We start from the raw sequence: 72089 nt of genomic DNA on the forward strand, positions 1-72089 counted from the left end.
CTCTCCTGATTCCCCATTCACTGGGTACTACAAAGGTTACAACCTATTCAGAAAGCCTAGTTACTCCTACATGTATATGAGTTCCTACCCCTGCTTATTACATTTCATTCCTTAAGTTTCAATTTCATTTTTTCTGCCTCTTTCTAATGTAAGTTTTGTAACTCTGTGGAAAGTACATCTTCATCCAAATCTTACACTGAGAGAAACTTTCTAACAATTAGAGCACACACACACAAAAAGGAATTGGTTGTCTCTTAAAGTAAAGTTTCCCTAATCAAGAAAATGTACAGAAGAAGCTGGAGGAAACTTTACTAAGATATTGTAAAGATGATTTGGTCATTGCCCAAAGGCTATGCTAGGTGATTTCTAAGTTCCTTTCAACCTCTAAAGTACTTTAGTCCTAGATATGTTTTCAAATAACAATAATGAAATATATTGGAAATCACACTTAACAATTAATGTCACTTTTATTGGGTTCCAATTTTTCAATTTTTGTCCAATCAAGATAAGGACATAGATAAATATTTATGTCATCAAGAGAGGAAATCTATCTATCTGTCTTATCTATCTATTCATCTATTTATCTACCTATGTCTGTATAGTCACCTTTAGAATAATGGTTCTCAAATCCTTTCAAGGATAAATATTCTTACTACTCAATTCCTTAATTCTTCCACTAATTCCCCCTCAAAAAAAAAAAAGTGTGGTAAAGAAATCAGTCTTTCCCATTTTTGTAAAAAGGATTTAAGAACCTTTAAGAAGAGGAAAGGAAAAAAAAATAGAGAAATTTAATAAACATCAGCACAATGCTCTGCTAGCCATAGAAGATTCTCTGAAAAGTCAAGTCATGACTATATCATAATCACTAAAATGTATGATGTCAATATAAATCATCCTGGCTCTTAAGGAATGTGTTCATCATTGTTGAATGGACAATTTCATTCACATTATGGGCTAACATGGTCAAATAATTATAGAGTTTCTATGTCTGCTTTACTAATAACATGGACAAAGGAAAACTATATGTTCAGTGCAAAAAGGAAAAAAAAAAAATGAGATGCAGTTACTGTTCCTGTCCTCCTCAATTTTAAATTTCTTATTCACAAAAAAAATAAAATAATCTCAAAATAGACAATGAGCCTGGAGAGTAATATATAATATGTGTAATGTTCTTATTTGATTTTCTTGAAGGTCTTGGGAAGTAGCCTTCTATTCAGTTCAGTAATCACCACACAAGTAGCCAGGGATTAAAGTCCAAATCCTTTATTGTCTCCTTGCCTGGGGCCCAGGCCAGCTTTCTTGAGGTCCTCCTGAATATGTTTTGGTTTCCGTGGAGGAGGCAGGAGGACCACCACCACCACCACCACGGTCTCTGTGTTCCCTTGTTCTGATTCTGGCTGAGTTTGTCTGAGCTTATATGCTCTCTTATCATAAGTGTGAATCTTGTGGAACTATAGTAAGTACTAAGTACATGTACTGAACTACCATTGTCTTTATCAATTCCACTGACTTAACACCTTGTAAGAATTCTTTGTTTCAAGTTCAGAGTTCTGGCCCATAACAATTATGAATATGAATAGACATATGTGTATGTACTGTATACAAGTATGAATATGTGTGTGTTATTTTTATCAGACCTTTGAGTTCATTAGTAAAGAGAGCTCCCATCGAGGAAAATCCTTTCTACCATTTCAGTTCAACTTCTTTGTGGAATGTATATTTTTAGACAGTATCCAGAGACAGTGAAAAATTACATAATTTGCCCAAGATACACATATTCACTAAGTGTCAGAGTGCCAAAGGCCGGACTTCTTGAACATATGTGTTTCTGATTTTAAAGATTGTCTTTTTATCCAACACCATATCCAATACAGAGAAATACAGAGAGAAACAGAGAGTATATGTAGATAGAAATATAGATAGGTACGTAACTGTTTATATTCACAACTAAACATACATGTATATATATATATATATGTATACATACATATATGTACATGTATCTACAAACATAGGTGTGTGCACATGGATATACACATATGAACAAATGTGTATGTGTATATGTGTATGTGCATCACACACATATCTAGGGGGTTGTGAATATATGAATGGATAAGGAAGAGTAGGGACTGATGATCTGAATTTTTTAAAGTACATCAGATAAGGAGATTGGAGACCTAGCTTCTAGTCCAAGATTTCTACTAAGTACTTCTTTAATCTTGAACAAAAAACTTAACTTACTAGACTAAGTATCAGTAAACTATCATAGGCTAAAACAGCCTCATCACCTATTTTTGTGTAAATACATTAGGTTCAAATGGATCTACATTTTCAAATTCTTTATATTTTAAATATTTTATTTAAAAATGTAAAAACCATCTTATGATTATGTCTGTAAACGTCAGCATTACACCTCATTTTCTTGATCTATACAAGCAGATAGTTGGTCAAAATCATTGTTGTTGAGGTCCCTTTAATTTCTTTTTTCAAAAAAAGTGAGATAGTTTAAATATATATAGGGAAACATTTCACAGAATATAATTCATTAAATTTCCTTAAACTATATTCAAGAGGTTTCTGATGATACAGAAATAATGATTGTTTTCTATTTTCAGTCCCCTTTAAATGATAAATTCTAGGATATCCTATTTCTATCCCCTCTTGGCATTACAAAATATAATCACTCAGCTAATTGAAGTCTCCCCTTTGCTCTTATTCTGACCTCAATCAATACCTCTGTTTTCTGCTTGAGTGCTGCTACACAGATACCTAATTGAACTATTTTATTACTCTAGTTTCTGACATAGATAGGCCTAGTGCTTAGACATGGATATAGTCTCATTCATTAGACACCCTGTGTGAAATCACTGGGTTTTAGTATCCAGTGTTTCATTTTCCTATATGCTACTGGCTATAATTGAGCCTAAATCTAAAAGGAAGAAACTTATGAGCTTTATGGCTTTTGGTTTAAGAGGCAAATGCCAACTATTTCCCATGTTTTGCTGACACATGAAAAAGAATCCAAATGTCTTTTAATCACTAGGTGTTTTATTAAAAGGGAGAAAAAGAACTTCCAAATTCTATTTCATATTAGAAGCCACCTTCTAAGTCTTAAAATCTAGAAAGATACAGTTGTTAATTCAGTAAAAATTCCTTTACAACACTGATTAATCAAATAATCATCAATCATTAATTAATTCTTTACTGTGTACTAGAAATTGTGCTAGGTCCTAGACACACAAGGGAAAAAAGGACATCCTTAGTCCTTAAAGAGCTTATATTTTGCAAAGGCAGAAAACATGCACAGATATAAATATATACAAAATAAACAGGCATTAATACAGGAAGATATTGAAGGGGAAGCATCAGAAGCCAGAATGCCTCATAGGAGAATGAAAGTCTGAAGTAGGCTTTGAATGAAACTAGGGATGCTAAAAAGCAAAGATGGGGAGGGAAATTAATTCCAATTATGGGGGACAGTCTAAACAAAGCTCAGAATGAGCAGATAGAGTGTCTTACATGAGGACCAGCAAGAAGACAAGTTTTCTCCACTGAAGAGTTCAAGTGAAGGAAAGTATTGTATAATAAAGTTGTAAAGGTAATTAGAAGTGCTTTTGTAAAGGGCCTTTAGTTTCAAGAGAGTTCTTTTTTGGTTCTTAGAGGTAATAGGGAACTGTTGGAATTGTATTGTAGAGGAAACAACTCTTTGAGTATAACATTATTAATCAAAATATCCTTTATAAACGAGGAATAGTTAGAAAATTGTTATAGTAGATTTCACTATATTTTAGGTAATTTTATTGGAGTTGGTAGTATGAGTACAAGGCAATTAGGTGGTACAGTGGATAGAGTGAAGGATTTGGAGTCAGGAAGATTCATCTTCCTGAATTCAAATCTGGGTTCAGACACTCATTAGCTATGTAATCTTGGGCAAATCACTTAATCCCTTGTTTGCCTCAGTTTCCTCATCCATAAAATGAGCTGGAGAAGGAAATGGCAAAGTGCTCTAGTAGAAAAGCCCAAATGGGGTGGGCCATATAGAGTAGGCATATGATTTGTTTTGTGGTATATTTGGAGTCAGTTTATATTAATATATGCTTCAATGAGCTTCTATTATATTGAGTAATTAATAATCTATGTATTCTCCATCTCCAAAGGAGTATTAATAAAATTTTAACAACAAACTCTCTGGATTAAAAAAAAATAATAATAAATGTAATCTGCATTACTAACATTTTATCCATCATTTTGCTAAGTCCAAACAAAAGCAGAACAATAAATAGAACCCTGACTTGTAGTGTAAGTAGATTTCTTCCACTGAAAATTTAACAACTAATTCTCCTGAGCTGATTCTGGCACATCCCTGCCTATCTCCCAAGGTTGCAATAAGGGATCAAATGAGATAAGGCACATGAAAATGCTTTCTTTGGAATATGAAAGTGCATGTAATTCTAAAAAAAAAGGTTATTTTTTTGTTTCCTTAGAGTTTCAAATGTTTAAAGCATTTTTCCTATTTAGTTATAAAAAAAAAAAAAAAAAAAAAAAACTAGTGAAATTTAGACTCCAAGCTTAAATATTTTAAAATCTGCTTAAAAAATAAAAATTCTTCATGTTGTTTTAATAGAAATCTGTGATTATGGAAGAAATCTAATTAATCAATTAATTAGATAGTAAATTGATCCCCTAAGCTGAGAGTCGATGCTCATAGTTTCTAAATAATAAGGTGCGGAGAGATAGAGGTGAGACTGATTAATAAGAAAATACAAGGATTGAGACAAATATTATCAGACAAGCATAAATGAATTATTAAAATGTTTATTTCATTAAATGTTACAAAAAATACAATCTAAAGACAATACATTTAATTGGAAAACATCAGAAAGTAATATTTTGTTTAAAATAATAGAACATTAAGTCCTAAAGTATAGAGAAAATGTAGCTTAGAAGAATAATGAGGTGTCACATAACAAGTAGAAATTTCTTAGGTTTTAATAATGTTCCAGACTGTTTGATGTTCTGCCTACCAAAGGAACATTTTTTTAATTAAGTTGTTTTTTGTTTTTAATCAATTAATTAAGTAGCAAACTCTATAGTGGATAGAGTCCTTGACCAGGAATCAAAAAGATCTCAATTCAAATTTAGGCACTTAGTAATTCTGTGAACCAGGTCAAGTCATTTAACCTCTGTTTATTTATCTTTCTTTGTTTGCCTTTATTTATCTAAAAAATGAGATAAACTGAATTGTGAGGATCAAATGGGATAATATTTATAAGGTACACTGCAAATCTTATATTGCTATGTAAATCCTAGTTATTGTTATTATTATTATCAAATTTTTATATATAGAAATGCAATCACAAAAAGACATATGCTGCCCAATGAATCAACAATCCTTTATGAATATTGTTGTTGTTGCTATTCAGTTGCTTTTAGTCATGTCTGACTTTTTATGTCCCTATTTGGCATTTTCTTGGCACAGAAAGATGGAAGACAAGTAGGAAGGGAGGAAGGAAGGAAGGAAGGAAGGAAGGAAGGAAGGAAGGAAGGAAGGAAAAAAGAAAAAAGAAAGAAAGGAAGAAAGGAAGGAATGAAGGAAGGAAGGAAGGAAGGAAGAAAGAAAACAAGAAAGAAAGATAGAAAGAAAGAAAGAAAGAAAGAAAGAAAGAAAGAAAGAAAGAAAGAAAGAAAGAAAGAAAGAAAGAAAGAAAAAAGAAAGAAAGAAAGGGAAGGGGGAGGGAGGGAGGAAGGAAGGAAGGAAGGAAGGAAGGGAGAGAGGGAGGGGGAAGAAAGGAAGGAAAGAAGGGGAAAAGGAGGAAAGGAGGAAGGAAGGAAGAAAAAAGTATTTAACAAGTCCCTCCTATGCATCAACCACTATGCTAAATAGTAGAAATACAAATAGGAAAAAAAAATGAGATATTATCTGCTGTCAAGGATGTCACACTCAACTTCATATTCAAATTGGAGGAGATGATGTAAAAGAATGTTTAGCTACAAAGAAATTGAAAAGACTTGGAAATGATAAGGATTTTTCATAACCCTGGAGGAATGTATGGTACAGAAGTAGGATAAATAGAAAATCCTTATCTAGAAGATCTCTGAACATTTAGCAAGATGGTAGGGCAAATGATGAAGTCTACTGTTTCTCTTTCCCATCAGACAGAATGGAGTTACTTATTTCTGTCTCATTTAAGCTAAATTAATGAGTCAGGCAGGGCCAGGTGGGAAGGAAAGGGAGTAGAGTGTCCCTCAAAGATAGTGGATTCCATGGTACTTTCTAGACAGGTTCTGAACCTTCTTAGATTAAGGAAGAATTAGGGAAGTAAAGCAAGATTGAGAGTAAGATAATTTTACCTCCCAGATGTCCATATATTATCCACTTAATCACTATATCTTTAAATAACTATTTGAAAACAACAATGGAAAGAACAGAATGGAATCAGATTCTCATATCTGAAGTTTTCATTTAACTAATCATATAGGGATTTAACACATTATAGAAAAACGGAATTTTATAATTGTAAAGAATGAAAATCTCCCAATGTTGGCTGTGCAAGGGAGGAAGTTCCCCTGGAATGAAAATTCTGCTGTTACATTCAAGATTTCCTCCAAATAACTTGCTTGAGGATAAAGCCCCACTTATTCTGTCTTAGTTATTATCTATATTTAGGATTACAAAGACAACAAATGATAGATTTCAAGTCAGAACCTAGATCTATTGATTCCCAATCTACTGCTCTTTCCTCTTCACCACTATTCATTATTTGTTTATAGATATTTTCATTTTTTTGTTTATGGAAAAAAAAATCTTTAACTTATATATATATATATAAAACTTTACCTTCTGTTTAAAAAATAAAAGAATTTCTTCTAATGTCCAAGATTTCTACCTTAGTTCTATTTATTAAGGCATATTTAATATGTATTTAATAAACCAGGCCTGGGAGGGACCTTAAATTTTAGCATTCTTCAGTTTATAGAGGAGAAAGTTGGGAAAACCCAGAGAGGTTTTGTGAATTTCCCAAAGATACACAAAGGTGAAGGAGCAAAAATGGGATCTGGAATCTGAACCCAGGTTCTTTGACTCCACATTTCATATTCTTTCCATCATAAAATATTATTATTTTTATTCTTTTAATTTTTATTTTAAAAATTTTATTACATGGAATAAAACGATCATTTCCATAACATAATATAATTTTTAAAATATATGATTGCACATGAAACTGCAAATCTATTTTGAATAAATAGTTATTTCTTTCTTTTTTTCAAGGTTCAGATTTATTACTTTAATACATGTTCTATCTCTGGAACACTAAAATTGATTGTTCCAAAGCTTAATTCATTAAAAACACAATTTACAAATATTTAATATGCCTTGAAAATTTTTCAAGTTAAGAATGAAAAAATATATATATAAATCAAAATACCACTGTTAAAAATTCAAATTCCATCAAATCCACATTCAGTGGTACCAATTTTTTTTTGGTTCTTCCAGGTCTTCTATTAAATCTATGAAGTTGTTCTTCATGACAGGAGAAGGAATAGAAATTTCCATTGCTTTCCAGATTCCATACATGCTCACTATGTCACCTGTGGTAACTTGCTGTGCAAGTTCTTTTAGATTATTGGTCACTCATTCAGCTAAATACATCTCTTTAAAAGATGGTCCCAAGAGACAGATCACATTAGGAGGAGGTCTGATACTTAGACATTCATTCTGAGCTTCCTGAAGTTCTCTGAGTAATTTGGTGGTTTCTTTCAGCTAAATACATCTCTCTATAAGATGGTCCCAAGAGACAGATCACATTAGGAGATCTGATACTTAGATGTTCATTCTGAGCCTCCTGAAGTTGTCTAAGTAATTTGGTGGTTTCATTAAGTTTCCTCTGGAACAATTCTGCCTCTTCAGAGTCAAAAATCTCAACTGCGTTCCAAAGTTTGTGACTGCCTTTAGTGTTGTCAGTCTGTCCTAATTAGTACTAGAGTCCAAAGAGCCAGCTGAGTCTGTTTCTGTAATTTCCTCATCTTTTGTACTATCAAGACTATCATTCTGAGTTTCACCTTCAGGTATGGGCGTTTCAAGCTTTCTGAAGGACTGAGAATGCCCCACTTTTGTTACAACATCCAGTAAACTATCTGCCATAACATATGGATAATCTTGTGATGTGGCCAAAAACTCATGGATATTGAAACCACCTGGAAGATTAGAATCTTCCCCATAAATTGTGTAGATTAAATCAGAATCATCCTTGGTGATATTTGTAAATGTGGAATCAGAGTTTGGTGCATAAGAATTGTAGACTGCATAATCCAAGTATAACACAGGAGTCACTTTATTCCTTTTTTCCTCTTTGAATCCCTGCAATGTATTTAACTCCAGACTGGTCTTCCAATTGTCATTCCCAATCTTACAGGGCAGTAGAGAGGTTTGCCTGTAATAGGGTTTACTGGATTAAAAAGTCCTAATGTTGTGGTTCCATCTGGGTTTCTTCTTTCAAACTCACGCTGAGTATAAGTCTTCTGGTCAACTTTCCTCCAGATTCCTTAACAATGCGGTCAATTTGTTCTTGTTCCCTTTCTAAGTTATTGCTTTTACGTTTATCTTCAAGTATATTTTTGTTTTTCCTTAGTTACAGTCAGTAAGTTCTGGATTTTTTCCTACAATAATATAAGGAGGTGCTTTACTTTTTATTTCACTTATTTGGAGTTTTGAAAACTTTAACATCACTGTCCAAAGAATCATCTTTATCTTTTAGCAGATAGCCATTGTCTTCCCCATCTGCTGTATTTCCATTTTGTCTTTTGGCTTTCTGGTCTTCTGCAAGTCAGCCATGAAGTCTATAGTCTGTTTCAAGCTCTGAATTCTTTCCTGGCTAAGAATTTTCATTCCTGAGTGCAACAGCTTCTTTGAAGCTTTATAATAAATGGTTTCCGGTTTATTGTAAATCATGGCATTGATATACATCATTTTGAAATTATCCTTCAATTCTTCTATGGATTTGTAGTCATTGTTTTTGATCTTTTCTTTCATAGTACTAACATCCATTGGGTGTTTAATGATCATAGAATAGCCAGGAGCAATAAAATCAATCACAGGAAATGAAAAGAAAGCACTTGGGTCTTTTCTTTGTAATTAATCTCACTAGTTGGTTCAAAGCCTCTTGAAGGGGTGTTTGTTCTACTTCTTGCTTGGACAATGTACTTGTAAGAAGCTTCTCAGGGGATAATTCTAAAGGAGTTGAAGTTCTTTTTCTGTCTCACTCTCAGTCTGATCCTGATCTTGCCTTTTTCTGTCTTCCTTTGCTGTTCTTTATTTCTTCCTTTTCTTCCCTTGGGACCTGCTTTTCCCCTTTCTTCCTCCTTTTTTCTCTGTCTTTATGTTTCTCATGATCTATTTTGTCATCAAAGAGGTTTGAATCATGTCCTGAACTGCCTGTGGAGAGCTCTGTGACTTCATTTCCCCCTACTTTCAGTCCTAAATTAAAAGATTTTCCCACATACTCCTCATAGAGGTGCTTGTCTGACTTGTGTGCTTCTTATGCTTCTTGCCTATGTCGGCCCAGGCTCCGGTGGCCGTCCCCCATGCCAGACCCAGGCCACACCGCTTCTGAACGGGGGAGCAAAGCCCCAGAGCTGGAGGGAATGAGGAAGGGATGGAGGGAGGGAGCGGAAAGGGCAAGCAAGAAGGAGTTATTTCTTTCAATTATATAACAAAGGTCCCCTCCCTTTTCCCCCTCCATCTCTCCATCCTAAAGATAGCTACCATTAGATACAAATATGAAAATATGTAAGTTCATTCTGTATATACTTCTATTTAACAGTTGTTTCTCTAGATTAAAATAACATCTTCCTTCACATGTCTTTTGTAGTTAATTTGGGTTTTTATAATATTCATAATGATTTCTTTACTCAAATTTGCCCTTAAAACAAAATTGCTGTTATTCTATTCATCATTCTCTTGGTCCTGCTCATTTCACTCTCCATTATTTTGTGCAAGCTTAGCCATCTGATTATCAAGCTTATCACTTCTTATAATCATGTATCACAACTTTCTTCAGTTATTGACAGGCATTCTTGTAATTTCCAGTTCTTTGCCACAACAAAAAGAGTTGCTATAAATATTGTAGAATATCTTGATTCTTTTTTCCTGCAGTCATCTTCAGAGATTGATCAAGTATTGCTAGGTAAAAGAATAGACAGTTTAATAACTCTTTGAGCATAATTCCAGAATGCTTTCCAAAATGTTTAAATTAGTTCATAATCCTACCAATAATGAATTATTGTTCAAATTTTTTTTACATTCACTCCAACATTTGTTGCTTTCTCCTTTAATCATTTAGTCAAGCTAGTAGGTATAAAATGATATTTCAAAGATATTTTAACTTACATTTGTCTAATCAATGATTTAGAGCATTTTTTCATTCAAATAAATTGTTTTGATTTTTTTTATCAGAAAACTGTTCATATCCTTTGATGATTTATCAATTGGGAAAGCACCACTATTCTTGTAGATTTTATAAATTTTTAAACATATTTGGAATATAAGACCTTTACTTGATAAATTATAAGTTTTTTCCTCAATTTTCTGATTTCCTTCTAATCTTCAGTACATTTGTTTTACTTACACAAAACTTTTTTAAAATTTAATATGCTTAAAATTATCAATTGTACACTTTACTATATTCTTTGTCTCTTGTTTATTCACTAATTGCTCGCCTATCAATAATTCTGATGAATAATATATTCTGTTTTTTGTCTTTTCTTACCAGAGCAAACTTTTTCTTTCTTTCTGAATGCAAGAAGAGAATAAAAGACATTATATGTGAAAATAATGTTCAAAATTCCTCATGTAACAAATTGTGCAATTCTGTGAATTATCTCATTAAATACTAACTAAGAACCTAGACATATTACCACAGTGAAGTATCTAAGTCCCACTTGCTGACTGTCCTTCATTTATGATTATAAATATGATATCTCATTGTCAAACATTTTTAGCAAATTAGATAGCTATCAAGTTTGTGAAATATTTGTGTTGGGAAGTGGTTTTCTAAAATATACTTTTAAAAGAGTTTAGGGGAGTCACAGTGGTGTGGAGCAGACACAACTCTGTGACCTTCTCTCAAACAAACAGCAGATTAAGACTCTAAACTGGTTTTGGAGTCAAAGAATCCATAAATATTTGGAGTACAACACATTTCTAGAAGAAGTTACCTTGGAAGAACTTCAGAACAGGTCTGTTTCAAAAGGGCAGGGGGACAGTCTGCTGACCACAGAAAGCAGCACAGGGAGACCTGGGCAAGGAGCTGGGGTGGGGAGTCAGAGCATTGCAGCTTCCACACACCTGGGAGTCTTCTGTGAGCCTCTTAGGCTACACTGTCCTGGTTACAAGAATGTGATTTGGTAGATTTGCCAAATTTGTCAAATTATATAACACTGAGCCCCAGAAGAACACCAGATTTAGTCAATTCCCAGAACTGAAAATCAATCAGCAGAAATGCCCCAGGGCAAATAAAAACAGCTGTTGGTCCTTTGCATTGAACAGACAGACCTCAAGCCTTAAAAAAATGAATAAAAAACTAAAAAGAATTCTTACCATAGACAGCTTTTAAGGAAAGAGAGAAGAACAGACCTCAAATCCTGAGGTTCCTAAAGGCAAAGCAACTCCAGATGAAGCCCCAAAAAGAGACATGAGCTGGTCCCCATTACACAAGGCTTTATTCAAAGATTGCATAAAGAATCTTAAAAGAGAGTTAGAGGAAAAAAGAGGAAAATAAAATGAGATCATTACAAGAAGGAATGGGAAAAGTATATAATACCCTACAAAAGAGATATGGGGGGAAAAAAATTCACAGAAAAACAAAATTTGTGTAATGGAAAAAGAATGCAATGAACAAAAACTTCAATTGGCCAATTGCAAAAAGAGCTAAAAAAAAGGTAAATAAAGAAAATAATACACTAAAAATTAGAATTGAAGAAATGGAAGTCAATGATTCATTCAATAAGACTTCAAGAATCATTCAAACAAAAACAAAAAAACAATGAAAAAAAATTGAAGAAAATATGAAATATCTCCTAGGAAAAACAACTGACTTGGAAAATAGATGTAGTAGAGATAAACTAAGGCTTATTGGACTTCTTGAAAGCCATGTTGAAAAAAAGAACCTAGACACTATCTTACAAGAAATCATAAAAGAAAATTGCCCTGATATTTTAGAATCAGAAGGTAAAATAGCTATTGAAAGAATTCACCAATCACCTACTGAAAGAGACCCCAAAATTAAATCCCCAAGTAATATGATGATTACATTTCAGAACCATTGCACCAAGGAAATGATATTGCAAGCAGCCAGAAAAAAACAATTTAAATACCGAGGAGCTACAATTAGGATTACCTAGGACCTAGCAGCTTCCATATTAAAAGATAGAAAGATCTGGGAATCTGATATTCCAAAAGACAAAGAAAAGTGGATTACAGCCAAGAATAAGTTATCTTGCTAAAATGAGCATTATCTTTCAGTGAAGAAGATGGATATTCAATGATATAGGTGAATTTCACCTATTTCTAATGAAAAGACCAGAAATGAACAAAAATTTGATCTTCAAACACAACACTCAACAGAAGTATAAAAAGATAAAAAGGAAAGAGTTCTTGAGAACTGTATTTCTGTTATGGCTATACTTAGATAATGTGGATATAATTTGATTTTATCATAATATGAAAAAGAAACTAGAGGTGAAAAGGGGATTGTACTGGAAAAAGAGGGAAAAGGAGGTAAAATAAGGGAAACTACATCTCACAAAGAAGCAAAGAAAACCTATTATAATTGATGGAAAAAGGAGGGAGTTGAGCATTGTGTGAATCCTATTCTCATCAGATTTGGCTCAAAGAGAGAATATTAGACATATATGGTTTCACAGAGCAACTTGTCTTACCTTATAGGGAAGTAGGAGAGAAAGGGGGGAAAGAAAGGGAAAGACTAGTAGAAGAGAAAAGAGAAGAATTAGGGGAAAGGAGGAAAAAGAGGGAAAAGGCTGTAAAGGGGGAGAACTGTTTGAGGGAGGTGGTCATCAAAAGAAACATACTGGGGAATAGAGAAAGGGGAAAGGAAAGAGAAAAGTGTAATTTAGGGTAAATAAGATGGCACGAAATACAGAATAAGTTATTTTAACTGTGAATGTGAATGGGATGAACTCTCCCATGAAATGGAAGTGGATAGAAGACTGGATTAAAAGTCAGAATGCTACAATATGTTTTTTTTACAAGAAATACATTTAAAGCAGAGTGATGGAAACAGAGTAAAGTTAAAGGGCTGGAGCAGAATGATTCAGGTTAAATAAAAAATAGAAAGGAGGGGTAGCAATCCTGATTTCAAATCAAAGTAAAAGCAAAGATAGATCTAATTATGAGATAAGGAAGGAAGCAATATCAACACTAAACATATAAGCACTAAGTAATATAGCATGGGAATTCCTAGAGAAGTTAAAAGAGATGCAAGAAGAAATAGACAGCAAAACTCTACTAGTAGGGCATCTTAAACTTGCTCTCTCAGAACTAGATAAATCGAACCACAAAATAAATAAGAAAGAAGTTAAGGAAGTAAACAAAATTTTAGAAAAGTTAGGTATGATAGATCTTTGGAGAAAATGGAATAGAGACAGAAAGGAGCTTACTTTTTTTTCTTAGCAGTTCCTAGAACTTATACAAAAATTGACCATGTGTTAGGACATAAAAACCTCAAAATCAAATGTAGAAAGGCAGAAATAATAAATGCATTTTTTCAGATCATGATGCAATAAAAATCACATGCAATATAAGGCTAGGGGAAAAGTAGACCAAAAAGTAATTGGAAACTAAATTATCTCATTTTAAAGAATGGATGAAACAGCAAATCGTAGACGCAATTAATAATTTCATCCAAGAAAGTGACAATAATGAGACCATATAACAAAATTTGTGGGTTGCAGCAAAGCAGTAATGAGGGGAAATTTTGTATCTGTAGATGCTTACTTACATAAAATAAAGAGAAAATCAATGAATTGGGCTTGCAACTAAAAAAGCTAGAAAAAGAACAAATGAAGAACACCCAATCAAATACCAATTTGAAATTCTAAAAATAAAAGAAGAAATTAATAAAATTGAAAGTTAAAAACTATTGAGTTAATAAATAAAACTAAAAATTGGTTGTATGAAGAAGCCAACAAAAATAGATAAATCTTTAGTTAATTTGATTAGAAAAAGAAAAGAGGAAAATCAAATTGTTAGATTCAGAAATGAAAAGGGAGAACTTTCCACCAATGAAGAGGAAATTAGAACAATAATTAGGAGTTACTTTGCAAACTTTAGGCCAATAAATTTGATAACCTAAGTGAAATGGAGGAATACCTACAAAAATATAGCTTGTCAAAGTGTAATGTCCGGGCTAGCTTTCTGTAGGGCCTTGGGACCAGACCAGCCTTAGTCTCAGCAGAATAATCACCAGAGAAATAGTTAGGAATAGAGTCCAAAGTCTTTATTGTTCCCTTCACAGTCTATGTCTGTCGTAGTCTGACCCAGTCTTCTCTGGCAGCCTGCAGGTCTGCCAGTCTCCCCTTCTGTCTGACTTCCTGTCCTCAGTTCTTAAATACCCTATTATAATTATATCATTACAGCATACAGAATATGTGTGAAGTAGAGAACTGTTATATCACCATGCTAAGTAGTTAACACCTTGTTTCAAGTATACTTTTTTTAAGTATACTTCTCCACAGTTCTAACCATCTACAGCCCAGATTAATAGAAGAGGAAATAAATTACTTAAATAGTCCCATTTTAGAAAAAGAAATAGAACAAGCTTTTAATCAACTCCCTAAGAAAAAATCCCCAGGATCAGATGGATTTACATGTGAATGCTACCAAACATTTAAAGAACAATTAACTCCAATATTATATAAACTATTTTAAAAAATTTGGAGGGAAGGACTCCTACCAAATTCCTTTTATGAAACAGACATGGTACTGATACCTAAACCAGGTAGGGTGAAAAAGAGAAAGAAAATTATAGACCAATCTCCATAATGAATATTGATGCAAAAATCTTAAATAAAACATGAGCAAAGAGATTACAGAAAATCAAGCCTAGGATAATACACCATGACCAAGTAGGATTTATAGCAGGAATGCAGGGCTGGTTCAATATTAGGAAAACTATTAGCATATCAATATCAATATCCAATATCAATCAATATCCAATATATCAATAACCAAATTAACAAAAAATATATGATTAGCTTAATAGATGCAGAAAAAGCATTTAATAAAATCTAACATCCATTCCTATTAAAAACACAAGAGAGAGTATAGAAATCAATGGTTTTTTTCTTAAAATAGTATCACCTATTTTAAAACCATCAGCAAGCATCATATGCCATAGGGATAAACTGGAACCATCCCCAATAAGATCAGGGGTGAAACAAGATTACCCCCATCACCATTACTATTCAATATTGCATTAGAAATGCTAACTTTGGCAATAAGAGAAGAAAAAGAAATTAGAGGAATTAAAGAAGGTAATGAGGAGACCAAATTATCACTCTTTGCAGTTGATAGGATGTACTTAGATAACCCTAGAGAATCAACTAAAAAAGTATTAGAAATAATCTACAACTTTAGCAAAGTTGCAGGATACAAAATAAATCCACATAAATCATTAGCATTTTATACAAAATCCAACATCAAGAAATACAAAGAAAAATTCCATTTAAAATAATTGCTGATAGTATAAAATATTTAGGAATCTATCTGCCAAGGGAAAGTCAGGAACTATATGAGCAAAACTAGAAAATACCTTCCACACAAATAAAGTCAGATCTAAACAACTGGAAAAACATCAAGTGCTCTTGGATGGGTCAAGTAAATATAATAAAGATGACAATACTACTTTAACTAATCTATTTATTTAATGCTATACCAATCAAACTCTTAAGAAACTATTTTACTAACCTAGAAAAAAATAACAAAATTCATCTGGAAGAACAAAAGGTCAAGAATTTCAAGGGAATTAATGAAAAAAAAAAAACAAATGAAGATGGTATAGCTGTACCAGATCTAAAACTATATTATAAAGCAGCAGTCATCAAAACCATTTGGTACTGGCTAGGAAAAAGAGTAGTAGCTGATCAGTGGAATAGGTTAGATTCACAGAACAAAATAGTCAGTGACTATAGTAATCTAGTGTTTGACAAACCCAAAGACCTGAGCTTTTAGGATAAGAATTCACTATTTGACAAAACCTATTGGGAAAATCAGAAACTAGTATGGCAGAAACTAGGCATTGACCCACAACTAACACTGTATACCAAGATAAGGTCAAGATTGGTTGATGATCTAGACATAAATAATGATATTATAAGCAAATTAGAAGAACATGGGATAGTTCTACTTTACAGATCTATGGAGGAAGAAGGAATTTGTGACTAAAGAAGAACTAGAGATCATTATTGATCACAAAATAGATAATTTTGATTATATTAACTTAAAAAGTTTTGTACAAACAAAACAAATGCAGACAAGATTAGAAGGGAAGCAATAAACTGGGAAAACAATTTTACATTCAAAGGTTCTGGTAAAGGCTTCATTTCTGAAACATATAGAGAATTGACTCAAATTTAAAAGAAATCAAGCCATTCTCCAATTGATAAATGGTCAAAGGATATGAACAGACAATTTTCAGATGAAGAAATTGAAACTATTTCTAGTCATATGAAAAGGTGCTCTAAATCACTATTGATCAGAAAAAATGCAAATTAAAACAACTTTAAGATACCACTACACACCTCTTAAACTGGCTAACATGACAGGAAAAGATAATGGTAACTTGTGGAGGAGATGTGGGAAAACCGGGACACTAATACATTGTTGGTGGAACTGTGAATGGATCCAACTATTCTGGAGAGCAATTTGGAACTATGCTCAAAAAGTTATCAAACTGTGCATACCCTTTGACCCAACCCAGCAGTGTTTCTACTGGGCTTATATCCCAAAAAAATATTTAAGGAGGGAAAAAGACCCACACACGCAAAAATGTTTATGGCAGCCCTTTTTGTGTTGGCAAGAAACTGAAAACTAAATGGATACCCATCAATTGGAGAATGGCTAAATAAATTATGTTATATGAATGTTATGGAATATTATTGTTCTATAAGAAATGCAGGATTGTAAGTCTGTAAGACTAGCAGAATGATTTTAGAGAGGCCTGTAGAGACTTACATGAACTGATGCTAAGTGAAATAAGCAGAACCAGGAGATCATTGTACATGGCAACAACAAGACTATACAATGATCAGTTCTGATGGACGTGGCTCTCTTCAACAATGAGATCATTCAAACCAGTTCCAACTGTTCAGTAATGAAGAGAGCCATCTACACCCAGAGAGAGTACTATGGGAACTGAGTGTGGACTGTGACATAGCCTTTTTACTCTTTCTTTTGATGTTTGCTTATGCTTTGTTTTCTTTCTTAGGTTTTTTTTCTTCTTGATCTGATTTTTCTTATGCATCAAGATAACTATGTAAATATGTATATTTAGATTGTGTACCAAGGGTATATTTTGAATTAAGGACATTATATACTTCTACCTTCTTCTGTTTTTTTGGGGGGGAGGGAGCTGGAGTGAAAGGGGGGGGAATGATTTCAAGAAGTGATGTTCAGTTTAGGTATTGAATTTAACATATATTTTAACATATTTTTCATGTATTGGATTACCTGTCATCTAGGAGAGAGTATGTGGGAAGGAGGGAGAATTTTGGAACAGAAAGTTTTGCAAGGGTCAGTATTGAAAAATTACCTATGAATATGTTTTATAAATAAAACGTTTTAATAAAATAAAAATTAAAAAAAACTTTCAAAAGGGAAGATGCTGTAGCAACAATGTGAATTGATGCATCTTTTATCTCTGACCTGAACTAATATGTACTTTCAGAGGAAATAAAAGTAATTGTCTCCATAGAATTATCGATCTTCCACTGAATGAAGCAAACCTTTTATGATTAGGTATTCTAAGAAGTCAAAGTATATGGAGACAGAGAATATTAAATTCTTACACTTTAAAAATTTCAAAATGAGATTCAGGTGGAGGAATCTTATAAATGAACACTTAATATTTTTTCACTCTAAATTGCTAATGTTATTCCTTTCAAACTGAGAAACATTAATTAATTACTTCTGTTTTTCTGTTACCTTGGACATCAAAGAGAGAAAGAATAAGAGAGACCACCCACATGATAGTCAGCTACATGGTTCATCACAAAAGCAAAGGAAGAAAATCCTCAGACCAGTGACTTGTTGCTTGATGTAGTTAAAGATTTCTCATTAGCAGTAACCATTAATCTCTCTTAAACTAGATAATTAGAAAATGTTTCTAGATCATATACTAGATGATCAAATGAACATTAGGACTTCTTTTTATGCTTATCAAAAAGAAAAAAGGCCTACCATTTTTGAGAAACTCCTTGAAATGATGCATGTATATTTGTACATGAGTATATATCTAAAACCATATATACATAACTATTTTGTTAATGTTTAGCCACTTTCAGTGATGTCCAACTTTTCATGATCTCTAGATACTGCAGTAGTTTGCCATTTCTTTCTCAAGCTCAATTTACAGATGAGGAAAATGAGGTAAAAAGGGATTAAATGATGTGTCTAGCATCACAGAGCTAATAAATGTCTGAGGCTGGATTTAAACTCAGTTCTTCTCGACTTCAGGCCTAGTGTTCTATATACGGTACCACCTAGATGCTTGTGTCTACCTATCCATCTATATTGTAGATGTGCTTGAACATTTAAATTGTATAGCCAGTGTTATATAAATTGAATGCATTATTATTGTATGTATTTTTCATATTCTACAATTGTGCATGTATATATGTGTATATAATACATATATAAAATATGTACAAATATATGTATAATATGCCTGTAACCTGAATTGTATGTGTGTGTATATATGCATATATATATATTTATATATATAAATTTACACATAAATATGTAGATATATAGATTATATATGATGTACAATATGAAAAATAAATAATTACACAAAAATGTGATTGTCCATAAAGAAGGTAGAAGTATATAATGTACTTAATTCAAAATATACCCTTGGTACACAATCTTAATAGAAACTTCTAGTTTTACTTTGCTTAACCATACACTATTAACAATGCCAGTGGAGTTAACTGTCCTAATAAAAGCAATGCATTTTTACAGAAGTAGTTTTTTTTTTCATTTTTCAGTATCTAATAAGGCATAATATGCCCCTTGGTAGCCAAGTTTATTATATGACTGGAACCTGCCAAACATCAGAAATTCACTGAAAGTTTCAATTAGATTTGTCACAGTGATCCAAATATGTAAAACAGATAATTGAAAATATTTCTGTATATAAAGAGGAAATACTTTCATTTACTTGATAAAATAGAATTATACTGTGGTATAAAGAACACTTGATTTGAAATTAAATCTACTCTGTCCACCAATCTGATCTTGACATTGAATGAGACTCTTAACCTTTTTATCTCTCAATCCTCATCTGTAAAATAAGTAACAAAGTGACCTCAGTGGTCCCTTCTAGCTTTAATTCTAATAATCTTATGACTCTCACCAGAGATAGCCCAAGTTAAAATTAATAAGAACAAGCCACTTTCATTATATCATACCTAAAGTCATTGGAGTAGAGGGAAGGAGATCTGCTCTGCTGCTCTTAACTGAACATCACTTCTTGAAATCATTCCCCCCCCTTTCACTCCAGCTCCCTCCCCCCCCAAAAAACAGAAAGGGCATGGAAGCCATGGAAAACAGAGACATTATGAATGAGTACAAGGAATTGGCCAATGAGTCCAATCCTAATCAGTATGCACAGTATACCCTATTGATGCAATCTGTTCATGGATATCAGCAGGCACTCTGCTAACTACATGGTGAAGAAGATTTTGAATAGGGCATATTATTGAAATATGGTTCATTCAAAAGATACCAGCCAGTCAGGCCTTGGGTTTTGTTTGGTTCTTTCTCTTCTTACCTTGCTATCTTACAGGGAAAATATATTATAAAGTCCCTAGGCTCTTCCACTGTGAGGCAATAAATGGCCAATGTTATTTGCCTCTTTGACTTTATTCTTTCCTATTTTAGATGGCTAAGACTTTGTGATCCTTGAAAAAACAAGAGAGTAAGCCACCAGGGATTCCAGAAGAGATATTCAGCATGGAGGATTTAAGTACTTACCTTTGGGACCCAGACTGGATTTACTGCATTTGGATATAAACTTGATGGGATCAATTCTATGTTAAAAACACATTAAGTCTGAAGTTTTTCATTCTCTTTAAGGACTGATGGGATATATGGGAGAGTGTATTACCCCACCCATACCATATATTTCTGGGGGAAGATTCTGTACTTCTGTTCTTGAGATATTTCTAAAGTAAATGTCCTCTTATAGTAATTAGTGTAAATGATGCATGAAATTGGGACACTGATCACTAGAGGCTTACAGTGGGGGAAATATACTGGAACAGGGATATGAGCCAGTAATATTAGGGGAAAAAAACACCTACCTTCCCTTCCCCAGGGATACATACTGAGGGGGAAGAACTATCAGTATAGCTTTCAAAACTTCACCTCTCAGTGGGAATGAGTGTTGGGATAATGATGCTTTAGAGATGACATAGGCTATAGATGTTTGGCACTTAATTCTCCCTCCCCTATAGAATCTTAGATGCATTTCCAGATATAGTCCCAAAGGAGGAAGCTGAAAACACCTTCACAAAGCTCTTGATTTCAAGTCAGTGCTTTTGACATGTATAAATGTTGTTATTATAGAAATATGAAGTGTTACACAGAACTGGAGAATAACTAATCATTTATGTCATTTGGTTCTGTCAGTGTTTGTTATTTTATTTGTTCTTTATTAAATACTTTTAACAACTTCTTTGAAAAACATATTATTCCCTATTTTCAAGCACAATTGTCATTTATACATTTATCAATATCTTAATACAAATTTTTAAAATGTTTATACTCCCATTATGGGAGTGTATTATGCAAAATTATCAATGAAATACTTTTATGACCACACATTTTTCTTTTTTGTTTATAATCGATGTGTGTTAGATTCACAAAAACCTTAAATCCAGAAATGATGACTCTAAAATTTTCATAAAATCTCCTCATTCCTTTTCTGTTAAACGAATGCTTGCTTGCTGTCTAACTTACTATATTGTGAACTCCTCAAAAGCAGAGATTGTCTTTTGTCTCTTCTTGTATCCCCAAAAATTAGCAGAGTGCCTGGCAGAGAGTAGGCATTTTTAATAAATGTTAATTAGCTAGCTGATTAACTTGTGAGAACAACTCAAGGCCATTCTCATGGTACTGTGAAAGAGATTGCAAAGGCAAAATTCCTTGAAAAGATTCATTTTCATATCAATTGGCTTTAAATCTTGTAAGTGTTTTTTTTAATTTACTTTTAACCCAAAACATAGCCAAAGATATCCTCCTCTATTTTTTGCCAGTACTTTGTAGATAACTTTCCATATGGACCTACATGACTCCATAGCACAATACACCATCTATGAGATAACCTCGGATAAAAAACATTCCATCCTTATACTCAGTCTCCTCAGGCAATGCTGTGCTTATTTTCAATTCCAAAGCTGAAATCTAGAAGTAAGGTAGCAGGTAATGTCTTGCTGCCTACCAATTACAATGCTAGAAACCCTCCAAAAAAGAAAGCATTTTTAAAACCTTTCAGGGATGGGATTTTTCTTCTATCAAAAGGAAAAATTAGAATGGCATCTTTGAAGCTGCCACAATATTAACCCATCTTGACACAGATTTAGATGCTTGCATTATCCAACTCTTATCTTCAGCGGATTATTTTTAAAAAATCTCTTTTGAAAATCCATCTTAGACATGGGTTTCCTTCCTACCCCCTATCCCATACTGGAGATGTTAGGTTATCCAATAATCACTTATTTTGAGGGGCATTTGCAATCAAATGAAGGAATTAAAATGGATAAGAAAAATTGTGTCCTTTAATTTTTAAATTAACTACTCTCAGGAAGCCTTCATTCCAAATACTGCAATGAGTGTCCCTAATTAATTCCTGTCCCATTACCCTTAAGCCATTTTGCTCTAGGAAATTTAACTCTGTTTTGATATAAATTATTTATAGACTGTCTAGGGAAACGTTTCTGTAAAAAATTGTAAAATGTTATGATGTAATCTGCATTATTTTAATATAGATAAAAAAGGTAAATGAGAATTTATCTGTGTTCTGTTTATCTGGCCCTGTTTCTCTTACCTATTTGCTTAACTAAGGAAGATATTGTAAGAACATATTTAGGCATGATCATATGAATCTGGGTGTTCATTTATCAACTACTCAATCCTTTCACCTTTAAGAAGTACCTTTAACCTTTCCAAGAAAATGTCATATTTATGCAAGGATTCTTTGCCTTGTTTTTACATAGTCTTAATCATTGAATGGTCGTTGCCTTAGATAGATTGATATCTAGGAAAAGCCTTATATTAAAAATGCCAAGATCTCCCACTGCATCCAGGGCCATCTCCAGGCAATCTGATCAACCTTGCTACTGGATGCAGATGGCTTCAAAAGTGAGAGTGAGGCTGATGACTTTGCATAAAGCTCCCTCACTTAAATTCAATTCACTTGCAAGTCATGACATCAGTTTCTTAATATAATGATCCTCTTCAAGAATGAAGGACTAACAACAACATTTATGCTCTAGGCAATCCACTAAATAAAAAGTGTAAAAAGTCAAATTTCAAGAGACCTACACTTTTTCAGGGGGAAAAAAATAACAGTATTCCAATTTAGTAGAAACAAAATGACTATAGAGGTTACAAAATTTAGGAGTATAGAGTTTACAAAATTTAGGCAAAATGTAACAAAAATGTAACATCTCTGCTTTATTAAGTAGTATTTTATTAACTTAGTTTATTTTATTAATACATGGTTTAAATCTTTATTGAAACATAAAATGAAACATAATTTTAGTGGGAAAAATAAACAATTCCAAACATAACCTCCCACCTCAGACCCTTCAACACTCCACAAGGAGGTCTATTCTATTCATGAGCTAAGTTCTGGTATTTTAACACAAGTTTAAAGAGTAAAGACTTCTAGAAATACTACTGTTGCCAAAGAAGACTTTATAATATACATTAGAAATTGGCCTTTAACCTCCTCAACGTCTCTATAACAATGAAGTTATATGTTGTAGCCTATTCATTTTTAATTGCATTCATATAGATTTAATAGCCAAGAGGGACTCCTTCATTGGTGAACTCTGTCTCATTTCACACATAAATGTATTGATCTGAGAGGTCATTCCACATATAAATCTGAAAGGGCTGAAGATTTCATTTCTTTATAATGGAGGAAAACCTCCTCTTAATGTTTAAGTAGTCATTGGAGGCCACATGGAAATAGTCAGGCTGACTTTAAAATTTCCTATTATTCCAGGTTTTCAGGGAACTCCCACTAAATGAGCAATGTCTTTATGAGCCTCTCCCTATTATGAATTAAGCATATGATGAAGAACTGTGAAACTCTGCCCAGTATACCTTTGGCCCTGAACACACACATTTTCACCTGGGGCAGAGGTAATAATAGCCAAAGGTTAGAACCACAAGATTTAGGTGCTCTTTACAGATGTGAAATTACTCCCTTTCTCCCTGGAGGCAGGTCATAAGACTATAATGCTTCCTAGAACAGGCTTAGGTCAGATAAAGTGGAGTCCTGGGTTTGGGTGAAATTTTATAGCCTTTCTGAAAAAGGATTGTATATGTATGGAGGGACTTCCAATAACAAGCCTCAATAGTGAACTCAGTGGGAAAATATGATAATCCATGCTTTTTCCCCCTTTCTTTTCCTTTGTCTTAATGCCATGAAATCTTATTTTTATTCCTAAAATTAAACTTTATTTATAATTTCAATTCCATTCAACACTTATTTATTTTAATTTCTTACCACATATCACTTGTATAAGATGCTTGCTGAAGTTACAAAGGCAAAAATGAGAGTCCCAGGCATCAAGTAGCTTATATTTTATTGGGATGAAACATGTACACAGATAAATCTATGCAAAATATGTACAAAATAATTTCGGGATGATGGAGAGGTACTAACAATTATTGGGATAAAGTTAAGTATAATTTGGAGGTGGTCACTGAGATAAGTCTTGAATGGTACAAGAAAAGAAAATTTTAAATCCTCTTCCATCTAATTGGTGAATTTTATTTTAGTTTTTTTTTTTAAATCATTGTTATAGTATAAAAAAGAATGCCAAAAAGAGAGAGGAAAAATTGTAACTAAGCTCAGAATAATATGGAACAATTATTTCACATCCAATCATCTATGGAAATGCACTTGATTACACAGACTTAGGAAAATGAACATGTTTTTCTATATAGAAAGTCTAATATAGTTTTGATTAGAACGGGGGCGGGGAATTAACTCTTCCTTTGAGGATTCACATGTGTATATTTGTTGTGTCCAGATTTAGTTATCCATTCCTGATTCCATTCTCTTTCTGTCCCTGTACATTCATTCCCCTGTGCCTAGTATGTTCTCCCTACTAATAGTTGCTTCTGAGAATTTTTAGTCACTTTCCTTAGTCTTCTCTTCCCTATTCTACCACCCCCATCTTAAGCCACCAAAATTCCTTGCCCCCATCTTAACACACCAAAATTTTTTAGTTCCCCTGATAAAGTTTGTTCCTTAAAGTTGTCTTTGTACACCCAGCATTTAGCAGAGTGTCAGGGGTATGATAGGTATTTAATGTTTACTGAATTGAATTTGTCCAACCATAGTAATTAGTCACCTAGAATATTACATCCTTCTTCTTGAGAGAATCCAAAATTCTAGTACTGTACGAATACATATTGAGTATTTCTTATATTCCTTAGTCTTATGTGAGGCATACTAGAAAACAAAAATCAGGGGTCATTCATACTCGGGAATGATAGGCTCTATGAGTTGTTCTAGTGTCTGAATTACTTCAGAGTCCAGAATTCATTCTCAACTTTTATTAGAATACCAAGAGATGTATGAAAGCTTTTGTGTGTCCTTTGGTTAACACAACTTTTTGTTTCTACCCTTTCCATGATTCTCCAGGATGTAGACCAGATTATTTAGAGAGATGCTCCTCCTCCCTACTAGCAGCCTATCACCATTACCACCATTTTAATACAGGAAGGAATCTAGTTACAAAGTTGGAGAGGAAATAGGAACAATTTTCTCAGCAGTAGGGATATACACCAAGTCTGAAAGCACTGACTATTTATATGATGGACCCTTAGTTGGCTAGGAAGCCATCAACAATATCCTATAATTAAGTCCTGTGGAGGTGGAGGAAAGCAAAACAAAAAGAAAACCAGTTTCCTTGCCTCTGTGGAAAAAACTTGACTAGCTTTCATGGAAGCCAGACTCTTGGTAGATACTGTTCCAATCACACAATTCCAAGTTATACTACCAGTAAAGAGCCACCATCTAAAAAGCCAACAAATGTTTAATTCAGCATTTCTTTGTAACTGAACACCTGCTATATGAAAGAGACAATATTACTTGCTGAGAAAGAATAAGCATATCTGACCTCTAATCCCATCTCTGTTATATACTAGTTTATTTTATTCAAGTTCTTGCCTTGTCTGAATCTTAGTTTCCTTATTATAAAATGAGGAGAGGTAGAATTAGAGGGTCTCTAAGTTAGCTTCCAGCTACAAATTCTAGGACAATAAAAATTTCTATCTGCCTAGATACCTAAATTGGTCTTTTGTCTATTATTCAGACACAATCTTCATCTCCCATCTCTGCCTTCAAACTCGTCATCCCCTATATCTGGAATGCACTCCTTTGTCTCATAGAGTCTTTCTCTTCCATAATGGCATAGACCATGCAATATCTTCTGAAAGGAATTTCCCTTATCACAACAATTGCTAGCTCCCTCCCTCCCAAAATTCTATGTATTTAATAAAGTTTTATATGACATAAAATAAATGGATAAGATATTTGATAGTTGATAGATACATAAATACATAAATAGGTAGATGGCATAATAGATAGAATGTTAGACTTGGAGTCAAAAAGACCTGAGTTCAAATTCTGTATCAGACATTTAGACACGACACTAAATAAGTCATTTAACTGAGTCTCTTTCCTTATCTACAAAATAAGAAGTTGATTGCAAAGAATTTTGTATATCTTAAATTAGTATGAAATTAAGTCATCATTTTTGGTTTTTGTTAAGGACCATGCCTAGGTGAAAGGGCAGGTTAGTTCACTGAAAAAGCTTCCACAGATGTGAATCATAACATCTGAAAGGAGTTGCAAAGCGGCCTTTATTGACACAGCTGTTGTTTGTGGACTAGGAATGAAATAAAGTGGAGGCATAAGGAAGAGGAGAGAGGTCAGACAACACAACTACCTCTCAGTGGAGAGGTCAGAGAACTCAACTGCCCCTCAGTCTCCTTGTATTATCATCATCCTCTCACATGAAGAAATCCATTCTACAGGTCTGAGTTAGACCTCCAGCATCCACTGGCAGGTGGCTCTGGTATCACAACAGTTATTATTAATCAGAACATTTAAGAGAAGAAGAAATAAAATGATATAACAATTGAGATTAAGGAAAGATGAATTCATTTTGGAGTGAATGACATGGGGAGAAAACTAGGTCTCTATCTTTGCTAGGATGGAAATGAAGTGGTAATTCACTGTCCTGATCCCAATATCAATCAGTACAGATTTGACATGGTTTCTTTTCTCATCTAGAATGGTTTGCTTCTTCTTAGATAACCTGATGATTTTCTTTTCTTGGGAACTGACTATATGGGATCTGATATAGTGAGGATATATCATGGAATTAGCCTATCCCAGCTCAAAACTCTTGAACTTTAGCCATCTACCAATAACTTCCCATAACAGCCAGGATTACAGATGTTCATCATGATGCAAAACAGAAAAAGATTAATTTTGACTTAGGGCTTTAGAGAAAATTTTATGAAAACGTCTGATCTCTTCCTTTGGAAGGTGAATAGGATATCAATTTATCATTGCTTTCACATAATGAAGATTTTATTATGGTACTATCACATGCAAAACACATCCTGTGATCTCTGTCTCTATCCATGAACTTTTACTTCCCATGAAGAGACCAGAAGGAGCTTAGAGAATTATAATTCAAATATTCTGTATGATGCAAAACCATCTAGGCTTATCTTTCTCTGAAGCCTCCCAATACTAGTATCAGCACATTTGGGTGGGTAAGGGGAGGATCCAGAACATAGGTTGTACCCTTTGTGTCTGCAAACTGAAATCTACATAAAGACTGATTCTATTCCATAAAATTCCTGGGTTTTAGATATCCAAATATTCCCTCCTTCATGAGAACTTTTGTGAATACACAGTCTTTCTCTAGAAACTACACTGATTCACTATACTAAAGCTCCTTACTATTTTCCATAACAGAAAGCTGTGTTAACATTATTCATATGCCCCAAAGCTATTTCCTAACACCATGTTAAAAGGTAAACTTTGATGCCATGTAGATATGGTAAATTGTGAGCTGTAGTATAACAGTTGTGCTTCAAAACCCAAGTTCCAATTTCTAGAGATCTAGAGGTGTGAAAGGAAAATAGACTAGTTTGATTCAAATATTGTGTGCCTAAAATGGAATTCAGTAACATAGAAAAGGTACATTAGGTACAAATGGTGGAAGGGATTGAATGTCAAGCTAAGATTTTTTTTAAATAAACAACAGAAAGCCTGTGAAAATTTTGCACAAAGGGACAGTTCAGAGATTCATACAGTAATCTAAGCAAGAGGCAATCCAATACTAAATTAAATAGCTATAGTAGGAATGGAAAGGAATTTGTGAATACAAGAGATATTACTGAAGTAGCATTGATAGGACTTGTAGAATATTATCTTTAGAACAGGTACTGACTATCTTTTAATTTGTATCTCCAGAGTCTAGCACAGTTCCTGGTACATACTAGGCAATTAATCAATCCTTCATTGTTGATTGTTTCATTGGGTATGTGAAAGGAAAGAGAAATTTTGAATCCAATAGACTGAGAGAATTGTGAAACGAGAAAGTCAGGAGAAAGAGGGAGCAGTTTTGAGAAGAAAGAAGATGATTCACACACGTTGAGCTTCAGATATTATCAGATTCTAGTTGGAGATATAGATAAAAATTACAAATATAGTTACAAAACTTTTAGTCACCAAAATAATGATAATATTTGAAATCATAAGCATGAATGAAATTAATGAAAGTATATAAAATGAAGGAAAAATCTAAGTCATCTAATAAGTAAATGCATAGTTATTATTAATGATTGAATGGATGATTGATTTAAATGAGGCATGGATATCCTGCCTATGAAATTTGCAGATAGCAAACATCTAGATCAGATTGATTACATGCTAGGTTACTGAATCAGAATAGATCTTGACAAGCTAGAACAATAAGCCAAATCTAATAAGATGCAACCTGGTATAATGGCTTCACAGCCAGGAATCCTATGTAATTTCAGATCCCCCTTCAAACACTCACTAGCTTTATCAAGCATGAGCATGAGAATCACTTCACTTTCTGGGATTGGTCCTAAAGACCACATCCTCACTTCCCACTCGATATCTGTAATTCTAATATGAAATTTAATAACAGCTAATATAAATTCATTCAACTGGGCTGAAGAAAAAAGAATTATACAAATTGGGAGGTGAAAGACATGTCTACATAAAAAATTTATGAGAATTCAGAGATTATAGAACTAATGATCTGAGTTGACCATTGAAGGCTGTCATCATAATCATGATGACAAAAATTCTAGGCAAAAATTCTTTATTTAAGGAAATCATAATGTGTTTTCTATAATCCATCTCTTCTCTCAAAATTTTCTTCTTTATATATTTCAACTACACTACCAGAACTTCTCTTAAATCTAAAAATGCCCTGTTGTTGAGTTGGGTATTATTTTTAAAATTTTCATCTTTTTCTTTAAACATTTAAGTACTCTTATCTACTCATTTACTTATTTACTATTTATTACTAGCTAAATACTTGTTTTCCAAGTTTAACTGTATCCAAATATCTCTCTAGAACCTTCAAATACTCTTCAAAACAGAATACCCTCTATTCCTCATTCATCAACAGTTTTTGTTCTTCAAAAAAAAAAAAAAAAAAAAAGAAACAAATTCATGTTCAGTTGGGCTCATGATTCAGATAAACTATATTAAGCAGATATGGTCTTATATATTTGATAATCTTCAATCTTTGCTAGTGCCTACTATATGTGTGGAAATGGGCAGGGAGGAATAGGAAGTACAAGAAACAAGATGCAAGTCCTACTACCATACACATTCTTTTATACATATTAATATCCACCAAATAAGAACTCCCTGACAAAATCAAGAGCTCCCAAATCCTTGATTCAAATTCTGCTCTCATCCTGAACATATAAGAAGAACAAACATACAATTATCCTTTCTTTATCCCTATCTTTATCCTATACTAAACAATAGTAATTTTATAATAATCTCTATTTAAATCATTCTTAACTCTCATTACACACCTGTCCCAATTCTGATTGCAAATTATTGATGTCATATATATATATATATTTGTGTGTGTGTGTGTGTGCTGTATGTTTAATCATGGTCGTTGACATGATTTTTCTTTTATTTTTTTTTTCTCACAATATACTAAAAGGAAGACATGATACTAAAAGTCTGTCTAGTTCTCGTCCCACGATATCATATACAATCAAGTGATAAATTACTTCTGGTTAAGATGATTTCATGAGAATTTGTTAAAAAGTCAGCTCTCCCACTTGTACTACAGTAAAACAAACAAAGAAAAACAACTAACTAGAAATTTAAGTAGATCAAACAGTAATCAAGAAATCCAAAGAGAAATATATGACAGCTTCTTGAGCCAGCAAGGATTGCACAAAAAGATAATAGTGAAGACACCACAAACACAGGTAAACAAGTTGGAAAACTGTCCAGAGGCACTTGGATTTGTATGCAAATATATATACTTATCCCTTCCATATCATGGGGGGTAGGGGCATGGAACACCCACAATTTGGAAAATCTATAAAGATTTTTGGACCTGCTTTTGTATCAGAGAAGTCATCTTATTTTTATGAGATATTTACAGTATTTTTTTGTAAAATTTGAGTTAAATAATTGGTCATATACATATACATGTATACATATATGATATGAATATATACATATTATGCATTTCTGAGTTTCTAAATTTTTCCCAAGGTAGGATAGATTTCTATTCCTAATTGAGTGCATATATTATTCCCTTTTTGAGCCAATTCTGATGAAAATGAGATTCACTCACTTTGTCAATTTCCCCTTTTTCCCTTCAGTGTAAAACCTTTTCTTTGCCTCTTTTAGGTGAGATAATTTGCCTCATTTTATCTTTCCCTTTCTCTCTGTGCATTTCTTTCTCAGTTCTTAATTTTGTTTATTAAATATTGCTCCTTCATATTCAGCTCACAACTGTAACCTCTGTCTATATATATTGCTTTTAACTCCCCTAATAATGACGAAGTTTTTATGATTTATAAGTATCAGTTTCCCATGTAGAAATGTAAATGGATTAATCTTACTAATATTCTCCTTATGATTTCCCTTTCCTAATTATCTTTTTATATTTGAGTCTTATATTTGAAAGTCAGTTTTTCTGTTCAGCTTTAGTCTTTTAGACTTTTCAGCTGAAAAGTCCTCTATTTCATTAAATATCCATTTTCTCTCCTGAAGGCTTATACTCAGTTTTGCTGGGTAGGTGATTCTTAGGTGTAATAATAACTCCTTTTTCCCCTGGAATCATATACGAATCCCTCTGAATCTTTAATATAGAAACATATATATATATAATATATTAATATAGAATGGTTATCCTGATTGTGACTCCATGATGCTTGAATTGTATTTTTCTGATGTTTGCAATATTTTCTTCTTCACCTGGAAGTTCTGGAATTTGGCTCTAATATTCCTGGGAGTTTTCATTTTGGGATCTCTAGCAGAAGGTGAAAGGTGTATTCTTTCAATTTCTATGTTACTCTCTGGTTCTAGAATAACAAGATAGTTTTCCTTGACAATTTCTTGAAAGATGATGCCTAGGCTCTTTTTGGGGATTATGGCTTTCAGATAGTCCAATATTTTTTAAATTATCTCATATAGATCTATTTTCTAGGCCAGGTGTTTTTTCAATGAAATATTTCACACTTCTATATTTTCATTCTTTTGCTTTTGTTTTATGGTTTCTTGATTTCTCATAAAGTCATTAACTTCCATTTGCTCAATTCTAATTTTTCAAATTTTCATCAGAGCTTCTAAACCTCCTTTTCCATTTTGCTTTTTAAGGCATTCTTCCTCTTTCTAGCTTTCTGTACTTCCTTTTGTACCACTCTCATTTCTCTTCACAGTTTTTCTTCTATTTTTTTCCTTCATTTTCAAAATTATTTTTGAGCTCTTTCATGGTCTGAGAGATCAATTTTTATTTTTCTTAGAGGTTTTAGATTTAAGACTTCAACTTTGTTACCTTCTTCTGAGTTTGTGTTTTGACTTTCCTTATTGCCTTAATAACTATCTATGGGAAGAATATTTTTCTATTGTTTACTCATTTTCTCAACCTATTACTTGACTTTTGACTCTTTGTTAAAGTAGTAGAGCTTTGCTACCAGGGTAGTGGATGCATTGCCCAATTTTCAGTGGCTTTGTACAACCCTTTTCAGAGATACTTCTTAGTACCTCTGAATTTTTAGTTCTTCCAAAGTGATATGATCCAAGGAGAGGTATTTTTATTACTCTCCTAACCTGTGCTCTGGTCTGTGAATGACCACAAGCACATTTTTCTTCCCTGGAAATAGAAAAGGGTCTCTGTTCAACTGTGGCTGAATTAGAGCTCCTCTTTATTCTGGGATTGTGACCCAAGACTTTGACATGCATATGATCATAGCAATGCAATGAAGTCCTGCCTCAATGCTAGCAAAGGAACTGCTGTAATCTTTTTCTGACCAGATATTTGACTCATTTACCATCTGTGAGCTAAGAATTCCAGAAGCTGCCAGCACTGCTGCTGCCTCAATGGCTCCCAAGATCTGCTCTTGATTTGCTGGGGTCAGGGCTGTGCTGACATGGCTTTCTGGACTTTGCATCCCTCTCACCCTGATGTGACAAACCTTCCCTGCTGATCTTCTAAGTCATCTTTGGCATCTATTGGCTGAAAGATCTGGAAATTGCCACTGCCTCCTCTGATTCAGGGTCCCAGGGTCTTTTTCTGGTTTGTAGGACTTGGTTTCTGTTAGTATAATACATGTTGGATTGTGCTGCACTCACACCATAGTGCAATAGACATTTCCTGCTGGCATTCTAAGTTGTCTTGGGGTGGGAAATTGCTTCACATAATTTTTTTATGGGTTCTGACACTCTAAAATTTGTTTATAATCAATACTTAAAGGTATTTGAAGGGTTTAGGGAGAGAGCTCAACTAAATCCATGCCTTTACTCTGCCATCTTGGTTCTGCCTCCCTCCTATAAATTTAATTAGAATTCTTATGCTGTTAATTATCAAATCTACCTATCCTTCCCCAGTCTCTGTACTGGCTTCTAATCTCACAGCTCTATCTGCCTTTCTGACATTTCAAACTGGATGTTCCATAAATACCTTATACTCAATATGTCTACAACAGAACTTATTATCTTTTCTCCTAAATCTTTGGTACTTTCCCTCTGTGGTACTTTCCTTTTAATTGTGGAGGGCAATACCATCCTCCCAGTTCCTCAGTCTCTTAACCTAAGAACTATTCTGGATTTCTCAGCATCTCTCACACTCCCATATTCATGCTACTATTTGCCAATTTCATCTTTACAACATCTCTTGAAAATGTCACTTTCTTTCTTCTAAAACTGCCCTCATTCTAAAGACAGGCTCTCCTCACCTCACACTTAGATTGTTGCATTAGTCTACTGGAGATCAGTAGACTCCTGTTTCAAGTTTCTCTCTTCTCCTATTCATTCTCCATTCAGCCACAAAAGTGATTTAAAAAAAAATCAGATTTGATCCTTTCAACCTTCTATACACAACCCCATTCAATATTGTCAATTCAATGACTTGTTATTGCTTCCAGGGGCAAATATAAAATGCTCTGGATTCAAGCCCCTTCATAATTAAAACCCCTCCTAACTTTTTCTATCTTCTAATATCTTACTGCTCTACATGTACTCTTTATTTCAGTGACATTGACCTCCCAGTTGTTCTATGAAAAAGACACTCTTTCTCAGCTCTTAGTATTGTCTCTGTACCCCATTCTCCCTTTGTGCTCCAACTATTGACCTCCTTGGCTTCTTTTAAGTCCCAATTAAAATTCCACCTTCAGCAGAAAGCCTTTCCCTCTCTTAATTATTTCCTATTAATCCTGTACTTATATTGCTTTGTAATGTATTTATTTGTATGTTGATCTCTCCATTAGATTCTAAACTCCTCGAGGTAAGGGACTGTCTTTAGCCTCTTTTTGTGTCTCTAGAACTTAGCTTAGTAACCAGCAAATAGTAGGCATTCATTAAATGTTTGTTGATTGATCGATTAATTTAGAATTGTAATAGAATTCTAACAGCTTAGAAAATTTTGTTTAGTCCAGATGTAGAATAATTAGAATGTAATTACTAATAGATAAAAAGTTAATAATTTCATGTTACTTTGCCAAATAATGTCATCAATTTTTTAAGTCTTGTTAAGTGACCAATATAATTTTAAAATATCTGAATTAAAATGATTTGTTTAACTCTAAAATTACCACATATAGTCATATATGTATGTGTGTAAACACATACATACATACATATACATTTTATAGGCTGAATTTAGTGTTACAAAATGTATCCAATCTATCCCTTAAAATAATTTGGAGTTTATATGTACTTATAGATTTTTATGGATCTGTGATCATATCAGTGTAATATGGATATTCTCCCCAGTAGTGTAAATTACAAAACTTGCAAGACTTTTCATCATACATGACTTTTGTCCATGCTCATTGAGCATTCCCATGAATTCTGTACAGGAAGAGAGAAGACATCCGGAGGCCTCCATATAGAACTCTTGATTTTCCCTGAACAGCAATAGAATTGACCATTTGATCACCAGTTATCATTTCTTTTGCTATGTGCCCATCCCATATACATTTCCTGTCATACATTTCTCCAATGAATTTAAGAAAAAGAAAATATTAAAATTCACAGATCTATAATATTTCATTTTCATGAATGACACTGTTAGTTTGTTGTTTTTTTTTTCTCCTTCCAAATAATGGTGCTGTCTTCTTGTCAATGTTCTATAGAGGGGAAATATGGAATTAGAAAATCCTAGAAAATCATGGAAAAGTCAGATATGTCCAATGATTTAAAAATGTTTTCCCAATTTCTCTGTATTTTTCTATCCAAACCAAATCAGTGGAAGTATTAATTAATTCAATGCATTTAACAGATGCCAAGATTTTCTAGACATCTGGTAATAACTGTCAGAATATAAGATAATTTTTCTTACAGTGTCTCACATTGGTAATCATGTACACTGTGAAATGTCTGACGTTTGACTTATTTAGAAGGAAAAACATATTCAATTACTTATGGTTTACTTATATTTATAGGGTTTAAGAATGAGAAGACATTTCTGTCTTGACTGTGAATAAAAGTAAATTTCTCAAATAAGTCTTCTCTGGAAGAATCTAGTGATTTCCTGTTTACCTCTTTCCCACCCTATTCCTCAAAGTGACTTTCAGTGACTCAAAGATGGGGCTTATTCCTCACTTATATTTATCAGGGTACTAGTACAATAAAGAGCCAGGGCAACTGGACAATGATTTATTACTTTTGTACCAGTTAAATCATCAAGAAGATACTTTATAGGAAGTAAATCAAAATATACCAAAATTAACTGAATGAAGAAAAGGTTGATACTATCAAGTGAATTGACATGAAAAGTTCAAATGAATGGGGTGCTAGACACATCTCAAAGTTTAGTGAATTTGCCATTTTTCATTCAGTTTTCACTCTTTTCTTTGTAGCACATTTTTTTCTTATAACTAGTTTGGCCCTAAAAAATTTCCTTAAAATAAAGGAAGTTAATTTTTCATGTTCTTCCATCTCCCGACTCTCAGGCATTCTATTGCCTTAGGTTCTTAGGGGATCTTTGTGGAGCCCTGGCCCCTATCTCAGCATCTCTTAACAAAAGTGTCCCCATGCAAAAATATTTTCTTTTCTTCCTTCCTAATCTATAAAAATTCACCTTTCCTGAATTTAATTTTCAAAAACCTATTCTGCTACTCTGTTAATTTTGTTAAATTAATGCATAAAAATTTGGGAAATACATAACATCTCCTAGGAAAAAAATAATTTGACAAGATCCTTCTAGAGATTCAACACCTTAATCCAATGGCATCAAAATAGGGATAAAGCTTCCCTCTAAATATTTACAGCCCTAAATTTCAACTATTTCTGTCCCTTTCAAATACACACATTATAATAGATCTCAGAGACTCATTAAAACAAGTAATGTCTCTTATCAAACTGGCTTGAATTATAAGCTGCCTAGGAGATGTCAAATTCCTTTAATATAAAATTCTTTTAAACCTTAAAGGCATTCCCTCAGGCGAATAGCTTTGAGCCAGCTTTTGGCATTGACAGGCCATGTTGGAAATCTGACCATCAGCTTGTTAAGTAGAAGCATTTGACCTCTACTTTATATCATTCTCTAACTAGCTTCCTGGGATTTTTGACATCTCTCTGTAAATTAACTTCTCATTCACATGAAAAACAATTTCAAAGAACTTTCTCTTTTAGTTGCCACAAAGAACCGATATGAAAAATTGGAAAAATTTTGCCTCAGGAGGTCAGCATACACATGCACATAAGCATAACCCCTCTCTTCCCCCCCCCCCTACTAATCATGCAGAGATTAATTTAGAACAAATATTTAGCTCCTCAGGAGAAGCATGCACTTTAGGTCATGAAATGATTTTAACAACCTTTACAGTAACAAGAAGTCTTCTAGTGTAAAGATTACCACTGCCATTCCCAAATGTGAGAGAATAGAAACATCACCAAAAAAAGAACAAAGCTTCACTTATTCAGCAAAATCCCCAGAAATAGGTTTGCAAAAACTAACAGTGAACCATGTAATGTCTAGAACAGAATTTAAAATGTAGCTTTTTTTGTCTTTTTCTTTAAACTAAAAAATATTCTTTCATTTAGCTTGATGGAATTCAGAGATCTTTGTGATCATTAGTAAAGCAGTATAAAGGCAAAAAAAAAAAAAAAGATAAAGGACAGAAGGGAAACTGTCAATTCAATTGTACTGTAAGGTGTATTATATGTGTGAGTTTAGTAAAATATGAAGCATAGTGCTTTGAAAATTAGTAATGATAATTATAAATCTACTCCTAGGAATGCACAAAGGCAATAAAAAGATATGTTAAATATATATGAAGGAAAAACAAATTTAGATTGGATAGAAGTATGATCCTAATCATCAGGACCAGGAACAAAGACTGTATGAGAGAGCACTTGGTGGTAAAGCAGACAGACTGACAATGAAGGAATGCTTCTTAGAATCCACCTAGGCTCTGAGGTTCCTTCCTCCTTGATGAGGTTGCCTTTTATTGCAGTGTTCCTTTTTTTCTGAAGCAATCGGGGTTAAGTTACTTGCCCAGGATCACACAGCTAGGAAGTGTTAAGTGACTGAGGCAAAATTTGAACTCAGGTCCTCCTGACTTCAGGAGTGATGCACTATCCACTGCACCACCTAGCTGCCCCTGTTACAGTATTTGAAATCAACTACTACTTCTAACTTTCTTGAATTCTGGAACAGCCAGAAGATTCATGTATCTTCAGGGGTCCCCAAGTTAAATGAATCCCAAGCAAGGGCATACCACACCTTTATAGGTGAGAATATTAACATACTTAGAAGCTTTTTGGGATTTTTTTAATTTTTAATTTTATTTTAGAATACTTTTATTATTTTAGTTGTACTTTTTAGCAGGTCACTGAAGTAATATTGCAGTTAGTACATGGAAGAGCATTCTCTGCCTGGAAATTGTCTTTGATGCTGTTAAATTTTGAGTTGAACATTAGCATAGATTTTTTTATAATTTTTGGGAAGAATTTTTTATTTACCTTTTTGTTTTTCAGATAATCATTTTTGTTTAAATATCTAGGGAAGGGAAAGGAGGGGAATGGAAGGAAAGGAAAGGAAAGGGAAAGGAAGGAAAGGGAGGGAAGAAGAAGGAAAGGGAGGAGAAGAGAAAAGAAGGGAGAGGAAGGGAAGGGAAGAGAGGGGAGAGGAGGGGAAGAGAGGGGAAGAGAAGAGAGGAAAAGGGAAGAGAGAGGAGGGGAAGGAAAAAGAAGGAAGGGGAGGAAAAGAGAAGGGAGGGGAGGAGAAAGGAAGAGAGGGGAAGAGAGGAGAGGGGAAGAAAGAAAAGGGGAAGGGAAGGGAGGGGAAGGGAAGAGAAAAGAAATCCGACCAATCCTTACCATAAACTACTGGGTTTTTTCTGCACTATTTTTTATATAAGATCACAATAAGAGCTTTATTCTCACAGGTTCACAGTCATCTTAATCAATTTGTCAAGTACCTCTTATGTCCCCAACACATCCACTGCCTCTCTAAAAGTTCAGTCTCTCCAGATTCAAATGGAGTAACTGCCTTAAACTCAAATCACTTTGGTTCTCAGTGAGTGGTCAAAAATAGGTTCTAGTCCAAGCCTCACTTGATCATTGTTTCATTTTTGAGGGCTCAGAGTGAGTATAAAAAGCAATTGTTTCAATTCTGATCAGAAACCCTGAGGGTCTTCTCAGTTTGAATTTTTTTTTTAATTAGGCAAACTAGACCAACTTTTGCGTTATCCTTGCCGTAAATCACTGAATGGATGTTGACTCATACAAATTGAGACCTGGAAAAGGCCTAGATTAAAAAGGCCAAGGTTTCCCACTGAATCTTAGTCATTTTTAGTTATCTTGACCAATGTCTTCTCTGTGGAGTCATATAACCCTAGAGAAGAGAATGAGGCATACACTGTTCTGTCCCATTTAAATCCAATTTACTTGCAAGCTCAGACAACACCCTCCTGATCAACTTGATCCTCTTTCAGAATGGAGGACAAACAACAATAATTAATTCAGTGTGCCATAATTCTTCAAGGCAAAAAATATTGAACCATTAGTTTAAAAAAAAATGAGGATCACTGGGAGACACCACACAAAGTAAAGAAATGAGTGACTTTTTGAGGTATTTTATAGCATATTTAAGAAGATTATTTGCCTTTCCATTTCTCAATTCTACATATTGTTGTCCTTTCCCTAAATTTGAAAATGGCTTTAAGGTGCAAGTGCCTGAATGGAAATTATCCCTGACAAATGACCAACCAATTGCTATAAGAAGACTTCTAGTAAGTGAGAGCCTACTTACCTTAGTTGGATTTCTGGTCAAGTTTCTTTAAACTAATATTTTCCTGACCCCTACTGTTTCTCCCTGTTTTATGAGCTATTACTGATAATAATAAAAATCTTAATTCCCTCATTTTCCCTGTAAACAAATGTTACTGATTCATGAGCTAGATTTATGAAGCAAGACACACAAGAAAAGACTTAAAGAAACACCACTTCTCATTCCTTCCTCCCCTTCATACAAACTTATAAAGATCATTTAGATCAATTGGATCTCCAACGACCTGAAAATTGGATATATTTTTTCAATTAGAAACTATAGAATTTAGTTTAATTTAGAGATATTAAATTAGATGTACATACAAGTATTTATGTATGTATAGCAATGTTTGTCTACATGTATATGTAGACATAAGTGTATACATATGTCAAAAGAAATCAGTAGATATAGATATAGGCTTGGCTTTATTTGAAGTAAATGTATGTTTGTGAAATATCATCACCTGTTCTTCTGCATACTTTGAGGAATCAAAATAATAGAAGAAAAATGAATTGTTCAAACATTCTGATCATTAATTTTGATATTCTTCATTGCCAAAAATAGGTACAAAAATATCCCATAATTTTTTGTCAACAATTGCTCTTTATACTCACTTTGAGTCCTCAAAAATGATGTTGCAAGCATCTCATTGCAGCATACTGATATCTTTAGTAATGAATATTGCAATTTCTCATATCTGGGTATCTTTTCTGTTATTCAAGATCTACTTAAAATGAATGATAAGCATTATCATTCCATTGTTTGGTCAACTAGAATTTATTAAACTCTTACTATATGACAAGTTCCAGTCCAAATTCTGAGAATACAAAAAACAAACAACAAAACAAACAAACAAATAAAAATGGTCTGGGATCTCAAGAAGCTTATAGCCTAATGGGAGAGACCATATGCAAACTATGTACAAACAAGATATTTGCAAAACAAATTGAGAATAGTCTCAGAAGTAAGGGACAAATTAAGGACTATAAAAAACTTTTTTCAGAAGGTAAGAATTTAGTGAAGATTTGAAGAAAGCCAGAGAAGCCAAGGGACAAAGATGAGAATTCTAGTCATCCAAAACAACCAGGCATAATGCTTTGAGCAAGGAAGTGGAATATACTGTTTAAGGAACAAAGACCAGTGTCTCTGGACAACAGGATTGTAAATATTTGGTGAATGAACAAATGAGCAAATTAATCAGCCTTTCCACATAATGGATTTTTTCCCATTAGTGGGTGATTTTTTTATAGTTGTTTTATCATTTCAGCTGTGTCTGACTCTTCACAACTCTTTTTAGGGGTTTTCAATGCAGAGATATTGAAGTGATTTGCCGTTTCCTTTTCCAACTCATCTTACAGATGGAGAAAATGAGGCATACATGGTTAAATTACTTGCCTACACATAACTGTAAGTGTAGGAGGTCAGATTTGAACTAAGGATGCCTTTCTGACTCTGGACCAGGACCCTATCCACTGCACTACATTCAGTACAATGCATCCACATGCACTACTTTTTAAAGGACCCAAATGTAACATTTATTGAGCATCTATCTACCATGATCTGTCACTGACTGACCTTGTCTCTGCAAATCACAAAAAATTCTCAAAATCTTCTCATAGATATGTTGACTTGACTTCTCACTGATGCTTTTTTCAAGCAATAAGCTTACTTTGCCAGTATAAAAATGATCTTTGGCAAATCTCCCAGATTTTTACTAGGTATTAGTAGTTCTCCATATGTTTTATAGTGGTCAACTGTTAATAGTTAAAATAAAAAGGATTTTTATTCTGTTTTAGTCTAATATCTTTAAGTTTTCCATTCACTCCTTCCTGTTGAAGTTCACTGGGTCTACAAGCTATAAATGGCACTTTCAAAAGTAATTCTAGATTTCTGTGGTGGTTTTCTTGTGTGCCCTTTCAATCAACCTTGTGTATCAAGGCTATCTCTGCTCTGGACACTTATACTTTCCCCTGTGGCTCATTTCAGCTCCTGGTACAAGATGAGGCAATTACTTGGCCATGAGGGCAGCAATCTGTAAGGCATTCCAGATCTTTTTTGTTATTGTTGTCATTTCCTGCCCCATCACCATCGAAATCGATATTCTTCATGGGATAACAAGGGTTAGTCTCCAGGGTCAATGCCTGGGTTATATTAAACCACTGTTTCCCAACAATCCTATTTTCGCACTGTTCAGTGGAGATGCAAGAGGTAAGAGAAGGAAACTGACCACATGGTACTTATTATTTTGTTTAAGAAATGAATATAGTTTGTTTTATAATGAACTAAAGGGTTTGGTGGTACTCAAAAGACCATAGAAATATTTTTATGATTTGATCTTTTTCTTTTACTTTCTTCTTGAACCTCTCTGTAATAACCACTGAGAATGCAAAGCATGTATACTTAGAGAAAATTCATCCTCCAAACTGACTCTTTGAAGAAAAGGATAATAATTGCAGTCCTTGGTGTTACTCTTTGTAAAGATGACCAAAGAAAAATAAACTGGGTTCTTAACTTTTGTCAAGTATTTTGACTCTTTGAACTTAGTCCATACCCACTTTTATAAAAATTCAGAGTAATCATTCTCTTCTAGACATTGGGAAAGTTTTTCTCTACATATATCTCTCCCTTTACACAATCCTCTTTATTTTAACACTTTTTGATTGACAGTATTCTTTCAAGTGCCTCGTGTCTTTATAAGTTCTTTTCGTCTCTCTAAATCCTTTTGTATTTGGTTGATTGGCTTCCCTCCCTTATTCTGGATAAGTTTTGAATGTTTTTATTTTCTTCTTTGATCCCCTTCTATCATCAGTTACAATATAGATTTTTTTTTTATCCAAAGTTTTCTAAGTAATAGGTTGCACAGTGCAATGGAGTTGTTGCTTTTGTTTGTTTTATAGGTTTATTTTGAATGATGACAGTACTGTTGAATTGAAAATTATCAGACTTCTAAAAAAATCTAACACATTTACATTGTTATCTATTTTATTTTTTATGAACTTTCAACTTTACATGTAAGAATGTAAATTGAAACTTTTAAAGATACTTTTATTTTTATATTCCATTGCTTTATTATAATTGCTTGAACATAGTAGGGCAATGTGAGGAACAAATGAAAAAATAGATGCAAAAAGCCTTGTAAACTTTAAAGCACTATGCTAATAATATATAGGTGAATTTAATTAAAATGAATGGTAGCAATAAGAACAAAAGTGTTTTTTTTTTTTTCCAATCCATGAGGGTATCTCAAAAAGAGAATGCTGATTCACGCAGACAGAAGGCAATCATAACTCAACTGGCCCTCATGAAAGAAACAGTAAATGCACCCAATTCATCAAAGTTCATCTATAAAATGAGAGGGTTGGAGTACATGACCTATAGTGTTCCTTCCAGTTCTAAATCTTTCTATCCTAAAATGCAAGTCTACTATAAAAATAGAAAAATCTTTTGAACTCTTCCAAGTAACTATAAAATAGTACTCTTCCCAAGTAGCTATAAAGACCGCTCATAAGGAATCATTCATATGAATCTTTAAAAAAAAATAACAATTCATCTCATTTTATTTTTTAACATAGCATCTATTTGTACCATTTTAGTCAGCTTGATAATTGTTTCCCTTTGTCCTCTATTGCTGCCTTTGAATTTATAGCATTTTTATTATCTATATATAGTATTGATAAACTTCTCTTTAATCTCTCTTGTATTCCTGCATTGCCATATAACTTATTTTAATAATTTGTTATGGAAATAATTCTTTTTTTCTGAAAATATACTATAGCTCTGTGATAGAAAGGTACATATATCATACTTTTTGTATATGTACTTATAATTACAAAGCAACAGCAGCAGCATTTATGTAGCACTTTGGGTTTGTAAAGTGCTTTTCCTGTACTATTTCATTAAATATTTGTAATAGTTCTATGGGGTAGGTGCTAGTACTATCTCCATTTTACAGAATAGAAAGCTGGAGATAAAATAAATTAAATGATTTGTCTGAAGTCAAAAAGATAAATAAGTATTTATATATATGCATATATATATATATATATATATATAAGTGCATCAGAATTTGAATTCAGATCTCCCTAATCCCCAAATCTAGCAGTCTATCTGCTATGTTATCTATCTGCCTATACTAGCACAATAGAAAAACAACTAGCCCTTTCACTAATAAAATTTATTTTCAATTGGATGTACCGAATACATTAAAAAATATACCTTCATTAATTAATTGATGAATGAATTATTGGGTATTACCTAGGAATATACAATACCAAAATCATGAATAACTTCAGTGGGGGAACATCATCTAACAAATTAGTTTTCAAGTAAGGAAACCTGATTGACTTGCTTGTTCAATAAATAATCACTCATATATAGTTTAAAAAGTTAAATGAATCTGAAAAATGTAAGGTTAAATGATCAACAGTAGTTATTTTCTGTTCTCCATAAAAAGGAAAGATACCTAGAACCCCCCAAATAGACCAGATTAGATGGATCATTTCTACCAACATCAGCCTATTGAATTTTTTTTCCTTTTATGTTGTGTATCTGGTAACCTTGAAGAATCTTAATCAGACACATCCTCCTCATTAAAAAATCCTTAATTTCTGGGTTAACCACATGGTAGAAATCACAAATGATGCTGGTTATGTTTGGGATATTAGGTACAGTTGCCTACTATAATGAATACATTCAGAGATTAGATCCATTATGAAGTAATAGCTTTTCTGCCAACTTCCACAGCTGTTGTTGGCAAAGAAGGTTAAGTTCTGCCCTCTGGGAAAATCATGACTTTGCCCCAGGTGGAAATTTGCCATTTTTACATTGGAAACAGCTTTCAATTAAATGGCTTTTTTTCCCCTGATGTTGAAAAATGCTTTTAAATTTCACTAAAATGAAAATGAAATAAAAGATCGAGTCCGTTACATGATGTATCCTTTACTTGAGTCAAGGAATATAAAAAAGAGAAAAATTTCTTGTTTATGACCCAGTAAAATGGAGTTTGCCTTTTTATCCCTGTTGGTGATCACACACAAACATACACACACACGTGTCTGTGTAAATATATACATATATGTATAAATATATCTGTGTGTCAATATACATGTGTGCATGTATATGTGTGTTTACATATCATGTCATAATGTCCATGTCTTTCAAATTGATTGAGGTGGTTGAGTTTTTAAGTGCATCAATACCTCAATCTTTGATCTGTATTTATGATCTCATCAATATAGTTATTCTCTCCATCAGTACAAATAATAATCTATCCATACCATTTCGGTCTATGAAATCTGGGGGTATGTTCCACTATAAATCCTCCACAGAATACCAAAGGTCTTTTTACATTTCAAGGGTATGAATACAACACCCTGACTGTGCATCTGGTATCCATTCCTCTTACTACATGACAAGACTACGCTCCTTTTCTGATCATACATTTCCTGGATAATATCGCTCACACCATTTCATATGCTTAGATCATGGATGTAAATGTACTGTAGACTACTTATACTCTCCATGTGTCTCTTCATTGCCTTTGCATCACTTACAAATTTTATTCCTCAGAGATGGTGGTGTTCTATGATTTGCAACCATCCATCAAGAAAACACTGGTGTTTAAAAGATGGAATTTTGTGTCAGGGAGCAGATCTATAAGCATTGCAATTTTCCAGATACAATCTACCCCCTTTTTCTCCTGTATAACTCTGGTCTCACTTTATTGCTCATCTGTAGGACCAGTGTAATATATGTGTTGTAATGGGCTAATTCAATGAGCTACTCTGTACTATGTGCATTTTTCATCAGTTTTTTTTTTTGTTGTTTTTTTTTTGACATGTGTTCCTAGCCTGCTTACTTTTTAAATAATCAAAGATCTAACTGAGAAAGTTCTACACTATTCTGGAGTTTTGGTGCAGTAAGCACAATGTCCTCTGCAAATACTGTTTCATTTGGACTTGTTTGTTATTAGGGCAATACTATTCAAGCATTATTATTATTAAGGCAAGTAGGTAGCAGAGTAGCTCAAGCTCTAGGCTTAGAGTCAGAGAGACCTAAGTTCAAATCCAATCATAGACACTTACTAATTATTCTGTCCTGGGCAAGTCATTTAATCTCTATCTGACTCAATTTCCTCACTTGCAAAATGAGAATAATAATAGTGTCTACTACACAAGACTGTTGTAAGGATCACAGAGTTAAACTTTGGAAACATACTTAGCACAGTGTCTGGCATGTAATAGGTAGTTAATAAGTATTTATTTTCTTCCCCTCTCCCTCCATTCAGAGCAGAATTAAATAATCTATGGTGATTATCAATTTGAATTTGGATGAGAAAAATATTACTTTTTTCATTAACCTCTTACTGAAATTTGATATTTTCTCTGATTATTTGAAAACATTTTTTCTTAAATGAGCTCCATATTTTGCATACTTTTACCAGACTACCAAAGCAGTTTATGACAGAAAAAAAAAGGTTAATGACTCATATATAAGGATTCTCTCTTCCATTTGGACCTTGCACAAGAAATCTTCAACGATAAAAGTGAACATTTTGTCTGAGTATGCATATCAGGCTCATAAGACTCATTTCATGTTCATAATCATGTTGAATCAAAGGGTCATCTCTCTCCTTGATTACATTTCTCATCAATCATACTTCTGCTTCTCGAAAGCATCTTAGAGGGCATGTCATACATCCCTCATTTTATAACTGAGGAAATCTGCAGTCCAGAGAACTTATGTAACACCACAGTTTCTGTTTGATGATATTAGGGTATATATTGATATTGCTAACAAAATGCAAAAAGAAATTATAGCCCTAGCCCAATTAAAATTATGATCATTGCTTCCCTTGAATATAAGCACTTTGTCTGGATTGGTGAATTAATTATGTTTTCTCTCTTTACCTTTTAGTAGATATAGATCAGTAAGGAGCAATATGAAGAATTTGGTTTATCAAAAATATTTTTATGTTTACTGTTAGATATGGAGCATTTGCTATATGAGAATTCACAAAGTATAAATTTGCCTTGAGAAATATGTACCTTATGTTAGCTTCATCAATTGTGGGAGAATTTTCTTTTAAAGAAAACTTGCTATTTCCAAATTTTATATCTGATATTAGACAAATATCAGCACTTTTTTATACTGTCAATTTATTATTTATTTGACCTTATATTGAATAAAACAGCTGTTCCATAAGGGTATATTTTGGAATGCTTTGTGCACATCTTTGAACTAAATCTTGATATAGCTCACTTTATGTAGCAAGTAAGGCAAAGAGTTAATGTCTGTGGAAAATAGCCCTGATGATATAAAAATATAATATCTGGCTGTTTGATGCTCATTAATATATAACAGTTCAATAAAGTATCAGATCTGTACAACGTGTCAAAGATCAAATTCCCAGGAACTAAAAGAGCTGATATCCAGAATTGTTCTTTAACAATCACAAGAAAGAGTTTACATATGAATGTTACTTCTGCCAATGTTACTTACTGCCAATCTTATTTTTCCCAATGTTACTTACTGCAGCCAGCCAAGAAGGAATACATATTGACTGGAAGGAAGCCTTAGAAACCAAGCCCAGATCACACAGGTAGTAAGAAACTCAATCAGGATTAAAATTTGTGTCTTGAATCTACAGGTTAGGCATACTTCCCAATGAACCACCCTGCTTCCTATAGCGTTTTCTGAAGGAATATTTTATTATTTATTATTATTATTCATATGTATAGGAGAAACTGCTCATTAGAGAAGAGTTTTTAAAGGCACATGTTAGGAGGTAGTGCAGTTTAGGAGAAAAAGTTGGATATAAAGGCAGAGTATCCAAATTCAAATCCCAGTTCTGCCATCTAATGCTTGTGCAACATTATGTACTGGTTAAATAAAACTTTGTGATTAGAATATCGGTTATTGTCTTTTATGCTCTAAGAAGATCAAAATAATCATCAAGGGTTGGAGTCTAGGTATGGTCTGTCCCACTGTGGCTGATCAGACCAATATGAGCGTGAGAAGCTTTAATATAGCATAAATAATTCTCATGAATATTTGGAGTGGAAGAAGATGTCTATAATTTTGTGAATTTCATGTTTTTTTGAACTACTGAAATTCTGCTTCATTTATGAAGTATATTTCCTTCATTGATAGAGATATAGGATATTCCTGTTTCAATGTCTCCATGTCATATAATCAATATCAATTTTTTAAAGATTAGAAATCTTAACCTTGGGTATTGTCTAGTTTTTGTTGAATAAATAGCAGAGAGGAATGACTTAGAGTATGCATTCAAAGGATTGTTACTCTTTGTCAGAGAGGACAACCATATCCTAGCATATAGTAGTACAATTAGCCCTAATGAATTTATTAAACATCCATTTTGTCCTAGATATTGTACTGGGGATAAAAAAGATAAAAGTGACAAGGTTTTTGCCTTCAAGGAATTTAGAATCCATTGGGAGATATAACATATACACAGATAAGGTAATTTGGAGAGGAAGAAATAGGTAGCAACTGGAAGATCACAGCTACATGTTGGAGATGATATTTGGGCTGAACATTGAAGGAAATCAGGATTCTTAGAAACTGAAGAGTAGTTTGGCTAAACTGTAGAGCACGAGCTATGAAGGATGAATAATGAACCTAGAAAGATAAGTTGGAGCCAGGTTGTGAATATTAAAAAGGAGTTTGAGCTTAAGACTATAGTAGAAAAGGCAGGACTTGACAAGAGTTTAAACTGTTTGAGAAACATGGGAACCAATGCAGAAGTAGAATCAAGAAAACTATATACTTGATTTAGAACAATGTAAATGAAGCTGAATTAGTGGGTACCTAGTAAACTGAATTGTTTTCATGACTAATCAAGGTCAGTATACAGTCTTCAATAGAGAGAGCTAACATTAGAATCAATGAGACTGAGTTTTAACATATTTTGATTATTTGACCCAGGGATGTCACTAAGTGCCCTAGGTAACTTTTTAATACTATAAGTTGCAAAGTACCAATCTGAATGGATATGAAGAATTTCCTTCAGAGAGTTGCCTATAGATTTAGAAACTTCCCATTTAAAATAAAAGAACTCAAGCATTCTATCCATTAGACTACATTTTCTCACTGGGGTACTAAATGAAGTCACATAAAATTTCCAGATTGACAATTTCCCTAGTAAGAGAAAAATACTCAAGTACTTCATATGTCTATAAAAACTACTCTCTCTTATTTATTTTTAAAACAGGGAAAAGATAAAGAAACTAAAAATTACATAAAAAGTCGATTGTCATTAGTTTTGGATGTTATTAGGGCATGAAGGTTATTTTAAATGAAGTTATTATAATATTATAGCTTGTTCAGATCTGTCTATTTTTGGACAGAAATACCACAATGTTTATCTACTTAATCTCTTAAAAGCCTGAGACTATGACTGAAAAGCCAGACTCTCTTCCATTCTCAAGGCACTGAAAGGGCCAAAATCTTGAGAAAGGAGTCGTATCTGAGAGCAGAATAGGTTTGATACTTTAAGAACAGAGTGACTTCAGTCATCTATACCTGAACTAGGTCATGGAGACTGGTCAACTGACTCACCAGACATCTACAGGATAAACTAAGACAGTAGAAACTGAGGAAACCAATAGTCATGAAAATGAGAGGAGCCCTTCTGGCAGACTGTGTTTTTCCTAAAATTGCCCTTTGAGACAAACCAAATATGGTAATTCTCTTTTTCTTCTTCCTTCTCCTTATGGTGATAATGTATTTTATTCATTCAAAGTTTACTTACATGGTTGGGTAAATTGTGGTATATAAATGTTATGGAATATTATTGTTCTGTAAGAAATGACCAGCACGATGAATACAGAGAGGCTTGGAGAGGCTTACATGAACTGATGCTGAGTGAAATGAGCAAAACCAGGAGATCATTATATACTTCAACAACTATACTGTATGAAAATGTATTCTGATGGAAGTGGATTTCTTTGACAAAGAGACCTAACTCAGTTTCAATTGATCAAGGATGGACAGAAGCAGCTACACCCAAAGAAAGAACACTGGGAAATGAATGTAAACTGTTTGCATTTTTTTTTTCTTCCTGGGTTATTTTTACCTTCTGAATCCAATTCTTCCTGTGCAACAAGAGAACTGCTTGGTTCTGCACACAGATATTGTATCTAGGATATACTGCGACATATTCAACATATATAGGACTGCTTGCCATCTAGGGGAGGAGGTGGAGGGAGAGAGGGGAAAAATCGGAACAGAAGTGAGTGCAAGGGATAATGTTGTAAAAAAATTACCTTGGCATGGGTTCTGTCAATAAAAAGTTATTATAATTAAAAAATAAATAAATAAATAAATAAATTTGGATCAAGAAAAAAAGTTTACTTACATTTCTTTAAAGTTTTGTTATATTAACATCCCTATATAAATCTGGTACTGAGATAAAGCTGTGGTCAACTGCTACATACTGATATGTGTGTATGTGTATGTGTTTCTTTGCTCTACGAAAGCTGAAGAAGAATATGTAGTGAAGGAATAAGAGAAAAAGAGACAAAAGGAGAGAGATAAAGAAACAAAGCAAAATTTTATTACTACTAGGTCCTAACCTAAAAAAGGGGGGTAGTTTACTAATTATTATACACACACATACACATATATACATATACATGTGTGTGTTTTCCTAGATCAGAGAGAGAAATACTTGGATCTATATTGCTTTCAAAAAAGAGTTTAATAGCTTTGGCTGGGGAAAGTTGACCAGCATGAGAGGTAGTACAATGTTATTCATTATCTTCCCTTTATTCCTTGCTTCTTCATAAAATCAAGCCAAATCCAAAGGATGGGGCAAAGGGAGATGATTAGAGATAAAGGAGAAGGATTTGGGATAGAGAAGTACTATGCACATGAAAGTAGGGATTACCAGGAGAGTGACCACACCAATTTGATATTTGCAATTTGCTGGTGACAAATTTACAGAAAGAGAATTATGAAAATAATATGCACTAACATTGCAAAGGATAGAGAAATTTTAGAAAGATTTTGATAAGGTTTTCCAAATTTAATAACTACATTCTTTAATAATTGGTGACAATCTCAAAAAGAAAAAAAATCAAAATAAGATTCAAAAGAAAGACTTAATGTATAAAATAACAACAAAATATTATAAGTTAGGGGACACCAAGTAAAACAAACCCAAACAGTTCACATTGTAATTGGGGAGACAACATGCAAATGACTGTGTAAATATAAAACATACAGAATAAAATGGAAGTTAAAATGAGGACAATTAACGTAAAGAACAACAGAATGACTTCTTGCAGAAGGCAGCATTTAAGCTGGTTCTCAGAGTCCAGAGAATATAAGAGGTACAGAATTCCAGTAATAGAACATTATATATGAACATAAATAATATATATATATAATAACATATATAATAGAACATATATATGTTGTCTAAAGGCAGTAGGGAACTGATATATTTTACTCAGTGAAGTAAGGGAGTGACATGATCAGACCAACTATTCAAAAAATCAAATATCACTGAGTAGAGGATGGAATAGAGTGGATAGAGATATGAAGTGGTGACAGCTTGAATAAAAATGATAGTTGTGTTTGTGGGTAGGAAAAAAGAATCAATAAATGTTATGAAGATAAAAATGACAGGATTTGATAACAGTGTATATGTGGGTTGAATACAAAGAAGGGGTCAGAGACTGTGAACCTGAAAGGCTTGGAAGTAGTTGATGCCTTCAACATCTTTTAAAGTTCAACACAAATGTAGTCATCTCTATAAAAATCTATCCTAAATATTCTTCTTGGTTACTTTGATAATCTCTCCTCCTTAGAGCACATTGTTTTGGAGTTTTATTCCATTTTTAAAAATTTTCAGTAGTATTTTATTTTTTCCAAATATATGTAAAGATAGTTTTCAACATTCATTTTTGTAAGGCTTTGTGTTCCAAATTTTTCTCCCTCTATCTCTTATATTTCCCTCCCCAAGACAGCAAATAATCTGATATGTACAATTCTTTTAAACATTTCTATATTTGTCATGCTATGCAAGAAAGGTCAGACCAAAGGGGAAGAACATGAGAAAGAAAAACAAACAAACAAGCAAACAAATAAGGGTTTCAATTCATATTCAGTTTCCATAGTTCTCTTTCTGGATGCAGATGGCATTTTCCATCCCAAGTATACTGGAATTATCTTGATTCACTATAATGATAAGAAGAACCAAGTCCATCACAGTTGATCATCACATAATTGTGTTGCTACTGTATACAAAGTTCCCTTGATTATTCTTATTTCACTCAGCATCAATTCGTGTAAGTCTTCGCAGGCTTCTCTAAAATCAGCCTGCTTATCATTTCTTAAAGAACAATAAATAATATTACATTACATTCATATATCATAACTTATTCAGACATTTCCCAATTGTTAGACATCACCCAATTTCCAATTTCTTGCTATTATAAAAGGCTGTTATAATCATTTTTTTTGTACATGTGGGTCTTTTCCCCTCTTTTATGATCTCTTTGAAATAGACCTGGTAGGAGCACATTACTTTGTAACTTTCTAAAGATATTAGTACACAATATTGTGTGTTATAGCTTGGTGTTATTTCTCATTAGGACTATAAACTTCTTGAGAAGAGGTAGTGACTTACCTGGAATTCCCTGGGTAATAGCATAGTGCTGAGGATATAGTAGGTACTTAATCATTTGTTGATAACAGAAAGTTTTTTTGCTTTGTTTTTTTTTAGGGGGAGGGGGAAGAAAAGTAATTGATTTGCAATACAAGGGCTACAACAAAGTCCTGTTTAACTTAATAATTTTGGCTAAAACTATTAATAATTAATTTTATATTTTTCCAAGTCTCAATCTCTGGAATTATATTTATAGGAGAAAATTTTGGCAATGTATTTATTTTTCTTCATTGGTTAACAAAATCAATACTTTGTACATCAGCTATTGAAGCTATTAACTGTCAAGTGATAAAATGTATATCCTTCAAAAATATATTCTCCAATCTTCAGACATTTTTAGAAGCTTTTTATTCTCTAAGTGAGATTGAAGTTCTCATATTTGTATATTTTTATATCTATCCAATAGATTTATTTTCTAATTTTAAGGTTATAGTGTAATTTCTATTATCCTAAATTTCTAATCACCACTAAGTCCAAATATTTATAGTCCTCTCTTTGTAAAATTAAATGTACCTGGTGACCTTAAGTGTTTTTAAAGTTAGTACAACATGATTTTAATTTTTATAACCTTATTATCTTTCTTCTTTCCAGATAATGTGAAAGAATCTTAAGATATTAAAAGTTCTTTATTATTTTACTTCAAATTTTCTCCTTTTTAAAAACCCCAGTCTCTTTGGAAATTATTTAAAATTGAAATATTCAAACAATGGCCATTTATATTTTTTAAAAATCAGGATAAACCTAACATAATGACTTACTTCTTCAGCCCCTGACTTCATGAATTACCAAATAACTGCCACGATAAGAACAATTAAATAAATTCACTGTATTATTTCATTTGACTCTAGAAAATGACCTAATTGTGCTAAAGTTTCTATATTGGCTGGACTATCTGTTCTTTTTTTTCTTTTAATAGATGTTACTTACTTAGTAAGTACATTTAAGGGATTGTAGATTACAATGAGATGTGTTTGAGTCTCCATTTAAAAGAATCCTGATACTATATTTCTATACTGTGATATCCTGCTTGAATTTCTGGGTAATTGGGGAATGAGACAGGAAATATGATCATTCCACCTTAACTTCAGATGAATATCACACCATTTGTCATGTAAAATTAAGCTATTATTAATGAATATATGTATTTCCTGAGCCAAGTTATGACCTAATGCTAACAGAAAACCACCTTCTTTTCATTGGGCTTCCAAAGGAAAATTGCCCCTTTGAATAAGATGTAGACTGAACCTTTTAGGAATTTCTCATTAGTTAAGGCTGTATTGAGAAAAAGTGTGGCCTTCAGGCAATTTGCCCTTATTATTTTCAGTGGTTTCCCCTTAAAGGTCAAGAATCTTTGAATGTAACAGAAGTGAATACTAAGAAGGGATGAAAGATATCCTTCTAGACCTTCAAAGACTTGAAAAGTTATCCTTTTGTCATCTTTCCAAGAAAAAAAAAAGCATATTTGAAAGTTGGTGTCATCAGCTGTCTTCCAACTGAATCTTTAATGCTATCCAGATCAGGGATGTGGAATCTAGCCATTTATTGATCCCTGCTCTGATAAGAGTTGCCAATAAAAGACCACTGTTCATCTATTGTAGTAATGAGGAAATCCCATTCTGACACAAACTTGTCATATGAATTGTTTTGTCTATTTACCTTCTGAGAGGCAGCTCTGTTGGGCAGTCAGTGGTGTGCAACAGGCCATCAGGTCACTGACTTCATGACCACACAGCTGACTATTATGAGAAGAGGAAAAAAAGCTCAGCAGGAAAAATCAGAAAGAAAGCAAAAGAGCGAGAGCGAGGGAGGGAGTGAAAGAGAATGAACAGGGTCAAATATTTAAAACATAACATCAGAATTATGAACTTTTTATTAGTAACATGGTGACAAAAATAACAAAAAGAACAGTTCTCCCATCAAAAGCATCATGTGGATAGAGAAGGCTTTTAAACAGAATGTTTTGATTTAGGAAACAGTGTAACTTAGTAGAACATTATATCCTTAGAGATGGCAATGCTACTATTTTTGTGAAAATTAAATGTGAGGATCTCAAAATTTGGTATTGTTTTTATACATGATTAGAATGTCCATGGTTATATAAAAGTAAATGATTGACTTAAATATTGAAACTCTCTGATCCTGTTTAACAAGAAGAATAAATAGAAAAATATATAAGCACAGCTAGAAATATGAGAAATACTATAAAAAGCTCTATGTAAAGTTTTAAGTTAAATCATTTCAATAAGACTAATCATATATTTAATGCAAGTTTTATAATCACAAGTGATAATCTGGAAAGAAAATCTAATTTAAAATCACATTGATCTTGCTAATAGTCACTTCAATGTTCAAATAGTTGGTATTAGAGAAATAAACATGCAAGAATAACCAGAGTTTTGCCTCAGGATATTGAAAATTTAGAAGGCAGAGATAGTACTTGTATACTTTCACCTGAAAGAAATTGAGCTTATAAAGACTAATTAGCTAAAAGACAAAACTCTCAAATAGCTTTTCCAGAATGTTGCATAAATTCTCTTTTAGCTTCTTGTAGCCTTCTCAGGAACAATGTTAGGGTATTCTAGGCTCTCTGCTAATGAGGGCTATTATCTCAGTGTCTTCCCAAAAAATCCAGAGTACCTTCTCCATGTCTCAGATCTTTCTAAAATCTTCTAATCCCTTTTCAGCTACATTTTCTATATGTATGTGTTTTGTACACAAACATACATATATATGTATATGTACATATATGTGTATACACACATATTTATTATTATTAAGTTGATCTGTGGGGAAAGATTCAAATTTTCCAAATTATACTTTATGTGAAGTCATGCAAAACATAATGGTTATGTTGTAAAATAAAAATAAAAGACAATATAAAATAATGGTTCAATCAGCACTTGAACTAAACTTTCTGGAGATAGTAAGCATTTTTCATCATGGATTCTTTGGAATTTTCTTGGACCATTGTCTTGATCAGAGTAGCTATGCCTTTCAGAGTTGATTATTGTTACAATATGGTTGTAACTGTGTACAATGGTCTTCTGGTTCTATTTGATTTACTTTACATCAGTTTATATATTTTCCCAAATTTTTCTAAAACCATCCTATTCATTATTTTTACAGCAGTACATACCATCACAATCATATATCACTATTTGTTTAGCTATTTTTTATTTATTCTCTATTTCTTGGACATCCCCTCATTTTCAATTAAATCTTTGCCACCACAAAAAAAACTGCTGTAAATATTTTTGTATAAATTAGTTCTTTTCTTTTTTCTTTGACCTCTTTAGGATATAGATCTAGAAGTAGTGTTGCTAAGTCGAAGTGAATGAACAGTTTTATAGCTTTTTGTACATAATTCTAAATTTCTTTTCAGAATAGTTAGACTAGTTCACAACTCCACTAATAGTATACTAGTATTCTTTTTTTTTTTTTTTTTTTTTTTTTTTTTTTTGGCACAGCCCCTCTAGCATTTATCATTTTCCTTTTCTGTCATGTTAGCCAATCTAATAGTTATGAAGTGCTTTAATTTGCACTTTCCTAATCAAAATTGCTCAAAGTTGAACTTTTTTTCATAGAGTTACTGATAGCTTTGATTTCTTCTCAAAACAGTCTATTTACATAATCTGATTATTTATCATTTAGGAAATGGCTCTTATTTTTTATAAATCTGGCTCAGATCCCTACAAATTTGAGAAAGTAAGGCTTTATTATAGAAACTTTCTAAAAACTTCCCTTCAGTTTCTTGCTTTCATTCTAATTTTGGATGCACTGGTTTTGTTTGTGCATAAACTTTTAATTTAATTAATAGGAATTATCCATTTTGCTTCCTGTGGTTTTTGAAAAAAATAGAATTTGGATAGAGTCTATAATTTACAGAGGAGAGAAATGCAAGATATGAGCTGAAGGGAAAAAAAGATGGTATCAGATTGTGGATTTAAACAAAAGAAAGACAAAGGGATTTTGTACTTTTCTTAGATATCAGGAACTTCTGAAATTTTACTAACCAAAGGAGAGACGTGACCAATCCAGATACAATTAAATATATTATACCTATATAGTTTTATTTATCATGTTTTTTTTCAGTTGGTATTATATTGTTTAGCTATTTTAAATTGATTCCTAAAAAAAGCCTTCATAACTGATGCTAAGTGAAGTGAGCAGAACCAAAAGAACATTGTACACAGTAGCAAGAAGATTATGTATCAACTGTGACAGACTTGGCTCTTTTGAACAATGAGGTGATTTAAGACAATTTCAATGAATTTGTAAATGGAGAGAACCATCTGCATGCAGAGAAAGGATTATAAGGACTAAATATTGATCAAAGCAAATTATTTTCACCTTTTTTCTTTGTTTTTCTTTTCCTTTCTCATGTTTTTTTTTTCCCTTTTGATATGTTTTCTGTGTTTGTGTTTGTATAGCATGACAAACATGGAAATATATTTAGAAGAATTGCACATGTTTAAACTATATTGCATTGCTTGTTGTTTTGGGGAAGGAGAAGAGGGAGGAAAGGGAGAAAAAACTGGAACTCAAGGTTTTGCAAAACTTCACATTGAAAACTATCTTTGCATGTACTTGGAGAAATAACATAGTATTAAAATGAAAAAGAATAAAGAAAATGACCTGGTTGGTAACTTCTCTTGAAAAAAGAAAGGAAAAAAAAGTCTTTATGGTTAGCTTTAAACCTCTACTTTTCCAGTAAAACCAAGTTTTGCAGGATAATGTAGTATTTATGCTGGAATACACAAGTTAAATAGAATTGCAAAATTTTAGATTTTGTATTTTAGGAATTTTAGAGTTAATATTTCTTACTGAGTCCTACATTCTCCCTTTATAGATAAGAAGACTTGAATAATGATGCTAATTCTTCACAAGCTCATATTTACCTTAATGTTCCTTTCACATTTCTTTCTCTTGCTCAATCTCAACAGAATAATTTGGAGAGTTTGATAAGTTTTTCTAGTAATTTTCAGAATCTAGTCAAGCCTCATTATGGTCATCCTTTCATGAACAATGTGGTATTTTTACATGACAGTTGAAGCAGGGATTTTAGTTTGTATGGAATTATTAATTTCTGTGTTCTAAAAGCTAACTGGTTCCTATGAAAATTGAGTCTGTGACTTTGCTATTGATAAGATCCTCTAACCATAAAATTAACAAAACTAGAAGTCTGTCTGGGGCAGCCAGGTAGTTCATTGATACAGACCTGGAGTCAGGAAGACTCATCTTTACTAGTTCAAATCTGATCTCAAACACTCTAGCTATGTGACTTCAGGAAAGTCACTTAATCTTGTTTCTCTTATTTTTCTCATCTGTAAAATGAGCTGGAGAAAGAAATGGCAAATCACTCCAGTATCTCTGTCAAGAAAACTTCAAATGGGGTCACAAACAACATAAGTCTGTCATATATAGAACCTTTATATTGTTTTATGGTGTAATTTATTAGCTAGATATACCCTTTGTTGTTCAAATGTTTTCAGTTTTGTCTGACTCTTCACAATCCCATTTGGAGTTTTCTTATCAAAAATCCTGAAGTTGTTTGCCATTTCCTTCTTTATTCATTTCACAGATAAAGAAACTGAGGCAAATGGGTTTAAGTGACTCACTCATAATCACACAGCTAGTAAGTGGCTGATGCCACATTTGCATTAAGATGAGTCTTTCTGACACTGTGCTGGCACTATATACACAGTGCTACCTAGTTGACTGACATTTTGTTGAGCATCAACAACAAATAGAACACTGGACTTTGAATTAGGAATTCCTAGTTGTAAAGTCTACCTGAGATACTTACCAGCTATGTAGGTATCTTAGAAAATTCACTTAAACTCTCTGGGGCTCAGTTTTCTCATTTGTATAAGAAGAGTGTATGATTTTATGATCCACAGCTCTAAAACTGTGATACTATGATTTACAAAATTGAAATTTTTATTTAAATAACAATACAGATATTAATTATATTTGTATATAATTATCTCTGTATGTTTGAATTAAGAAAAAACGGTCATTTTAAGTGGCAAAAATTAAAGAAATATTAAGCCTAAAAGATTAGTTTTCTCCCCTACTTCATTGTTCATTATCATTTAACTAAATCTCATATTAATGCAGCCATCTTAAATATTACCCTGTGTCTTGTTCTCTAAAAATTCTGTTGTCATATCCACTTAAGATTTCTGTGATTCAAAAGAGCCCATGGACTTTGGCAACATTAGAATTCCAAAGCTTCACCATTCCTTTGACTCAGAAACACTATCTTTCTATCCTTTCCAAATCTCCAGCTGAAACAGTGCCTATTTTTAATCTATTGCCAGAATCCAGGAAGTGAATAAACTAACACCTCATTCTTCATTCTCTAGGCAATAAGTTAATTAAGTGCTTATTCTAACACCTTAGTCTAAACCTCTTCAATCTATGTCCTGAGAGCATAAGAGGTCTGAAGTCTAATAAGAAGAATGACCTTTCTCCAAATGGGCTTCTTCCTAAATTCTATTTTGTTTTCTTTTTTCTCACATCTAACTCCAACACCCCTAAAACTTCAAAATAGAGAGAAAGCATCAGATTCCAGGAAAATCCTACATGTATTTTTTGCACATGGCTATATTGCTTTTGATAAGTGTCCATTCTTCACTCCCTACTTATTGGATCATGTCTAAATCAACTGTGAGCAAGTTTTATTCCTACTATCCCATGGTCTTATTTTTTTCTAGACTGGGTCATATTACTGATAGAACCTTAATGCTGATAATAATTTTTAAAATTTCCATATCTGAATATTTTGAACAATGTTTATTACCACCTATTGAATTTAACAAAGATTTAGCTATAGTTGTCATGGTAGTAGTGAGGGTAATGATTTGAGGTTGAAGGGATATTGAAATGAAGATAAAGAACACAGATGAACTTTGCCAGGAGTATTCAGGTAAAAGCAGATGATCTGGGGGAGTTAAGATTTTTTAATAATCAAAAATACTTAGACTATCAAAATGACTGATGTTTTAAATGAGCCTTTGTAATAACTTGCACAGCTACTGCCATCATAGCCTCAAGCCTTCAGTATCCTGGATTTTGTTTTAATACTAGTCAATGACTCTACAAACAATTTTCATAAATTTGTTATTTCAGTTAATGCCTGATTTCCCTCCATGCTTATAAACATATTGGTGTGCAAAAATATATAAATAAATAAAAGTTGGGGTTATATCCTTCTCTTCTTTTTAATTGGAGAAGAGTCTTACATTCCAAAATATCACACATTTCAATTTTTAGTAATCATCCTTTAAAAGCTTGCAACTGAGCTGTTATTAAGGGACTATAAGGTTTTTTTTTTAAAATCAGGAACATATTCTAGATAGCTCTTTTGCTTATTAATATGGCTCCTCCATTTTGTAAGTGTAAAAGGTAGTATACTTGATATCAATAGACAGATGAAAATTTATAATTCTAACTCAAAACTAAATTCCACTGATATACATTTAGATTTTTAAAAAAATTTTTATAAAAATTCTGGTGCAACACTGAGTTTCAAAAGTTGGTCATGAAGAAATGTAAACTAAAGATAGTGTTTTTCAATGAAAAAATCACATGGTACAGGCAGAGGGGTAAATGGATTAAAAATAAGAGAAAATGGAATCTAGTACTGGCTTTGTCATTTACTAGCAGTAACCTTGAATAAGTCATATAGCCTCTTTGAATCTTGATTTCCTTTATATACAAAGTAGGTATTGCTGATATTCATTCCACCTATATCAGTATTGTTTTTATTTGAAAGTACTAATGAGTTTTAAAACACTTTAAATGATATTTATAAAAATATCAATATATAAATATAAATATCAAATAAATAAATATAAAAATAATCATTTATTTTTGCAAAATACAACAAACATATCACTTTCCTTCCATTTGGATGAGTCACAAAAATGCTTATTTATAAATTATCCAATATTGTCATTTATGCTGTGAATGAAATCAAAATAAATAAGTACACATCAGCTAAATGGACTCTTGAGAAATAGTTCTCCTGAGAGAGCTAAATCAAGGGATTAGTGAAGTTATTCCTCATAAACCCAAAGGTAATAAAAACAACAACAATAAAAGATCAATTAATGTGACATTTGGGCATTTTGTCTTGCAGAGATTCTGATGAGTAAAAACAAAAATAAAAAGTCACCATTACCCAGTCACTAAATAACAATTTGTCATGTATTATATGCTAGGCACTGAATTAAAGGTGGGATACAAATCCAAAAAACAAACAAACAAAAAACAAAAACAACAATTCCTGTCCTTCAAGATGGGGAAGACATCAAAACAAAACAAAAGGAAACTTTAAAAAATAAAGCTTAAAAAAAAAGTGGGTGCTAGCTAAGTTTTCTGACCTAACAATATGGTGGAAAGTTTGGAGAAATCCCAAAATAGGACAGCCAAGTGAGAAAAGAGGCTTATTTTTGAATGGGCTTCCTATTTTAAAAGAGATTTTGTAGTTCATGGTTCTACCTTACAATCAGAGGGACAGAGGGTGGTAATGAGATGGAGTTCCAAGGCAAAAGGGATATTAGAAGGTGAAGAGATTTTCCCAATAATGAATTTCTTGGGGCATAATGGGAAAATCAGAGAAGACTTTAAGTAGATCAGTCAAAGGAGAAAAGTCAGAAAAGCATCATAAAGATAACAGCAGTTTATGTATCAACATTTGTTTGGTTAAGAAGAAAGTTTTCAAGTCTAATGTAGGTCTGCAAAACAAAGCAAGTTATATATGTGTTGACACTTGGTAATTCCAATTAAAACATAAGTATAAAGGAAAGAAGAGAACTGATAAGGAATAAATATTTATTATGTACTGTGATAAATATCTTACAAATATGTAAGATGGTGCTATACATGTGTGTGTGCATGTGTAGTAATAGAAATTTTAACAAGAGAAAATAGATGAAACTGCAAAGTTAATAAACAAGGAAGAAAAATGAGACAGATTTGTCATCATTTATAGAGGACCAGTACTGAATAAGTTCATGTACAGGAAAAGTTCAGTCCAGGTATTACTTGAGATCTGCTCTTTGTAAGGGAGAAAAATTCAAAGCATTAGTTCACCATCTCCCTAACAATGAATGAAAGACATACTAGAGATAAATTTAGGATAATCTTGATGGAGAATGTGGAGAATGCATGTGACAGGAACAAGGCAACACAACTATGCTATTTACAACTCTGTCTTGACAAATACCTTGCTATTAATAGTTACTGGTATTTATGACTGTTGCAATAGATATCATGTTATTGCTAGTTAGGGTGGAATTGAAATGTCAAATTATGGTATGTACATTAAACCTGGAAGGTTTATAGTGTCACCTTGAGGTAGCTAGTGTTGATATAATACTAACTTAAAGAGTATATAAATCCTGGATCTCAGATTAATAAATGAAGATTGCAAAACATGTCTTCTGCCTGGCTCAGATATGCAATTCAGATTCACACTCTCGATATTCACACAACTCCCTGGAGTTATACTCTGGAAATCATTACTATAATAATTGTCATAAATAACAATGGACCCTCTATTCATAATTTGCTAGATGAAAAAATCAAGAAAGCAAATATGTTAAGGAGTACTAGATCAGACCAAATATACACATATGAAATATAAAGATAACACATTTAGATCACTTAGGATTCAGTTTTCAAAATATTTGAAAGGTAGAAACATGCCAAAGGTATCATAAAAATGCATTGATATTATTAACCAAAAAAAAAAAATAATCTCAAGAACTCATATGCTTTATTTTCTCTCTTTTTAAAATCACAGTCACAGTAAATGCAAATGAGATTCTCTATAAATTATGAGGGTTCCCTCAAGGGTTGCTTTCTGAGAATGTTGTAATATTGACTGCATCAAGTCCCAGAATGCAAGAATTATCAATCAAACACAGACCACAGGAATAAACCCAAGAAGATAAGGGGAATCAAAATGTAAAAGGCTTTAAATGTCAAGTTGAAGAGTTTGTGTTAGGGAGTCATAGAAGATTCTTTGGAAAGGAAAATGATGTTGTCAGATTTATGCTTTAGGCAGATGTTGGTAACTTTTGAAAGAGCCATTTCAGTTGATCACTGAAGTAAAAAGCCTGATTGCAAGAGGCTGAAAAGTAAGAGGAAAAAGAGAAAGCAGAGACAATAAATGCAGAGATTTTTCTAGTCTGACTGTGAAGAGATTACATGTAGCTTGAGGCAACAGAAAGGTCAAGTGAAGGTTTCTTTGATGATGGAAGAGACTTGGACAAGTTTACAGGCAGCAGGGAAGGAGCTGGTAGATAGAAATTGAATGGGAAGTGAGTGATAAAAACAGCAGGCTTTCAGGGAAAGGAAAGGATAGGATGAAGGACACAAGTAGAGGGATTGACTTTGGTTTATAGAAGTGCTATCTCCACATCAGACTGAAAACAAAAGGGAAACAAGTGGGAAATGATATTGAGGTACAAAACAGCAGAGAAGAGGAATGAGATAATGGATGTCTCCTATTTTCTCAGTAAAAATAATACATGATATAGTGAGAGTCAGGAGTAACAGATGGAGAGAGCTAAACTAGTACCCATAGATTATTGAAAAGATCCAGAGGAAAGCTTCCTTCCTTTTACCTCTTAGGGATTTTTAAAAATATGATACTTTTTGATTTATATGTAGAGACAGTTTTCAACATATATTTTTAATAAGATTTTAAGTCCCAATTTTTATCTCTTCTTACTTCCAAGAAATAAGTAATCTGATATAGGTTATACATGTGCATTCATATTAAACATTTTCACACTGTCATGTTGTGAAAAGGGAAAAATAAAAAAGGCAAAACATAAAAAAGAAAACAAAAAAATTTTAAAAAGTGAAAATCTGCATTGAGACTTCATAGTTCTTTCTCTGGATATGGATACCTTTTGCTATCATGAATCATTGAATTGTCTTAGATCATTGTATTGCTGAGAAAAATTAAGCATATCATAGATGATCATTACACAATGTTGCTATTACCGTATACAATGTTCTGGTTCTGCTCCTTTCACTAAGTATCAATGAATATAAGTCCAGGTGTTTTTTTCCTGAAATCCTCCTGATCATCATCTCTTATAGCAGCACAATTCACATTCATATATCAGAGTAAAGCTTCCAGAATATTGGATGGATGATTCAGGATAACAAGAATAACAAGGAGCAACAGGATAACAAGTAGAGTAAAAACATAAGAATGGGTTAAGATCTGCACTTTCAGAGGAAGTAATATCATTGATGAGATCATCTATATACATTAAAGTACATTAATTAAAACAGCATTTTTGCAGGCATATTTAATTCTTAACAGAAATTTCACAAGTTTTAAAGTATTCTATGCTCCCAAAATGATGGTTGGTTTAAACCTTTATAGTATTCTTAAGAATGTCTGAAGATTAAAATATTTTGGGATTTGCCCAAGAAGCTATTTATGCCAAGGATATATTTGAAGGTTAAAGGACATGAAGTCTCAAACTTGAAAGAACATGAGAAAAAGATGAAAATGAGCAAAATGATGGTTATACATGGATTAAGTCTAGGTAACAGCAAAGCCTAATTTGTGATTGTGCTGATGGATGGCTACAGGAGAGAGGAATTAGGGATAAAAACTAAAAAGGATTGAAATAGTGATGTAAGGTATATAAAGTGCTTTTAAAATCTTGTATCATTTTATCCTCATAGTAATCAAGGGAGGTAGATACTACTATTATTCTCATTTTTAGTTGAGACTGAGGCAAAGAGAAATTAAAAATGACTTGCCCAACATCCAACTTTAGTGAATGTCTGAGATCAGATTTGAACTAAGGTCTTTTTGATATCAGATCCAGCAACTTATTTACTGTGCCTCATAAATAAAAGGTACAAGATAATGTTACTATATGGCTATATAAGTAAATTGTGGTCCCTAGGCATTGTTATATATGGTTATTGGCCTCAATTTGTTTGAATCTGGTACCATTGATCTAGATAACACTTTAGAACCCTGTTATATTCCTTAGGTTAGCCAGAATTGATATTGAGCATTTGACTACAATACGTTATAAACACTCCATTTTCTTTCAATCAAATGACAACCATCCAAAGATCTCAGTAAAATAAATAAATAAATAAAACTAATCAAATATAGAATTTAACAAAGGAGAATTGTTAGGATTCTTACAAAGTGCTAAGTCAGTTGTCTAATTAGCATGGTACTTAACAGTTCTCTAAGTTCAGAGTTCCCACCTTTCACACTTTTAAGAGTTCACACTTTTAAGAAAGCATATAAGAGGAGGAGCCCACTAGAGGAGATTCAAAAGTCAGGATTCAGTGGAGAAGATTCACAAGTCTAAGAGGAACTCCCACAAGCCCAGAGAGAACCCACAGTCCCACTTTCGGAGGAGGAGTCAACCTTTGAGTTCACACCTTTAAGAGATCATATATAAGGAGCTCCCACAAGTCGACGAGAGACTTTTGGGAGATTGAGAAGCCAGGATTCAGTTGGGCAGAATGAAGGAGTTGGAGTTGAGCTAGAAGCAAAAGGTGAAATAGCTAAAGGACTAGCAACAAGAGCTCTTGGAACCAAGGGGAGAGATATTCCTTTAAGAAAACTAATCGGGCTATTTTGGAAGAGACAATAAAGGACGGGAATTTAACTCCTGGATGCATTTGAAGTGATTATTACTTTGAACTGAACCCAAGGCTGCCTCCAGAAGGCCCCAGGAAACTGCTCACAGAGAATGATTATAATTTTAGAGAAGAGAACACTACAGATAATTACACAACTTCATGAAATATAGTTTTGTTTTTTTCTCATTCTCTGAAATCTCATCCTCTTGAAAGTGGAAAAAACAAGCCACACATGAAGGTTTGGTTAAAACACAAACATTAAAAAAAAAAAAAAAAAAATCCTGTAAAACTGTATTCATTCAAATTGCTCAAAAATACAAGTGAGCTGTATTCAGAAATAAGGGTAAAACCTTTTTTCCTAAAGTGTCACTGGCCTTTGATGGTTCTTATTAAGTGCTGATGGCATCCCAATTGCATTTTATACCTTACTTAGATCTATATGAAAGACAATTTAAATTAATCATGCAAACTAATGCCAAAACCAAAAATGGAACTTAGGCCAAATTCTTTACTTGAAATATTTTCTGGCAGTAAAAGCTTAGCCAAAACTTCTAGCTTGAGTTATGAGTCATCTTCTTCCCCCTCCTTATAACAATGATATCACTTTTCAAAAACTTTAAATCTGAGGGACAATTAGGTGGCACAGTGGATAGAGCACTAGCCCTGAAGTCAGGAGGACCTGAGTTCAAATCTGGTCTCAGGCACTTAGTATTTTTCTAGCTGTGTGACCCTGGGCAAGTCACTTAACCCCAATTGCCTCAGCAAAACAAAACAAAACAAAACAAAAAACCCTTTAAATCTCAGAAAATAACCTTTGTTGAATGATATTATGTTGAATGATTAGTGAGAAGCTGTTTCAGATTTTTTCATCTTTTTGGTGCTAAAATTATACTGTGTATAAACTTCTCTCTGGAATTTAGTTATGGACTCTAGGGAATTACTTTAACTATTTTAGAATGTCAGATTATTATAGAACAATTGGGCTGCTATCCTAATAGCCCCCAAAAATTGTACATCAAGAGGATTTGATTCATTACAATATGACAATAATAAGAACTAGTTTTGAAAAATGTTTAATATTATCTTATTTGACTACTACTCAAACATCTAAAAACAAAGCAAACAAAAAGCAATAAACCCTGATTCTCTGGCTATCTATATTCAGTGACCTACTTGCCTCTCTATATATGTACCTAGAGGCAATTAGGTGGCACAGTGGATAGAGTGTCAGAAAGAATCATCTTTTTGAGGTCAAATCTGGCCTCAGATATTTAGTAGCTATGTGACCCTGTACAATTTTACTTAACCATATTTGCCTCATTTTCCTCATCTGTAAAGTAGTTGGAGAAGGAAATGGCAAGCCACTCCCATATTTTTGCCAAGAAAATCCTAAATGGGCTCACAAAGAGTTGAAACATCAGTGAAAAACAACTGCCCAACAAAAATAGTACCTATTATAACTCTTTCACTGAAGTTCTTCCTTCTGCAGTGCCTCATTGTGATATAAAAACTATCCCAATTTCTCACAAGATCTACTGGTAGAGCATAGTCCATGTCTGGCTCTACCATTTTAGAAAGGTTTTCAGTAAGGAAACAATGATAGACAACATATTTCTGTTGTTCTAGTATTAGACTATCTACATTAGATTACTGACTTATAACTAGAAGGGATCTTTGCGGTTGTCAAGGCACAAACTCCTCAGTTTATAGGAGAATAAACTGAGTCCCAGAGAGGCTAAGTGAAATGAATTAATAAAATAAACCAGAAGAGTTTGTATAAAGAAAAAAGGATCCAGAGGTACACTCCCACAGAAAGGGTAGAAAATGGATAAAAATCTTTCAAAGAAAGCTATAAGGAACAATCAGACAGATAGTTAAGGAAAGGAAGGTTATGAAAACCTAGGGCAGAAAGAGTATCCTTAAAGAGCAGGAATACTCAGCAGTATAAAATGAGTATTTGAGAACTGGAGTGAGAGGAAGTCATCATATTTGTTGATTAAGAGGTTTAGGGAGGCCTGGGGGTGAGGTGGGTGGGTAGGAGTTTCAAATTTGAAGAAGAATGTCAAAGAAATAGATATAGATGGAATTTTCCAAGAGTATGTCTGGAAAAAAGGAAGGAATGATATAGGAAAATATCATAAGAGGACTATATAGGTCTGGTGATTTTAAAATTTCTTTTACAAGTGGCTAGAATGGCATTCAATTAACCTTGTGACTGTTGTTAACTGAATGTGGTACCTACAAGGTCACAGTCATCCATACTGACAGGATGGCACAACAACATTTTCTGTTAATGTGGACAATTGCCACTGAATACTTCCTAATTCTTATCCTCTTAGGTTTTACATATTCAGGAGCTGAAAAGTATCCTAATTTATAAACAAACATAGGATTAGTTTAGGAAACAGGTTATTTAACATCAAAGGTAACAATTTCAGTGGGGAACATAAAAGGCAGATCACTGGGGTCAAGGAGGGAGTGAGTAGTGAAGTAATAGAAGCATTAACAACTGTCAAGAAGTTGAATGACAGGAGAAATGGGATAGCAATTAGAGGATGTTGGTGGGTCAAGTGAAGAGGCTATATGTGTGTATGTGTGTGTGTGTGTGTGCGTGCACGCGCACGCACGCATTCATGTGTTTAAATTAAAAGACTCTCCAGAATGTCAAAAAGGAAAAGGAAAGGATCTATCAAAAGAAAAAGAAATTAAATAGTAGACAGAGAGAATGACTTCAGGACCAAGATCCTTTAAAATAACATGAAAGGGAATGCCAAAACATTAATGAGGATGTTGGGTTTAAAGAATGAAAAGGCTCTACTCTTTCCAGTTACAGTGTAAAATAAATTAAGGAAGATAGGGAGAAGAAAAGTGGGCTTAGTTTCATTCAAAAAAGACATGAAGTGCAAAGTATTCGGCACACAGTAAATGCTACATAAAGCTTTTGTTGTTGTTTAATCATATCCAACTCTCCATGACCCCATTTTGGATTTTCTTAGCAGAGATACTGGAGAGGCTTGTCATTTCCTTCTCCAGCTCTTTCTCCAGATGAGGTAACTGTGGCAAATAGGTGAAGTAACTTGCCCAAGATCACACAGCTAGTATGTATCTGAAACCAGATCTGAATTCAGGAAGATAAGTCATCCTGACTTAAGGCCCAGCACTATCCACTGAACTATCTGCCTATAAACATAACATAAATGTTACCTATTATTACTACAATGAAACTATAGATTTAGAGCTGGTTCTAATATATTTCAATTTATAGTCTAGAAAACTGAAGCTCAGAAAGAGTATGTTCATGTTTGTTCATGATCACATAGAGAGTGTTAGAAGTTAGAATTGAAACTAGTGCTTCTTGAAAAAATCTAGAATTCTATTAACAACATCACACTTTCATTTTGTTCTATTGACATGTATCCACAAAATATTTCTTGCAGACATTAAAAGAAATGGACAGAGCTGACAAATATATATATATATATATATATAAGCTTTCTTATACTTTCAAGCTAATGGAAATAGAGATAAAGGCTTGAATAAGAATTGAATGAGAAGAATTAAAAAGTAGATAGAATTTTATAAAATTTGGGAAATTTCAAGAGAGGAAGAAAGGAGTAAAGAAATCATGAAGAAAGACATTTGGCTAATCCAATATTTTTAGATTTTACTTTAGACTAACTTTTCTATTCTGCTTGGCTCTGATGTCATATTGTTATGCCAAGAAGAATTAGAATACAAAGAAATTTTTTTTAAATACTTGAACTTTTAGAGATTTAAAGGGAAGGGAACATTATAAATATAACTAGTAGTCAATCTATGAGTAAGAAATATATTATATGTGATTCCCCTGAAATTTCATACTATAACCATGACTATAAAAATTCTAAATTTCATAAACCAAAAAGCAATACTATACACTTAACTGAAATATATAGTATTAAACACATCATAATTTTTATATGTGTAATGCTGAGATGGGAATTTCAATGTTCAGTAATCAGGAAATTCCGAAGTTAAGTTCTTCCAACAGTACAGTTGAAAATTTCTTAAAACAGAGTTTATGTTATGCTTTTAGCAATGTATATATTTTATACACTCTTCTCATGTAACTGGTGAAAATTCCCAAATAAGTTTAGGTCAGGTTTCTTCCTTGAACTCTCTGAAAAAATGTCTGAAAGTGAAAAAAAAAATTCCCCTGGTATTCCACTCAGGGATTTTCCTTTAGTCACTGATTGAAGATAAACATTTCTCTACTATTTATTAAATGGGTTAGACAACAAATATGGAAATCTTTGGGGCCATTTTTTGTTCCTTTCTTTGTTTTGTTTTGTTTTTTCAATAGCATTTTATTTTTCCAGATGCAGGCAAAGATAGTTTTCACCATTCATTTTTGCCAGATTCCAAGTTCCAAATTTTCTCTCCCTTCCCAAGATAGCAAACAATCTGATATAAGTTATACATGTATAATCATTTTAAACATATTTCCATATTTGTCATGTTGTGAAAGAAAAATCAGAACAAAAGGGAAAAACCACAAGGAAGAAAAAACAAACAAAACAAAAAGGTAAAAGTATTATGCTTCAAACTTTATTCAGTCTCCATAGTTTTCTCTCTAGATGTGGATGGTATTTTCCATCCCAGATTTGTTGGAATTGCCTTGGATCACAGTATTGCCAAAAAGATCTAAGTTGATCTAAGATCTAATAGTTGCTCATAACATAATTTTGCTGTTACTATGTACAATATTGTCCTGGATCTGCCTCACTTCATTCAGCATCAGTTCATATAAATCTTTCCATGCTCTTTTAAAAATTAGCCTGATCATCATTTCTTATAGAAAAATAATATTCTATTACATTCAAATAACTTATTCAGCCATTCCCCATTTGATGGGTATTCACTCAATTTCTAGTTCCTTGCCAGTACAAAAAGAACTGGTGCAAACATTTTTGTCCATGTGAGTCTTTTTTCCTCTTTTATGATCTCTTTGGGATATAGATCCAGTACTAAGACTGCTGACTCAAAGAGTATGCACAGTTTTATATTCCTTTGAGTAATAGTTCCAAATTACTCTCCAGAACTGGATCAGTTCACAATTCCACCAACAATCCATTAGAGTCCCAGTTTTCCCACACCCCTCCAACATTTATCATTATATTTTCCTGTCATCTTAGCCAGTTCAAACATGGAAATCTTGTCAACAGTGTTCTTGTTGTAGAAAGAATTAGTGAAGGAAAACTAAGTATATGTGTAGGGAAATCATTACTCAAATACAAATCTTCTTTCTGCCCCTTAATATGCAGGACAGGATGAAAACTTTCCAGCACTAATAAGAAATATGAAAAAATCAATTTCTATATGCCAGGAACTATGGTAGCCGCTGGGGATACAAAGACAAAAGTTTCTGTCTTCAAGGAACTCATAATCCAGTCAGGGAAGAAAATATTTACATTTCTGCATATATAAGACAAAAGAGATGGTGGGGGGAGATATAGATACAAGAGACAAGAAGAGGATCAGGAAAAACTTTGGATTAAAGATAGCACTTGCTATATAATCTTTGAAGGAAACTAGAGATTCTTATTGCTAGAATGGAGTGAATACACAGATGATGGAACACTTTAGACGAAGATCACCAAAGGGTCAGTGTGGCTTTAATGTGTAATGAAGGGAAATAATATGTAATAAAAACCTAGGAAGGTAGGTTGTGGCCAAGCTGTGAAATATTTTATATGCAGACTTGATCCTAGAAATGATAGTTGATGACAATTACAGGATTTTGAAGTGGCTTCCAAAGGCAATTATAATAGAGATGTCTCCAAAAAACATCTCAAGAAAAGGTATTGAAATAAAATATATAACTACCTGAGGTAATTACTTTAAAGGAAATGACACATAAGATTTTTAAATTTTAACATAGTCATTACAAATAAAACCTTCATATTTTATAGCTATGTCTTAAATACTTTTGGGTTACTTTGTCTTAGAAATCACATTTTTAATCACAAAAAAATTATGAATAGTACCTGAGACCATGTTTGAAGAAAACAACCTATAGAACTCATTTATTTCATTCAGAATCTTGCATTAGAATTAAGAGGTGACCTAGCAAAAGATTTAACAAATCTTTTTGCTCTTGAGAGGTATTTAACAAGTATTTAATACATTTATTTTACAGGAGCAACTAGAGAGCCTGGATAGAGTTTGGATTCAGAAAATATGACCTTACCAGCTTTATGAACTCTGCAAAAGTTACTTAACCCTATTTGTCTCACTGTTCCTATCTGGAGAGGGAAATTGCAAACAACTCCAGTAACTTGGTCAGAATACCCCAAAATGGGGTCACAGAGAACTAAACATGACAACAACAATACATTTAATAATATCATCATTATCATTATCAGCAGATAGCTAAAATATTTCTCAAACATTAAAAAATTGGAGAAAATAATTTACTAGCAAATGCTAATTTACTCATCTCATTTGCATGGACTAGTACAGATCACAAACTTTGATTTATACGTTCTGTGGTAGTTTTTCCCCCGATGCTGTTCCCTTCATTGGTACTTCAGCTTTCTATTTCTTCTCTCACCCCCACCTTTTTTTTTTTTAACACTTCTGCTTTGCCAACAGTCATCATCAGGACTCCTTTGGAGAAAGCTTTGTCTAGAACCTAGTCCAAAGCCACTCACTCTCAGGCCAGTGGAGAGGGTTGTATAAGATCCTTTCAAATGCTAAACACCTCATTATTTCCATAATGTGCTTAGCTTTCAAAACTTTATAAGGCCTGAGACATCAAGTCAGATCACTTATGTGGGTCTCTCACTTGGCAGTCATAGACTGTTAACACATCATTCAAGCAGTTACTTATGGGACTCCCACGTTACTGGGTCAAATTCTTCTCAGGCTGTCTGCTTATAAGTAAAAGTAGTAAAATTAGAATATTAAAAAGCCCTAGCTTTTAAAAAATTGATTATACCTCTCTCAGTTAACACTTAGGTCAGTCCTATATTTGAGCCAATGAATTTGAACACTCCCTTCTCCCTTACCCACCTATCAACATATAATACCTTCCTTCATTTAATATTTTTTTCTGGGGACATTCCTTAGGTGTTTCTCATAAATTCTATTGAGAAACTCTTTGCTCTGGGGAGTCTATAGATAACAAGAGGTTCTCTGTCCTCAACCCTTCATTTTCTGTGGTTTTCTCAGAGATTTTTTAGAACTACAAGTTCCCTGGTAGAAAAAATCTTATTGTACTTTCAACCACTCAAAGCACCTAATACAACGTTTTATACATAAAATAATTATATTTATTTTTATAAATATCTTTACAAAAACATTTATTTATATAAATGTTTGTTATATGTATAAATATAAAATTATATAAACATAAATATGCACATAAACATATTTACATATAAACAATTATATATTATATATGATATACTTATATCTAAGATTATATGTCATATAATTATAATTATATATAAGTATATAAATGCAAATATAAAATTATAAATATTTAAATATAATTATATTTATATAAGTATTTATATGATCTAAGGTCACATAGCACTTTACATATAACTTATTTGGTCTCCATAACGCTGTTAGGTAAGTGTTATTGTTATTCCCATTTTACAGATGAAAAATTAAGGCTTAGGGTAGTTAAGTGACTAGCTTGAGGTCTCACATGTAAATGTCTGAGATAGCATTTGAACTCAGATTTTTCTGATTGCAAGGTCAATGCTCTAACCACTTCCCCATCTGGCTGCTATGCAGAGGGAGCACAATAAATAAGTAAACAAAACACCTGTTCATATAGTTGTAATTACCTATATCTGTAGCTGGGACAGAACAAAATATATCTGGAAAAAAAATGTCACAAAATAATTTTTTTGATTAATTGTTAAGTCGAGATGGTGCTTTGGATGGAAAATTGAATGGATACAACAAAAGCTCAAGGAAGGTACATTCTATCCAATAGGGTCTTATTTTACTAATACCTGTTTTAATTTGATTCTAAGTTCTTTTATGTCTTTGTTGTTCAAAAACTGCAAGTGCTTTTGGTGCCCTATAAATTCAATTCCCTTGGACAAAACCCTTATCATCCCTCTTTAGTTATGGTTCTCTAAGCTCACATTTATTTAGTATTTGGTTTATT

General features: G+C 32.9%; 1 pseudogene; it reads right to left on the reverse strand.

The window, feature by feature from the left end:
* Positions 1-7440: 7440 nt before the first annotated feature.
* Positions 7441-32251, reverse strand: LOC100927674 (annotated as a pseudogene).
* Positions 32252-72089: the final 39838 nt, after the last annotated feature.

The sequence above is a fragment of the Sarcophilus harrisii genome, chromosome 3 (assembly GCF_902635505.1).
Source record: "Sarcophilus harrisii chromosome 3, mSarHar1.11, whole genome shotgun sequence".
Taxonomy (NCBI): Eukaryota; Metazoa; Chordata; class Mammalia; order Dasyuromorphia; family Dasyuridae; genus Sarcophilus; species Sarcophilus harrisii.